Source organism: Myotis myotis, unplaced genomic scaffold (assembly GCF_014108235.1).
Source record: "Myotis myotis isolate mMyoMyo1 unplaced genomic scaffold, mMyoMyo1.p scaffold_m19_p_7, whole genome shotgun sequence".
NCBI lineage: Eukaryota > Metazoa > Chordata > Mammalia > Chiroptera > Vespertilionidae > Myotis > Myotis myotis.
The window spans coordinates 3885031-3957119 of record NW_023416379.1 but is presented as its reverse complement, the minus strand read 5'-3'; the positions used below and the strand labels follow the sequence as shown (position 1 = coordinate 3957119).

Below are 72089 nucleotides of genomic sequence, written 5' to 3'. Positions count from 1 at the left end.
TGTTTCCATACCTCCGATCTATAAAACAGAGAAAACACACACTCTGCCAGGCCTTTTGCTAAGAGCTATTTATTATGACAAAGCCAGTTGTCACTGTCCACATGGAGTCATCTGGGCCTGAGCATGTTAGGCGCCTGGCTTAGAAGGCCGTGTCATTCCTTGAGCTATAGAATATCCTTCTGGCAAAAAGCAACCGGCTGTATGCTCTCACCCTCAGGAAACCATCCAACACCTCCTCTCATCCAGCCCATCACAAGCACGCCATCCGCTCAGACACACGCCCCTTGCCCCAGACATGCTCTGGGGCGCGTTATTCTTCTGTGAGGAGGTAGAGGGGTGCCACATCTCCTGAGGGAGCAGGAAGGAGTCAAGGTGACATGACCCCCGGTGAAGAAGCCTCCCTCTGTGACAGCCCAGGTGGCATTCCCCCAGAAGAGCTGATGGTGAAAGTGATGAACAGAGAGGCTCTCAGGAGGGGCCCAGTACTCTGAAACCTTCCCCAAGCAGAAGGGCCTGTGAGCATCCTGCCAGCTTGTTCTTCTGCAGCTGATTCTACTTGAGAGCAAACTTGCCAGAGAAAATGGAAAAACACATCTTAGAGATAAATCAACATCAGCTCCAAGTTTCTGTTTCAATTGTTTTGCATTGTGGTCTGCCCTTGCTCATGATTATGTGGCAATGACCTAGTGGTGCATGTTCCCTTGGGTCAAATGATGAGGTATGCTCTAGAGTTAACTATCCACCTGGGTGGTCTATTGTAAGATCAGTCCCCCCGTAGGGAGTCATTGGATTTTAGAGCTGGAAGGAACCTTAAAGATCTACTGCTCCATTACTCTACTTCTATTGATGAAAGACGAGGCCCAGAGAGGTTAAACTTGCACAGCATCCACTGCAGTCCAGTCACAGAGCCAGGAATGGTGCAGAGTCCCCAGGGGGTGTAGGATCCTTTCTGTCTCAACACAGTAAATCTCTAGGTTCTCTATAATTTTTGGTTGGGCCAGATTTCAAAATTGATCCCAAATATTTTAATTTTAAATGAAGCTATCTAAAAACAATTCAAACCTCTGGGTACTCTAACTTTCTCTAATTCTGTGGAGCAGCAAATACACTTGACCCTTGAACAACACAGATTTGAACTCTGCAGGTCCACTTATATGCAGATTTTTTTTTTCAACAAATACCCATACTGTTTTTATCCACAGTTGGGGGTCTGTGATTGAGGAGGGCCAAATGTATAGATTGATCTACGCCATTTTTTTAAATGCTCACTTGAGGATATGCTTTTTTATTGAATTTTAGATAGAGAGGAAGGGAGAGAGAGAAAATCATCTAAGTGAGAAACATCGATCAGTTGCCTCCCATATGCACCCTGACCAGGGATAGAACCCAGAACCTTTTGGTGTACAGGACAAGGCTCCAACCAACTGAGCTATCCACCCAGATAATCCAGGGCTGATCTACACCACTTTATATAAGGACCTTGAGCAGCTGAGGATTTGGGTATCTGCAGGGGCTTCTAGAACCAATTCCCCATGGGTTCCAAGGGACAACTTAAGATTTGGGAAGTCAAAGTTATACATAGATTTTCAACTGCATAGTGGATTAGTGCTTCCAGCCCCGGCATTGTTCAAGGGTCAACTGTACATTATTTTAGAACTTAAGCCATCAAAATTTGAAGAATGCCAAACCTAACCCTATTCAACAGAACCAAAGGATTGCAAACACTGAGATATTTAGAATGGTATTTCAAGTCAATTTCTGGTTTGAGTTTAGCACTGTTAAATAAACATGTTGATTTTGTTATCTACTTTGATGAATTTGAAGCCTGGAATTTATAGTCATAAACTATTCATGCAGTATCTCATCCTAATAACAGGAATCAAATCATCATAGTAAAGATGGGACTGGATGTCAGACACTGATGACATTCTAGACCAGCAGTTCCCAACCTGTGGGTCTCGACCCCTTTGGGGGTTGAATGACCCTTTCACAGGGGTCGCCCAAGACCATCGGAAAAAACAAATATAATTACATATTGTTTTTGTGATTAATCACTATGCTTTAATTATGTTCAATTTGTAACAATGAAAATACATCCTGCATATCAGATATTTACATGATGATTCATAACAGTAGCAAAATTACAGTTATGAAGTAGCAACCAAAATAATTTTATGGCTGGGGGTCACCACAACATGAGGAACTGCATTAAAGGGTCGCAGCATTAGGAAGGTTAAGAACCACTGTTCTAGACCAACAACACAAAACCAAGAAAGCAGTTACCAACTAAATAGGACATATGTTCAACCTAATATAGAACAATACACAGGCAGTCCTGGATCTTGCATGTTTTACATAAAGTAATGATTGTTCAACACCTATACAAACAGGAATATAGCTTCCATATTTCTTTAAAGAAATATGCTCTTTAAATAAAGGCCAAGTGCTCAATGAATAAAATCTTCCACTGAATCTATATTTTGGAGACACCTTTTTCCAGACTTGCTATCAGAGATTTGGCTATCTTAGTGGGTTGAACTGTAACCCCCAAAAGATATAGCCCCAAGAACCTGTGAATATGACCTTTCCTGGAGAAAGGGTCTTTGCAGGTGTGATTAAATTAATGGTCTCCAAATGAAGAAACAATCCTTGATTACCTGGGGAGGGCCTAACTCAACAGATGTGTCCATATGAGAAGAGAAGATGATGCTGACAGAGGGGAGAAGCCATGGAATAGCTCATGTGAAAACAGAGTCAGAGATTGGAGTCATGCACCTGCAAGTTTATGAATGCTTAGAGCCACCAGAAGCTAAAAGAAGCAAGGAAGGATCCCCCCCTCAAAGCTCAAAGGGAAGGTGGCCCTGCAGACATATTTCTTTTCTGCAGCCGATTCCACTTGAGAGCAAACTTGCCAGAAAAAATGGAAAAACACATCTTAGAGATAAATCAGCTCCGAGTTTGTTCAATTGTTTGGTGCTATAGTCTGCCCTTGCTCATGATTATGTGGCCCAGTGTTACTGATTTCAGACTTCTGGCTTCCAGAACTGTGAAGGGATACATTTCCTTGGTTTGTGGCCACATCACTCCAATCTCTGTCCTCCGTGGTCACATCATCTTTCCCTGTGTGGCTAAATCTTCCTCTGTCTCTTTCTTATAAGGACACTGATGATGGCATTTCAGACTCACCAAATAATCCAGGATAATCTCCTCATCTCAGGATTCCTAACTTAATCACACCTGCAAAGACCATCTTCCATTTACAAGTTCCAGCAACTAGGACCTCATAGCTTGGGTGGGACTACCAAAGCCCCCAAATCTCACTGGCTTACCACAGGAAAGACCAACATGGCTCTATCTTGTAGTGTGCCATCTGGAACATCTGGCTGCCAAGTTCATAACAGCAAGGAAAGAAGATAGATGGGAAATTATTCCAGGCTCTTAATTACCTTTGCCTTAAATCAACTCACATTAATTCTGTTCACAGTCCATTGGCCAGAACTAGTCATATGAACCCAACCTAATTATAAGGAAGGCTGTCATATGTAAAGGGGGCAAATGGATATTTGGTGGGAATGTATTTGCAACATACTGAGAGAGGTAATAAAATTATATGGGATCTGTGCCATGGGAGACAACCACTGAGTCTGTCACCCACCCTTGTCCCCCACTTCCTCCACTATAGCATCCCTTTATTTGCAGAATCCCATGCCATGTGGTTCCAGTATCAATGGTGGCAGCATTACACAGACTGTTTCATCAAAGTCTGGATGTGGAATTTTCCATTTTGATGTTGGAGCCTAAGACCCACTCAATAAAAACAAAGGGCTGAACCTCTCCCAGGACTCATGCTATTCTGAGGTAACGTGCCCTGAGTAAGAAGCTCCCTCGGAAGGAGATGTGGTGTTCTGCAGGATACAGTAAGGAGTTCCACATGTGCGACAGTGGAAGTCCCCTGGCTCTTACTCAAGCTCAGTGGGATTTCCCGTAGTCAGTAGAGGCATGGCAGTTTTAAGCATAGATTTGAGCATCTACAGTCTCTCCACAGATTTAGGCCTTAACTTGTCTTATCAGGCAATGACGATTAATTAGACTCATCTCCTTGGCTACAGTTTTTACCTCTCTGTCCCTCACAGTGCCTCTGATTGGTTGAGTGAGTGGCCACCTCTGTTGGGTGATGGGTTGGTTGGTTGCTGGAAGGAGGACTTTCTTTGTAAAACAACACAAAAGAATGGTTTTTAAATGTCTGTATTTTAAGAAATTTCTACAGAAAACAGACAGTAATTCTGACACTTACAGTACCACACTGGTAGGAAGTGGAGCTGGGCAGTAGGGTGGAATTGTCATTTATCTTCAAGTGGAAAAGAGAAAAGCACCTGACAAAAGGTGATATTCAGGTTTAAAAACTGACCGATTTGTTTATCTTAAGAATAAAGAGTGACTTTCAAAGTTGACTTACTGAATAGGTTTCATTTATACTTTAAAGGACCACAAATAGACCTAGCCGGTTTTGCTCAGTGGATAGAGCAGTGTAGGCGAACCTTTTGAGCTCGGCATGTCAGCATTTTGAAAAACCCTAACTTAACTCTGGTGCCGTGTCACATATAGAAATTTTTTGATATTTTCAACCATTGTAAAACAAAGATTTATATTTTTGATGTTTATTTTATATATTTAAATGCCATTTAACAAAGAAAAATCAACCAAAAAAATGAGTTCACGTGTCATCTCTGACACGCGTGTCATAGGTTCGCCATCACTGGGATAGAGCGTCGGCCTGCAGACTGAAGGGTCCCAGGTTCGATTCCGGTCAAGGGCATGTACCTTGGCTGTGGGCACATCCCCAGTAGGGGGTGTGCAGGAGGCAGCTGATCGATGTTTCTCTCTCATCGATGTTTCTAACTCTCTATCCCTCTCCCTTCCTTTCTGTAAAAAAAATCAATAAAATATATTTTTTAAAAAAATAAAGTACCACAAATAACTTGAATTAACAACTATCAAGCAAACATGAAGATTTAAGGAACATTCTAGAATGGATTATTGCTATGAAATATAACTTTGAGAATTAGATAAAGAGCTGATTATGGAAACTGTACATTTTTAGTTTTAAACATTTGATATGGGAAATTTCAATAGCACAATAGTATATCATTGCAGTAGGACAATTACAATGATATGATGAACCCTTCATGTCCCCATCATCCAGCTTCAACAACTGTCAACACACACATGCCAATCTTGTTCTATGTGCCCTCCCCACCTTAACCCATTCCAGCCACACTGAGGCAAATCCCAGACACCCTATCAGTTCATCCATAAATAATTCAGTGCATATTTCACAAAGATCAGGAGTTCATTGGGATTATTTGGCTTAACATAGCCATAACACTATTATAGCCATATCTAAAAATTAATTATTCCTTCATACTATAGTCACTGTTTGAATTGAGAATGAATCTTTTGAGAGAAGTCCATACAAGTAAATTAAAATGATTTTTCTTTTTTATTGAATTTATTGAGGTGACACCGATTAACAAAATTATACAGATTTCAGGTGCACAATTCCACAACACATTATCTGTACACTGTATTGTGTGCTCACCACCGCAAGTCAAGTTTCCATCCATCACCATTTATCCCCCCTATACCTTCCTCCACCTCCCTCCACCCGCCCCCCACCCCCCCCCCCCCCCCACCAGCCCTTAATCACCACACTGTGGTCTGTGTCCAGGAGTTTTTCTCTTTTTTTTTTTTCTTTTTTGCTCAGTTCCTCCACCCAACCCCGACCCAACCCCCCAACCCCCTCCAAACAGCTGTCAGCCTGCTCTCTATGAGTGTCTCCATTTTGCTTGTTAGTTCATTTTGTCCATTAGATTCCATATATGACTGAAATTATATGGTACTTGTCTTCCTCTGAGTGGCTTATTTCAATATAAAACACTTTATTTTAAAATATTTTTGCATTAAAATAAATATAAATATTATGTATAAGCATAAATATATAATGCTGTAGAATGCAAAATTTATATGTACTTTTTTGGTTTGTATTACTTTTTAAAAATTTCTTCATTCATACATAGAATTTTACATAAATATATAAATGCAACAATATAGAGCTATTTGGAGGGGTTTTCTTAGACCCCTTTTACCCTTCTAATCACACAATCTAGTGTCTGCCTTTCCAACTTCGTCTCTGAGATTATACTGCCCCTGTAAGCATTGTAGATTAATGGTGAGCAATAAAGTTCCTGTGCTATTTGAGTTTACATTCTAGAATTGCGTATACTTATACATATAAACATATACTATATACAGGGTGTCCTAAAAAATGTATACAAACTTTCACAGCTGATAGCTCAATTTTGAAAATGAAAAATATTTTAATAAACACTGCCTTTATAATTATTCAAAGTGTGTGTATATATTTTGGGGAGACACCCTATATATATACTGGGAACATATTAGACAGTTTTCTTAATCTTGATTTTCTTACTCAACACTATCAACTCAACTGGTTTAGCTCTACTCATCCTCATTAATGCTTATATAACACTTCAATATATTCCATAAATTGTTTGACTATTTCCCTGATAATAGTTATTCCTTTTGTTTACATTTTTGCCATTATAGACATCCTTACACATATGTAAATGACACCTGATATTTTTTTTTAAGATACAGCAACTTTTGTTTTATATGTTTTTTCAGTTTCAGAGAAAGGGAGAGGGAGAGATAGAAACATCAATAATGAGAGAGAATCATCGATAGGCTGCCTCCTGCACATCCCCCACAGGGGATTGAGCCCGCAACCCAGCATGTGTCCTGATTGGGAATTGAACCTCGACCTACTGGTTCATAGATTGACGCTCAAACAATGAGACACACTGGCCGGCACGCACCTGGCGTTTTTATTTCTATAGATTTGGTTCCTAGAAGTATAACTGCTGAGTCAAAGGACATATATATTTTTATATCCAGAGAATATAGAGATTTGTGTTTTCTTAAAAAGCATGATGAAAATAGGATTACAGAGATGCATGCAGGAGCTACTAGTAAGTGAAAGAATCTTCACAAAGGATAGACAATCAGCTATGTCAGAAGTGAAGTCCAGGGCAAAGCTGAGTCTTTTCCAGTCCTTTCTGCCTGGAAGCTTTTTTTGTTGTTAAGCCTCACCCGAGGATATTTTTCCATTGATTTTTTAGGGAGAGTGGAAGAGAGAGGGAAAAACAGAGAGAAGCATCAATGTGAGAGAAACACATCAACTGGTTGCCTCCTGCACACACCCCAACCAGGGCCTGGGCCAGGGAGGAGCCTGCAGCCAAAGTACGTGCCCTTGAACCAGAATCGAACCCGAAACCCTTTGGTCCACAGGCCAATGCTCTATCCACTGAGCTAAACCACTAGGGCCTAGAAGCATTTAGAAAAATTTTTTTTTCTCTTTAGAGTTCTACAATTTTACCAGAAAATTCCTGGACAGTTCTTTTTCTCATCAAATTGGCTTGGAATCTGATTAACTCTTCTTAAAAAAATTTTTTTTTCATTGATTTCAGAGAGGAAGGAAGAGGGAGAGAGATAAAAACATCAATGATGAGAGAGAATCATTGATCAGCTGCCTCCTGGGCTCCCCCCACAATGCTTTACTATGTGCTTGTGGTGACGCTGGTGTGAACACACCTACAGCGCTGCCAGTGGTGTAAAAGTCCAGCACATACAATTATGTACTTGATAATGATAATAAACGGCTACGGTACTGGTTTATATATTTATTATACTATGCTTTTTATTATTATTTTACAGTGTGCTCTTTCTACTGAAGTTTTACTTTTAAGTTTGCTGTAAAACAGTATGCCTGTTGTGCTGGCAGCAGCCTCATATATCTCATGTCTACCTAGTCTCTTGATGACACCGTTTCTCTTGTGCTTGACTTAATCTCATGTTGTTTTGTACAGTAGCATGTTAGACGGGCCTGTGGCCCAGGAGCAGTGCGCTACACCATGTGGCCTAGGTGTGGAGGAGGCCCTTCCATCTAGGTGTGTGCAAAGTACCTGAGAGTCGCCCAACCCCTGCTAAGTGGGTGTGACTATGTTAACTACTAGTACAGTTCTTTCCCAACAGAAGAGAAACTAGGCCACCAAATAACTTCTATGTCCAAATACTGTATGTTTTGGAAGCTCTTTCCCGAGGGAGAAGGAGCCAGCAATTGAGGTAGGAGCTTGAATAATATTTGTGTTTTCAGTGGAGTTTTTAGTTTTAGGCTAAATAAAATGTCCATATTCCAAATGCTTACAGTTTGAGTTCTGCAGCTAAAATTATTCCCACATTTGAATAAGTCTTGAGACAAACTTGGCATCCTATGTGAACCTACAGAGCTATTTTCAGTCATTAATTAGCAGAGACTTAATGGAAATGGACTTCATTTTTTCCCCCAAATACTCTATCTGACACAAGTTCATCTAGAAACCGGCCCATCGGAGAGCTCTCATGTGGTTAGTGGCTAATCAACAAGAATCAACGGGGCACCTTCCCAAGAGCAGACCCACCCCACTTTGGAGACCACTGGAATATAATGCAGTGTTCCGCAAGTTTGTTAATCGTTCTGACTCTCTGGCTTTCCTTCTATATAATTGAAACAATCATTTCCTTTTTAAGATATATTTTTATTGATTTCAGAGAGGAAGAGAGAGGTAAAGAGAGAGATTCAAGCATTAATGATGAGAGAGAATCATTGATCAGCTGCCTCCTGCACGCCCCCGCACTGGGGATTGAGCCCGCAACCCAGGCACATGCCCTGACCTCCTGGTTCATAGGTTGATGCTCAACCACTGAGCCATGCTGGCCGGGCTGAAACAATCATTTCTGCTTCCAAGGTCACTTACATAAATGAGATGACATGTGAATGAGACTCCTCCCAGCACAGAGCTCATGAGCAAACACTTGAAAACTAAGTTTCCATCTCTCCCCTTTCCTAACAGGAGTGACCTCTGCCGCTAAGGGAGTCTTGAGGGGGTCAACCCATCTTAACCCAATAGGAGGCTGCAGCCCAGGGCAAGAGGTCAGGGGCACAGGGCATGGCTGAGCTCCGAGCCCCACACAGGCCGGAGAGAGCAGGCATCCTCACAGGAGGGTCTGTGGGATCCAGGAAGTCCCAGGCTGACGGAGGCAACATGGTGGAAGGAGTGTCTGGGGCACTCTTGGGAGGGACAGGGTCTGCATCTCAGGTGGCAGTGAGGTGGGACCGAGGCAGCAGAGGACCTTCGAGGGCATTCTGAAATGCTGTCCAGAGCTAAAATGGCACATCCCACCACATCATTCCTATTGTTTCCAGTCAGTTCCAGGTCTATCAGGGTCATTGAGGTTGCTTTGAAAGGAAGCACTGAAGAAGTGAATGGCCTTCTTCTCTAGTTGTTGGGTGACTAATAGAGCAATCTTGGTTTGTTTTCTGTCATGGGATTCTGTGAATATTTTAAGAAAAAATAGAGACCTTATTATACAATGCAAAGCCTGTTTTTAAACTCCTTGGGAGGTCCCAGGGAAAAAGCAGGTCCGCAGCCCTCTTTTCCACCAGAGCAAGAAAACAAGGGCACTGCTGGACACAGTTGCTGTGCAAAATGCAGACACTGACTTCACTCACCAGTGTTAAAGCATGATCTGAAAAAATGCTCAGATAATGGAGCTAACGGCTCCTGTGTCCACCTTGGTCATTGGGAGAAAACAGAAAAGGAGCATCATTTGGTCCTGGGTGCTTCAGAGTATTAGGGGGCCTTCTGTGGTGGATCGTGCAGTGGGAGCTGCAATACTGGTAACTCAAGAGATGCAGGAAATCACCAAAATCTGGTGAACCCAGCAGAGAGAAAGGCAAAATACTGCCTGAATAGATTTGGACTGAAGTCTGGGTAAACTCTCAAAAGCTAGCAATGGCTGGTATTGCCTGTGTTCCCAGAATCTCACCCTCAGGGTTGGGGGTACAAACATAATTTGTGGATCTGGAAGGAGAAACATGTTCATGTCACAGTGAAAATTACGTTTAATCATTCAGAGCTATAATAACCTTGTGATTGCTAAAAACAAGGTTCAAATTAAATGAACTCACTGCTATAGAACCCACCTTCACTAGCTGAAATATTCCTTTTTCAGTTGTCAGTTTCTAATTTATTACTTCTTCCCAAAATCACTTAAATTAGAAGTTTGATTTCAACCAGTCAGTAACTTCTAAAGGAAGTCTGGCCTTAATCTTTCATTTATTTTCCAAAAAAGGCCATGACATACCAGCGTGTCATTCAATCAAGTGCTTTTGCATGCATACCTAGGAGACTGAGCCAAGAACAGAGTCATGTAAACAAAACATAAACACATGCAAGTTCAATAACAATGCCAAACCATGAACACTGGAGGTATAATAAGAAATCCATGTTTAACTCTCAAATATTGCTGGGAAAGACAGAGAGAACCCCGAATTCAGTGTGGAGAATCAGCAATGTTGCCTGGAATGGGCCACAATTCTTGTGGGAGACATGAGTATTGATTTGAGCGTTAAAAAATAAGAAATTAGAAAATCAGAGAGACCAGGAGAAGACATTCCAGGGCAGAAAAATAATGTGATTAAAGGTAAGAAATCTGGTCAGTGTCGATAAAGTTTCTTAAAGGAAAGCTTCATTGCCTGATCCCAGGGCCAACCACTGATGAAATTAGTAATTTTCTCTGCTGTCTTCCCTCCTCTCCTCTGTGGCTTTGCTGCCCCAGGTTCCTGGCATGCAGGGCCAGCTACAGAATCTGCAGAACCCAATGCAAAATAAATCTGCAGAGCCTCAGGGAAGCGGAGAAGTGACCCTCCCTTTTCCTTGTGCCCACTGCTCTCACCTGCAGGGAACGGGTAACCCCAAGGGACTGCAACCTCTGTGTGGGGATGTACTGGGACCTGGACCAGGAGTAGGTGAGAGGGCACAGGGCATGGCTCAGTGGTGGGGCATCTACCTGTGAACCCCGGAGGTGGCGGTTTGATACCCGGTCAGGTGGTGTGCAGGGGGCAGCTCATCAGTGATTCTCTCTCATCATTGATGTTTCTCTCTCTCCCTTCCACTTTGAAATCAATAAAAATATATTTTTTAAAAATCACATTGTCCAGTCTGAGACACCAAGGGTGCAGAGGAACCTGGGAACATGGGCTCCCACCCCAATGCCCCAGGACAGGGGGCAACAAGGGTCCCAGGCAAGAGGGGAAAGGGCACAGCTGGGCAGGGTGCAGGCGACTGACAGCATGTCCCAGGGAAACAGAGAGAGGTCCCCAGGCATGCTGCATTGTCCCATCGGTTTTCACTTTTAAAACACAAACTCAGTGAAAATTATTAAGATTTTCAAGATGGCAACCACAGAGGAAGGACCTCTGAGCACCGAGCCTTGTGTGACTGCCCAGGTGTCTGGTCCATGAAGCTATTCCTGCTGTCATCCCAATTATTTCTAAATAAGATCACGTGCAAAATTCTTAAGGGTTAGGCCAGCCATGGGCAAACTATGGCCCACGGGCCAGATCCGGCCCGTTTGAAATGAATAAAACTAAAAAAAAAAAAAAGACCGTACCCTTTTATGTAATGATGTTTACTTTGAATTGATATTAGTTCACACAAACACTCCATCCATGCTTTTGTTCCGGCCCTCCGGTCCAGTTTAAGAACCCATTGTGGCCCTCGAGTCAAAAAGTTTCCCCACCCCTGGGTTAGGCCTTCACTGAATCTTATTGGGGGACACAACTGAACCCATAGCAGGTGCTCAGGAACCAAGGCCGGCTGTCAGGGACACCAGCAGCATGCAGGCAGAATGGCAGTGGTGATGGCGTGGAGAATGCAGATGAAAAAAGAGGTGAGATTTGGGTTATGTTTTGTAACTCTACTCACAAGACTTGCGGAGGGTAAAGGTAAGAGAGCAATCAAGACAACTTTGGACAATGCGACTAGGAAGATGGTAGTGCCATTTGCTGAAATGGGAAAGTTAAAAGAAGAATTGAGTTTGGAGGATACATCAATAGCTGTATTTGGAACACATTCAACTTGAGATGCCTTCTAGATGTGCACATGGAACTGTTGAGAAAGCACTTGGATCTACACATCTGCAACTCAGGGGAGAGGTCAAGACAGAACATGCAAATTTGTGAGTTAGCAGCATAGGATCTTCATTTGAATTTGAATTTTATAATGAGTAGGGCAGTTGAGACTTTGAATAAGGAAATAATTTTTAAATAAATGATAAAGACTACTTTATTTGTCTCCTATGTTTCCAGAGAGTCATTACTTGAAGGCTCACAGCTAAACAGAGATGCTGTGAGGTCATCTGCTGATGGATAGTTCACTGAGGAAGTGAGGTGGACCGTGTATCGCTGGCTTTGTTACTCGAGGACTTCCACACCCCTGAATTTGATTATCAAAGACAAGTAAATCCTGTCTGACATACAATTTTTCCACATTTTAAACTACTGTTTCTAAATCCAAAATAAACCTACAACAAAGAGTCCGGCTCCATTATTTATGTTTCACTGCTGACAGTTCTGAAGCCTCACTCCTCCCTCTCTACTCCGCCCACCTCTGGGTGACCCTCTTTTGCCCAGTAGGAGAGTCAATCCATAGAAGCCTCTTCCCATGTGGGAACCCTCATCCCAACTGCTCCCCTGGATGGTAATGAACCCCCACCCGGTCTCCTTCCTCTCCTAAAATGTTTTCAGACCAGCTAGGCATCCTGTCTACTCTCCCCAAAAGCTTCATGATGTCAAACTTCTCATACACCTTCTTGGTGTGGATGTGGCATCATCGGTCCTAGCATCCAAATCAAATTTGGAGGGGGAGGGGGAATGGGAGTCCATCCTGCTTCTTCAAAGTGGCTAAAACAAAACCCAGGAATCCCTCCTAAAGTATTGATTAGCACTACAATAGGAAACTTGGAAAGCAGGTTGGGGGAGAGATGAAATAATGTCCAATGACCTAGCTGGTTCCAGGATCGGGGAGCCCCACTTCCAGGTAGAACATGGTCACCCCATTAGACCCAGTCCGCTCTTTACAAAGAGATCAATGGAAGGGCCATTTTTCACAGAGCTGCACCAGCAAAGCACGGATTGAGAGCCAGCTGGTAACTGGCCCTATTCCTCAGAAAAGACTCTTCCAATATAAATCCATTCTAAACTTAAAAGAGAAATGTTAGTCAATTATAGCAAGTACCTCATATATATGGGGGTCAAAGGATAAGTAGGGGAGGACAAAGAGATGGAGAAAGAGTTATGAAGCATTGGCCAGAACAAAAAGCAAAAAATAGCACCCTCTAACTTGGCAAAATAAGACAAACGAGTTTATTACCTAGAAAGCACATGGCTCTGGGATTTGAATAGCTTTCTCTAAATCACTTACTATTTTCAGGTTCAGCCTTCTCTGAGTCAGTAACCTCCAAACGCAGGCTATACCTGGACTCTACACACTGTTCTGGTTTTATTTGGAGGAAACATGCCCCAGATTATAGGAAGGCTCAGCCAGGACAGCGGGTTGGGCTGGTGTAAGTGTCTCCGTGAAGACATAAGAAAGCACGCCCTCTGTGCTGGGCAAAAAAAAAGGGCAATTAGGGAACTTTTGGTGATACAGAAGAAAGGATGGGAGAGCTGGGCTGCAGCCCCCGTCCCACGGCAGACCTTAGGAAACTCATGTAACATCTCGCCTCCTGGACTTCTCTAGAAGAGAATGAGGTTAAGGTGGATGATCTCCAAGTTCTGAACTCACCACAGGTCCATAATTCAGGCGCTAAATCAAAGCATCAGGCTTAAAAATTAGAAAGGGGAACAGCAGGGGGTATGGGCAGATTTAATTCCCTTCCAGCAAAACTTTTTTTCTTCACCTGCGAATTCACCTCAATTCCAAATATAAGACCTCCCACCAGCTCCTGGGAGACCAGCAGCCTGTTAGTTCCAGGGCTGCAGCCCCTGGGGCCAGTTTCCAATCTCTGCCACACGCCCCTTTTGAAACTGCACCAGTCACGAGGCCACTGGGAAATAACTCAATCCTTTCGGCTCCTGTGGACGTTAGACAGGGTTTCTCCACAGGAGCTGCCAAAGATACTAAGCTGCCTTCCGCAGTTTCAAGCTGCTGGTCTACAAAAGAAAAGGGAGACTAAACAGAAGGCACACAGGAGGCCAGGGGGACACACAGCAGCAAGCAGGCCTCAAAGTGAGGCCCGGGAAAAGGCTGGTTTCCTCTCCGTTTTTAAGAAGCTACTAAGAACCAAAGAGTAATGCTAAGCATTTGAAGGACATGTATTTTAATGTTTTTTGCATCCTCCTGTTGGCTAGCGAACCACCTGGAACACCTGTTTCTAGCTAGGAAACTGTGGAAAACACTGCACTCTCCCTCAGCCCTCGTCCTTCCCCAGACCATCCCTCACCTCTAGGACCACATGAAAACCAAGATAAAGGTGGCTGTCCTCATGGTTCTGAGCTAGGTTCTATTCACTAAACTTAAGACTCTGCAAGTTACTGTTAACTCACGTCTGAGCTGCATTCAATATGCCAGGAAATAAGAGAAAATTAAGCTCTGCCTCCTAGACATTATGGGTTTCTCCCCTTTGTGCCAAAAAGCACACACCCTGAACCCAAGCCAGGATCCTCCCTGAGCGATAGCCATACTGCTACAGAATGAGCTGCTCCCTTCTTCCCTGCAAATGGAGAGGTCTCCCTCAGATCTGTAAACGCTCCCCCCACCCCCCACCACCATCTTGTCTGTGAAGGTCCGAATCTACATGGAACAGATGACAGGATGGATGCTGAAGGAGAGCATGCCGGGCTGAAAAACAGATAACACCGGCCCCAGTGAGGTTGGGACAGCCCCGGTGAGGTTGAAACGGCCCCAGTGAGGTAGAAACGCCCCCGTGAGGCTGGGACGGCCCCAGTGAAGTCGCAATGACCCCGGGGAGGTTGAGACGGCCCCGGTGAGGGCAAGATGGCCCCGGTGAGGTTGAAACGGCCCCAGTGAGGTAGGGATAGCCCCGGTGAGGTAGGGATGACCCCAGTGAGGTCGGGATGGCCCCGGTGAGGTCAAGACGGCCCTGGTAAGGACAAAATGGCCCTGGTGAGGTTGGGATGGCTCCAGTGAGGTTGGGACAGATAATGGGGACCAGTATAGACTGATGAACAGGGGTAGATGCAGAGGCAGAGCAGCACTGAACAGACTGTCAAACTACAGTGGGAAGCCTGGGGAGGGTTTGGGGGGGGGGGGGTAAGAGATCAACCGAAGGACTTATATGCATGCATATAAGAATAACCAATGGACACAAGACACTAGGGGGTAGGGGAGGCCGGGGGAATGTCAAGGGGGGGAAAAGGAGACATATGTAATACTCTTTGTAATACTTCAAGAAATAAAAATTATTTAAAAAAAAAAAGATAACACTTTCGCTTCTAACTACAAGATACACACAGTATTTCCCTCATGCTATTTACATAATTCTATGAAATAATCAGATACAGAAAGGACACTCAGCTGTCATTCATCTACAAATCAGGGGCTTGTTCTTCTGACTGGTGTGTGTGAGAGATGTCCTCTGGTTTAAGAGGAGCCCACAGTTAGCAAGATACCTCTGATGAGACCTTCCCTTTCCAGCAAGTTTGCCCCCCAGACACACACCAGTCAGAGGAATGAGCCCATGATTTGTAGATGAATGACAACATCAGAACTTTCAAAAAACAGCGGCCACCCCATTTGTCCAGGGTGTCGCCAGGTTGTTGTGTTGGCCATGCTCCTCATGACCAACATGAGAAAGGAAGTAGAGTTTAGTGAGGTAGGGAGGCAGGTGAGGAGAAATGAACCAAGGTCCCCTGAAAACACCCTTTACTCACGTCTGAGCTGCATTCAATATGCCAGGAAATAAGAGAAAATTAAGCTCTACCTTTAATAAACTGGTAAATGTGTTTCCCAGAGTTCTGTGAGCCATCCTAGCAAATTAATCAAAGCTAAGGAGGGGGTTGTGGGAACCTCTGATCTGTAGCCAAATAGAATTTGGGAGTAACCTGGGGACCTACCACTTGTGATTGGCATCTGAAGTGGGGGGTAGTCTCGTGGGACTGAGGTCTTCACCTGTGGGATCTGGTGCTTTCTCCAGGCAGATACTATTAGAATTGAGTTAAATTCTGTAGGACACCCAGCTGGTGTCACAAAGTCTTGCCTGGTGTGGTAACCAAAAGTGTCAGAAGTGAAGTGCGCTGCGCGTGGTAAAGGGGACACAGGAGGGAACATTCAGGTGGAAAACAGAGCTTTTCCCTCTGCACCACCTTCCTAGACTTCATCTTGAAGGGGCTCCCACTCTCACTATCCCAGTCCAGTAAACTAGGGTGAATGGAGATGGGGCTGACCCTATCCTACCACCCCAACAGGAGGACTTGTCCCAGCCCTTTGTAAGGTCTTCTGTAAGGCTCTGCCGCCAACCAGCATCACTCTGCAGGCCAGAGGTTGCAAGCTGGTAGCACCAGGCCCATTCTGGACTTTGGAGGTATGTACCACATACTGTTTTTACATCCTCAATTTCCAAATCTTAAAATGTCAGGAGATTTTTACATTGAATATTAACTCCCAGACTATCTTGAAAAATCGGAAGTTATGGCAACACTGGATTGGCCTTTATCAATGGCAACTCCCTTTAAAAGTATTTTTTAAACATAATTTTATTGGTTTTTAGAGAAAGAGGAAGAAGAGGATAGAGAGAGAGAAACGTCAATGAGAGAGAAACATCATCAACCGTCTGCCTCCTACATGCCCCTTTCTGGAGATCGAGCCAGCAATCCAGGCATGTGAATCAGGGACCTCCTGGTTCATGGGTCGATGCTCAACCACTGAGCCACACCAGCCAGGCAATGGCAACTCCCTTTAAATGAGCACTTGTGTCTAAGTGGCTACAGTCTCTACCTGCTGGCTTCACTCACATAATGTACCTGCTTAGTCCCCATGGGCATTTGCTATTGCTGCCTCTGCCACAGACAGAAACCTGTGCAGGATAAATGTGGGCAGACACTTTTTTCCCACTTTGTGGATGTCACAAACACAATGTCCAAATGTAAGAATCATTTTTAAGGAAGCAAGGGTATAAAGCATTTGTAATAAATTACAAACTGTAATGACAAAACTCATGATTTTGCATTGAGAAATACTGCTAAGCCTGTTCCTATAGTCTCCTCATCAGCCTCAATTCTTAAAACTATGATTCAGTCTTCTATTCATTCTTCAGGATTTTTATTCTTAAAAGATTTATTTTAGCCGAGACCGGTTTGGCTCAGTGGATGGAGCGTCGGCCTGCGGACTGAAGGGTCCCAGGTTCGATTCCAGTCAGGGGCATGTGCCTGGGTTGCGGGCACATCCCCAGTGGGAGGTGTGCAGGAGGCAGCTGATTGATGTTTCTCTCTCATTGATGTTTCTAACTCTCTGTCTCTCTCCCTTCCTCTCTGTAAAAAAATCAATAAAATATATTTTAAAAAAAAAAAGATTTATTTTAAAACACATATACTGACATAGAAATTGTTGGCCACAGCATTGTCCTTTCTGTTTTTACATCAAAATAGTATGAAAGTACATCACAAGAAAATTTTGAACCTTAAAAAAATGAATGTTTTAACACATGTTTTCAATTATATTGGAATAAATTTAAAGCTATAGAGACCCAGCTTGGCACATTCAGCAACTGGCCCGATGACCATCCCCACGGCTTAGTCATGTGATACAAACCAGCCTTCTAAACAGAGCCTTCTGAGGTTAGCTTCCAAATGTCATCTGGCCCAACCCAGACCTTTTACGAAAAGAGGAAAATATGTATTCTCTATCCCTCAAATTCATACACCAGTGAGTAAGTCAGGACATGAGATTCAGTCATTTCATTTGTCCTGAACATTGCATCTCAGAGGCATCAGCCTGCCTTTCTATCGTCTTCTAGGTTTTATTCTCCATTTGAAACAGGAAAAACCAGTTAGTGTAAAACTTTGTTTTTCTCCATGTGTTGGCTTAACAGGGGTCCTCAAACTACGGCCCGCGGGCCACATGCAAATACAAATATTGTATCTGTTCCCGTTTTGTTTTTTTACTTCAAAATAAGATATGTGCAGTGTGCATAGGAATTTGTTCATAGTTTTTTTTTTAAACTATAGTCCGGCCCTCCAACGGTCTGAGGGACAGTGAACTGGCCCCCTGTTTAAAAAGTTTGAGGACCCCTGGCTTAGAAGATGGCTTGCTTTAACACCCACCAGGTTGAGTGGGAGTCTTTCCTGAGTCAAAAGTGGCACAGTGTTATTTTATGGCTACACGTAGTATTATTTTAATGTATTGTAGGTAGGAGAATTCCAGAGGCCAACACTAAACTCAAGGGATACTTGACTAACCTAGTAGGAGTCAAATTAGTGTGTACCAGATAGATGCCAAGGAGTCGTCCCTTTCCATGACTAGCTTCTGAACCACCCGTCAGAGGCTGGCAGTTCCACAGACATGCTCGTGGGCTGCTTCAAGGAGGAAAAACCAAGAGTAAGGGCTCAGCTCTCAACCCAGGCTGCAAACAGGGCAGCTATGTTAAATCTGTTTTAAGATTAGTCTACTTAGCCCTAACTGGTTTGGCTCAGTGGATAGAGTGTCAGCCTGCAGACTGAAGGGTCCCAGGTTCGATTCCGGTCAAGGGCATGTACCTTGGTGGTGGGCACATACCCAGTAGGAGGTGTGCAGGAGGCAGCTGATCGATGTTTCCCTCTCATCGATGTTTCTAACTCTCTAGCCCTCGCCCTTCCTCTCTATAAAAAAAAAATCAATAAAATATATTTTTTAAAAAGATTAGCCTACTTAGAGTTATCTTATTTAAAAGAAAATCTGATGGGTAAAAAGTTTGAAACCCACTGCTTAAGGATAGATTACATTTGGGCAACCTAAATACCATCACCAAAAAACAGGTTTTTTGAATAAGTAGCACACATGACCTAATATAACTATATCCCTCACTATCCAAAGCTATTTGCTTCCTATAAAAGAAATCCAGGTAGGCACATAGGCTGCTTCTATTGAGTAACTGCTACTAGGCTCACAATGGCAGGTTCACATTGAATCTTCAATGGACTGTATAACTTTGAGCTCTTCACATTTTTTTTTTTATTTTGAGAGTATGTTTATTAAAGCTGGGGACAGTGAAACAAAGGAAGGGCTTAGGATAGAAGAAGCAACAGGAGAGAGCCTAGGCCAGTGATGGCAAACCTTTTGAGCTCGGCATGTCAGCATTTTGAAAAACCCTAACTAAACTCTGGTGCCGTGTCACATATAGAAATTTTTTGATATTTGCAACCATAGTAAAACAAAGATGTATATTTTTGATATTTATTTTATATATTTAAATGCCATTTAACAAAGAAAAATCAACCAAAAAAATGAGCTCACGTGTCACCTCTGACACACGTGTCATAGGTTCGCCATCACTGGCCTAGGCAGTGCTCTGCTTTGGCTCTCTAGAGATGTTATAGGAAAAAAGTAAGCCATGCTGGGCAGCGTGGACTCACTGAGAAGTAAAAGTCACAGTGACAGAGTGAGCCAAAGCAAGGCTGCTGTTACCTCACTGAAAAGTCCGAGAAAAGGGGGCCTTGGAGACAGGCTCAGGGGGTTACCCCAGGATGAGTTGCTGCTGTCCACTGCTCTCCTTGTTGCAAGTCATGCCAGGATCCTTAGAACTTAGGAGAAAGAGAGCAGAGATATATGCCTGAGAAAGAAAGGGGGAAGAAAGGTGTGGGCTCCCTCTGCGAGCTCTTCACATTTTAATCACTAAACTTCAATCCAGAAATTTAGGAAGGATTACTGACATCCAGAAAAGGATATAACGAAAGACTCCACACATTTGACCCATATTCAAGTGACTCAAATCCCTTCTAATCATATTCTATCAAAGAAAACGTTGACAAAGTTCACACACATTTGGATTTCTGGTCATGTATGTTGCCCTCAAATGAAAACACAAAACACTTGATTACTCGAGTTGAGAAATTGACTTAGCTATTATAAATGTGAGTCCCCCTGCAACTTCACCCAATAAGCCATTCTCAACCACCGGCACCTTAGGTAACCGGGCTAAGTAAAAAGCTGAGCTCAGGGTCCTAAAGGAACAAGACATCTCAGGGCAATGGGACTCCACGGTAAGCCCTACAAGCATGTTTCTCAAGTGTAAAACTAGAGCTCACAATTGAACAAGTTCAACTATGCTTTAGAGACCATTTACACTGAATACTTAAAATCAGAACTGTCTTGAAATGTTCTGATTATACCCTAGCCTAAAGCCCTGAATCCCTAGGGGAGGTGTGGAAAGCTGCAAGGGAAACAAAGATGAAAGGAGGGGCCAGAAGCAGTGCAGGCACACACTTCGTTGGCCTCACCATATGTCCATTGTGAGCCCTGAGCTTCACAACTGCTTCTCACAGATGGCGAAACTGAAGCCCAAGAGGTCACTGCACAGGTGTTGCCTAAGTTGGGAGAATGCCCTGGGCTACTCAGAACACAGTCAAGAACTTGTACTTGGAACCAGTTCCTAAAACTATTCCATGAGTCAGAAAATTCTATGTGGTTTTTCTTTGGAAACAAAATCAATTTCTCACTTTGTTTTCCTTTTTGCAAAACATATAGATTCCTCTTGAATGTTTTCAATCTGACCCAACACCACTAAATTCTGTAAATATTTCTAGATCAATATTAGCAGATATTTTCCGTGAACCAAGAAGAAGCAATAACTTGCTCATTTAGGGGGGGTTGGGAAGAGAAATTAATACATAAGAACACAGGATAGCCCTGGCCGATGTGGCTCAGTTAGTTGGGTATAGTCCTGTGCACTAAAGGGTTACTGGTTCAATTCCCAGTCAGAGCACATGCCTGGGTTGCGGGCTCAATCCCTGATGGTGGACATGCAGGAGGCAACCGATGGATCTTTTGCTCTCACATTAATGTTTCTCTCTCTCCCTCTCCCTTCCTCTCTCTCTCTCTCTAAAAAAATAAAATACATACATACATACATACATAAATTTTTTAAACAGGATAAACTAAGGCCCAGAGGGCAACCACTGCCGGGGTGACAGTAGATGGAAGGCAAAGGCTATAGGCAAAGGAAAGCCCCATGTGGGCCCCTTCCTCAATCATGAATTTCAACTTGTGTTAAGGTTGTTCAGCCCAGCTGGTATGGCTCAGTGGTTGAGCATCGGCCTATGAACCAGGAGGTCATGGTTCAATTCCCAGTCAAGGCACATGCCTGGATTGCTGCTTGTTCCCCAGTAGGGGGTGTGCCGGAGGATTCTCTCTCATCATTGATGTTTCTCTCTCTCTCCCTCTCCCTTCCTCTCCGAAATTAATAATATATATATATATATATTATTTTTTTTTACGTTTGTTCATGTTCTCATTATCACAAAAGTAAAGAGAATTTTGAGCTCTTATAAGATGGATTTTAGAATTAGTTCTCCCATCTTCCTGAGCTAGGCCTTCTGATCAATAAACCTTTCCTTGCTCTAAAAAAAAGTAAAAAAAAAAAAAGATAAGTAAGGAAATATTACATCTTTGACTCCTGTTAAATTCACCCTCTACGATCAGAGTATCTCCATCCTGGAGTGGACATGAACATCCGAGCACCTACTCCTAGGAGTGCAGTGTACATGTCTGCATTTAACTAGAGAACAATCATGTAGTGTGACTTCCTTAAGTCATTACATAGAATTATCTAAACTTTGGCACTAAGGAAACTAAGTTTTTTGGTAAACGTCCAAGGAAGAAAAGATATCAAAAAGTAAAAATTCTATTTTTCCTTTATTCTCCCATTTAATGAAATCACTTGTTTTTCTTCCTTTTGCCTTTCATTCAATGATCATTTATTTAATCATCATGTCCTTCAGTGGGGAAGCCAGAAGACTTCAGAAACTAGAATGAGGGTGGGAGTTGACATATAATTTCCAGACATCCATACTGGACCCAAAAGACCTGTCAAGATGCCTAATTGCCCCATAAGTCATATATATGAAGCCATGAATCCTTATTCCCTGGATCCGGAAAGTAAATTTTGTCAAGAAAGCCTTTCCAGTATGATAATTAAGTCCCTTCTCCAGGTCAGCCAAACACTAGGCCCACAGGCAAATGGCTGAGTCTCAGGGGCTGGAAGTGACCGAAGAAAAGAAGCTGAAAATTGGTAGGAGAGTAAGAGGGGCCAATTCTCCATGGCCCTGAGCTCTCAGACTCATAGACATTAGGTCACAAAGGGGACACAAAGGGAGTGCTGGTAATGGTCAAAGGGAAAACTGAGTGGAGAAAAAAATGAAATTAAAGAAACCAAAATTGTATCACATCAACCTTAGGGAAATATGCTTTATTTCCTGGTTTTGTTCAGTGAAATGCTCCTATAGCTAATGTTGCATTTGCTCTCTTCATTTCCTCTTTCCTACTGATATTTCAATTCTCTGGATTAATTTAATGGTGCTAGACAAGTGCTATATAACTAAATAAACGTGTATACTGGATGCCAGAAAAGGTTAAATATTAGTTCATGTTACCCAGCTGGCATGGCTCAGCAGTTGAGCATTGACCTATAAACCCGGAGGTCACAGTTCAATTCCCAGTCAGGGTACATGCCCGGGTTGCAAGTTCGATCCCTGTGGGGCGTGCAGGAGGCAGCCGATCAATGATTCTCTCTCATCACTGATGTTTCTATCTCTCTTTCCCTCTCCCTTCCTCTCTGAAATCAATAAAAATATATATATATTTAAAAACATGACTGCAGACACAGCTGATTCTCACAGCCACTTGGTCTGGAGGTCAAGTCCCCCCTAGTATTATCTACAACAATCAAGGTTTAACTACAACAAGACTGCGCACAAAGACCACTAGGGGGTGCGCCAAGAAAACATAAAAAAATGCGGAGACAAAGAAACAGGACGCAAATGTCAGAAATGGAAGATATAGAGCTCAAAACCACACTTTTAAGGTCTTTCAGTAATTTTCTGGAAACTGCCGATAAATGTAGTGAGATCCTCAAGAAATCTAATGAGACCCTCGATGTTGTGATAAAGAACCAACTAGAAATTAAGCATACACTGACTGATATAAAGAATATTATACAGACTTCCAACAGCAGACCAGAGGAGCGCAAGAATCAAGTCAAAGATTTGAAATGCGAAGAAGTGCTCGCTTCGGCAGCACATATGCTAAAATTGGAACGAAATGCGAAGAAGCAAAAAACACCCAACCAGAAAAGCAAAATGAAAAAAGAATCTGAAAATACGAAGATAGTGTGTAAGGAGCCTCTGGGACAGCTTCAAGCGTACCAACATCAGAATTACAGGGGTGCCAGAAGAAGAGAGAGAGCAAGATATTGAAAACCTATTTGAAGAAATAATGACAGAAAACTTCCCCTACCTGGTGAAAGAAATAGACTTACAGGTCCAAGAAGCACAGAGAACCCTAAACAAAAGGAATCCAAAGAGGACCACACCAAGACACATCATAATTAAAATGCCAAGAGCAAAAGACAAAGAGAGACTCTTAAAAGCAACAAGAGAAAGAAACTCAGTTACCTACAAGGGAATACCCATACGACTGTCAGCGGATTTCTCAACAGAAACTTTGCAGGCCAGAAGGGAGTGGCAAGAAATATTCAAAGCGATGAATACCAAGAACCTACAACCAAGATTACTTTATCCAGCAAAGCTATCATTCAGAATTGAAGGTCAGATAAAGAGCTTCACAGATAAGGAAAAGCTAAAGGAGTTCATCACCACCAAACCAGTATTATATGAAATGCTGAAAGGTATCCTTTAAGAAGAGGAAGAAGAAGAAAAAGGTAAAGATACAAATTATGAACAACAAATATGCATCTATCAACAAGTGAATCTAAGAATCAAGTAAATAAATAATCTGATGAACAGAATGAACTGGTGATTATAATAGAATCAGGGACATAGAAAGGGAATGGACTGACTATTCTTGGGGGGAAAGGGGTGTGGGAGATGCGGGAAGAGACTGGACAAAAATCGTGCACCTATGGATGAGGACAGTGGGTGGGGAGTGAGGGCGGAGGGTGGGGCGGGAACTGGGAGGAGGGGAGTTATGGGGGGGGGAGAGGAACAAATGTAATAATCTGAACAATAAAGATTTAATTTTTAAAAAATAAAAATAAAAAATACCATAAAAAAAGAAAAAAGAACATATATATATATATACATATATATATGTGTGTGTGTATATATATATACATATATATATATGTATATATATTAGTTCATGCCTTCATAAATATTAGCATCCTAAATTTAAAATATGAAAGGTAGAGAAGGAGAAAAGCATGACTGAGAGCATACCAGAAGCTTCTCTTAGTTTCAGACAAAAATAATCAGGTAATGAGCCCTAACCAGTTTGGCTCAGTGGATAGAGCATCAGCCTGAGGACTCAAGGGTCCCAGGTTCGATTCCGGTCAAGGGCATGTACCTTGGTTGCGGGCACATCCCCAGTAGGGAGTGTGCAGGAGGCAGCTGATTGATGTCTCTCTCTCATTGATGTTTCTAACTCACTATCCCTCTCCCTTCCTCTCTGTAAAAAATCAATAAAATATATTTTTTTAAAAATAATCAGGTAATGAGGATGAGGTGATGAACAGCTGGGTGAGAAACAAGCACTCAGTCACGTTGTTCTCCCTGTGCCACCTCAGCCAGTGGCAAGAAGCCAGCTGCTCATTCAGTGGGGTCCTTCAACTGCCCAGGCAGGACTAGTGCATTTCATCTAGAGCAGACAACTGTAATATTTGCAATAATAAAGGTAATTTTTAAAAACAGAATTAATGAATGTTTTCAATAAAGTGATCAAAGTAACAAAAATATTTAAATAATTTTCCAATATACCAGCAAATATATATAATGAAAGAAGACATTCTATTAGGAAAGTATCAACAATGCTAAATACTTAGGAATAAAGAATTTGTATGCCTTTCTTTTTTTAAAATATATTTTATTGTTTTTTACAGAGAGAAAGGGAGAGGGAGAGAGATAGTTAGAAACATCGATTCAGCTGCCTCCTGCACACTCCCTACTGGGGATGTGCCCGCAACCAAGGTACATGCCCTTGACCGGAATCGAACCTGGGACCCTTCATTCCGCAGGCCGGCGCTCTATCCACTGAGCCAAACCAGTTAGGGCTTGTATGCCTTTCTGAAAAATAACTTGTGTCCAGGAAACATAATCAAAGACCTTCTTGTAAGATGATAGCATTCAGCTCAGTGCCTGACACATACATAGTAGGTTCTCAAAAATATTTACTGAACTGACTAGAATTGAAAACGTAACACATTTTGGCAAACTGACTTGGTTTATCCAATCATGTTTGAAGATAAACACAGTTCTATGTCAAGTCTGCCGAGTGTCATCCACAAGGCTCTATGCTTGACAGTTTTGTTATTGGCTAGCTTTCTTTGGTTAAAGAGAACTAACTGCTCGTGTGTGATGAGAACAGTATCTCTACGTAATGTTCAAAACGGTGTCTCCAGTGGAATGTCCCCCCAAAACCCAGAAACACCAGGGCAATTGCCTGGGCAGAGTGGTGTGAGTTGGTGGGGAGGAGGGGAGGCAGGAATCTTTGCTAAACTGGGAAGGAGACCAAGTTTTCGATCAGCATTATGGAAGCTGGTCAAAAGCCCATCTGCCTACACACACACATGTGCAGCAGAATGAGAAGCAGGAGTGCTCACCATCTAAAAGTGCATCTACACATAGAGTGTAGCAGCGGGCATAGTTAGAAATAGGTCAAACTCTAGATCCCTCAAAGCTTTGCCCATTTATGGGGTACAAACGAGATCACATCAATTGTAAGAATTCAAAACTATACTGGTCTGGCCTACACTTGCCAATTTGAGACCCCTTGGTCCTCCAACCCTGCCCTCTGCTCCCCCACACAAATAGCCCCCCTCACTTTTCAGTCTTGGTATTTTCTCCAGCACTCTCCATCTCCACCATGTGCCCTGCCCCAGCTACATTCAGGCCCTTACAATACCTAAGCTGTTGAGGCAAAATGAGGCAGGAGCCTCATCACCCATGTGAGTTGCATGTGGGCAAGATCACTACAGAGCTTCTGTGGTTGTCCCTGTCTTACAGAGGCTATTAGTAACATAGCGTCCAGGACATTGAACTAGAGACAGATCACAGCATCCATGGTGAAACCTGGGTGTATCTCTCCCCTCCAGGATGGACACTTGCCAACCTAAACTGCCCCTGGTGCAGACTTGGGCAAACATGCTTACCTTGGCCTCTTCCATCACCAGTGTGCCAATCTGTCCAACTCTAGCATGGTCACAGTTCAAATTCTATCTCAGAAGTCTCCTCATCGGTGGTGGTTCCAAGAAGGCACTAAAAGAACCTGCCTTCTTTCCCCCACCCACAATCATCAGCAGCATCCCTCTTCCATGTTCTTTTATGAGTAAAACAAATATCACCTCAATCTTGTACAAAGTACTACCCATATGCAGCTGTAAGACAAGCCCATCTAGCCTGACGACCATCCTAAGCCCACGCTATATAAAATTCTGGCATCTCTGCCTCCCAGGATTCCCACCCTCACCCCCAAAAGTGAGACTCCAGTGGGGCCTGTCCAACTCAGGTGACAGATTTGGAGGGGCACTTCTCAGTTCCCCTTAGATTCAAAACTAGGGCCCTCCAGCACCTACAGCCTAATGTCCCACCATCCTTCCCCCCCCCCACCCCCACCCCAACACTTTCTGAACGAGCAGGGAGGCAGGAAAGCCGCGCCCTCCCAAATTCCCGCTCCTACCCTATGCTGTTTTCCAAGTGGCCTTTCTAAGTAGAGGAATTTTATGATAATAAAGAACCAGAAACAAAGTATAAGAATTTTAAAAGAGTTGCTCATATCTGAATTCCCACTTGGCATGTTGAGAGCTGTACCCTCTACTTAAGAGCGAGAGGAATTAGGAAAAAAGGATTGTCTGGCTTTAATTCAAAATGAGGACCTATTTGGAGAGGTTTTGGTTAGATTTGAGGTGTTTGGGGTTGGCTTGTTCATTTTGTAGGGAGTGGTTCGATTGGTTCATTGATAGATGAGCATTTTAAATCGTGGAGACTAGTTTCGTTTTGACAGAGCAACTTTGACTGACTTTTAAAAAAACAAATAAACTCAGTGACTCAGAGACCAGAGGGAATATAAAATATCCAACCACCCTTCAGTCTTCTGCCACAGACAGTAAGGGATGAGTTTCCCCTGAAGTATTCTTTAAAAGAAGAAAAGAAAAGGAAGGAAAGGAGGGAGGTAGAAAAACAGAAAGAAGAAGAAAATAAAGAAAAAATAGGTTTATGGGGCAGGGTAATTCTTTAAAAACATTATTAAAATATATGTGTGTGTGTGTGTGTGTGTGTGTGTGTGTGTGTGTGTGTGTGTGTGTGTGTTCAAAAACATAAACAGATATTGAAGGATGATTAAGAATTTAGTAATTTGCTGTTTTAAAACTTTAGCTCTGTACAGATCTCTCCTTAAAGAGAAGTAAATATATGTAGAAAGAAATAAGAAATTGGGTGTAAATTTGGAATAGCAAGCTAGGTGGTATGGCCAGAGCATTGAGGTGAAGGTAGAGTTTTTTCTAAACACAAAGAAAAGGCTTGGAATTGTACATTTATACTCTGTAAAGAAGTGAGAGCACAGCTGTTAACACTCACATTTGAAACACATTACTGCTTTGGAATTTGCTTTTTATTGGACTTTGCAAATGGCTAAAACCAGGACTACTAATCATTCTCCTTGACAATGATTTTCTTCTTTTCATCGAATGCAGTCCTGTGAGAGTGGTGCTGACCGGCCTTTTCTGACCCCAGAGAAGCCCTTAGCCCAGCAGTCAGCTTCTGGAAGGGAGAACAGCACTTGGTCCCGAATACCATACAGCAGATCCAGCATTTAACTAGAAAATCAAGTTTGTCCAAATTCATCCCCTGACACAGAAAACAATAGTGCCCACCTCCTAGGATTGTCGTAAGAGTTAAATGGGTTGACAGCTGTAAAGCACACAGCTCTGGGCTCGCTCTGACCTTGCTTTGCTTGCCTCGCCACTCTATTGGAGAACTCTGTAAGATCATTCTCAGCATTTTCCAACAATTCTTCAAATGTGAATGATCCCAGCAACCAAAAGCTGCAGAGTCTCATCATCCTACATTGTCATCTATCCTGTATGACAGTGAGAAATCTCTCCTAAAGGATATCTTTAAGCAGTTGAGATGCACACATCTCTCTAAACAAATCATCCAGAAAAAATATCAAACAACTGCCAAGTAAGTTTTCCTAAACTTCATCCCTCTACCTCAAGCATCTAAAAGTGAAAACCTTTTTCTCTCAGAGAAAATAGCTTTTTCCAACATCAAAAGTCTATTTTAATTTCTAATAAAGAAAATAAAAACAGTAAAGTCTTCTTTAAAGTCATTGAATAGAACAAAGTAGGACATCTGAAAGACAAGAGTGAATTTCTTTTAGATTTACGTAAGTTTCTTCTACTTATTTACCCAGGAAATATTTTTTCCCATGGGCCATTAACATGTTTTGAAAGGATAACAAAGGACAGAAAACAATAAATATGTAAGTTAAAACAAGATGTATAATATGGAAATGTAAATATATCATACTTTGATGCATAAAAAATGCAATACTGCGTATATATGGAGAGTTTTTCTTCACTTCCTCCCCACCAGCCAGATCTGAGGTGCAACATTCTCTAGTCAAGGTCCAAAAGCACTTGATCACCAGATTGTCAAGTCCTTCACCAGCCTGCCATGGGGGGTTTACTACTATACATTCCAAAGAACTGTGGGAACATCTTATAAACGGATAACAAAAGACTATGAGGGACATTGTATAGGCGAGAAAACACCTTAGTCATCAAGTCACTGCCCCTCACAGCCTCTGCCTCCTGCTGCTCTCACAGTCCTTAAGCCTTCCCCTCTTTGTGAATTTTATCTTAATTAACTAATCTAAAATATTAAAAAAAAAAACATGCATGCATGCATACTTCCAGCTTTTACATTATTTACAATAGAAATAAATGGCCCTATCAGTTTGACTCAGTGGATAGAGCATTGACCTGGGGGCTGAAGGGTCATGGGTTTGATTCCAGTCAAGGGCATGTAGTCAATACCCAATCCTGGTTGGAGTGAGTGCAGGGGACAACCAATTGATGTGTCTCTCTCTGTCTCTGCCCCTCCTTTCCACTCTCTAAAAATCAATGATGCCGAAACCGGTTTGGCTCAGTGGATAGAGCGTCGGCCTGCGGACTGAGGGGTCCCAGGTTCGATTCCGGTCAAGGGCATGTACCTGGGTTGCGGGCATATCCCCAGTGGGAGATGTGCAGGAGGCAGCTGATCGATGATTCTCTCTCATCGATGTTTCTAACTCTCTATCTCTCTCCCTTCCTCTCTGTAAAAAATCAATAAAATATATTTAAAAAAAAAAATCAATGAAATACACTTCCAAGCTCTTTCTATGAAGCCAGCACTACCCTAATCCCAAAACCAGATAAAGACACCACAAAGAAAGAGAACTACAGGCCAATATCCTTGATGAACATAGATGCTAAAATCCTCAACAAAATTCTAGCAAATGGGATTCAGCATTACATTAGAAAGATCATTCACCATGACCAAGTGAGATTTATTCCGGGGATGCAAGGATGGTACAATATCCACAAATTAATAAATGTGATACATCACATAAATAAATTGAGAGACAAAAACCACGTAATCATATCAATCAACGCAGAAAAAGCATTTGACAAAATCCAACACCCTTTCTTGGTAAAAACTCTCAGCAAAGTGGGAATAGAGGGATCATACCTCAACATAATAAAAGCCTTATATGACAAACCTACAGCCAACATCATACTCAATAGGCAAAACCTAACTCATTTCCCCTAAGAACAGGAACAAGACAGGGATGCCCACTTTCACCACTCCTGTTCGATATAGTACTGGAAGTGCTAGCCATAGCAATCAGACAAGAGGAAGAAATAAAAGGCATCCAAATTGGAAAAAAAGAAGTAAAACTGTCCTTATTTGAAGATGATATGATACTATACATAGAAAATCCCAAAGACTCCATCAAAAAACTACTAGACCTAATTAATGAATTCAGCAATGTGGCAGGATATAAAATTAACACCCAGAAATCTATGGCCTTTTTATACACCAATAATAAACTCACAGAAAGAGAAACAAAAAAAATAATCCCATTTACCATTGCACCAAAAAAATTAAGATACCTAGGAATAGAGAACCCAGAAATCGACCTGAACCAATATGCTCAATTAATATTTGATAAAGGAGGCAAGAACATACAATGGAGTCAAGACAGTCTCTTCAATAAATGGTGTTGGGAAAATTGGATAGATACATGCAAAAAAAATGAAACTAGACCACCAACTTATACCATACACAAAAATAAACTCAAAATGGATAAAGGACTTGAATGTAAGATGGGAAACCACAAAAATACTAGAGGAATCCAAAGGCAACAAAATCTCAGACTTATGCCAAAGCAATTTCTTCACTGATACAGCTCCTAGGGCAGGGGTCCTCAAACTTTTTAAACAGGGGGGCCAGTTCACTGTCCCTCAGACCGTTGGAGGACTGGACTATAGTTTAAAAAAAAACTATGAACAAATTCCTATGCACACTGCACATATCTTATTTTGAAGTAAAAAAAACAAAACCGGAACAAATATAATATTTGTATTTGCATGTGGCCCGCGGGCCGTAGTTTGAGGATCCCTGTCCTAGGGCATTGGAAACTAAGAAAATAGACAAATGGGACTACATCAAAATAAAAGGCTTCTGCACAGCAAAAGAAACCATCAACAAAACAACAAGAAAGCCCACTGCATGGGAGAACATATTTGCCAATGATATCACTGATAAGGGTTTAATCTCCAAAATTTACAGAGAACTCATACACTTAACAAAAGGAAGATGAATGATCCAATCAAAAAATGGGCAAAGGGATCCGGGAAGATGGCGGCGGTATAGGCAGACGCGTCCCAGGTCATGTCCCTGAGCAAATGGAGTGAGCAGCTGAAACTAGTAACATCCACCCCGAATTGGCGAAATTCCTCAGCTGGCGAGACGGTTTGCAGCCGGGAAGAGCAGAACTCCCCTGGAAAGGTAAAAAAACCAGGGATTTGGGCAGGAAAGTTTGCCACACCTCTGAGCCCAGAGAGTCGGAGGGAGACCGCGTGGCAGACAGCCGCGTCCCTTGGGACAGGCAGAGCCCCTGACGGGGGAAAGGAGAACTGCGGGATTCCTGGCGCCGCCGGGGGAATTGAGAGCTGGGTCTGTGATCACAGAGGACTGAGCCTAAAGGGGGCAGCCTGAAGAGCTGACCAGACCATGCAGTCCCGGTAAGAGAAGAAGCTTACAGAAACCAAGCCTTCCCCGTTTCCGCGGCCGGCGTTTGTTTGTTTGTTTTCACTGAACCCTGTTCATGGGACATTTCGGATACAGACACTCACCTGTGCTGAAGAGAGGGAGAGTGTGCGGAGGAGTAGAATCTGGGGAGAGACTGAGGAGAGAAGGGGGGCCGGGAGAGGCGGCAGCGAATTGAGTGCTGAGACACCCCTGAGCCCAGGACTGAGGCAGCCATTCTCTCCGGAGAGTGAGACTCCTCCCCCCAGCCCCCAGGCAAGGAGCACAGCCACACCCAGATTCCACCCTGTAGGAGATCAAGGATTAAAATAACCTGATCAGTCCCTGGGAGTTAACAGGGTCTGGCCTATAGAGGGATTTTCAATCCCAGCAACAACACAGCACTGGTAACTCTTATGCAGCCAGCTCTGGGCAGTGAACTTCCACTGGACAGAGAGGCCCTGTAGCCTCAGAGGCCAACCCCAGAACACTGCCACCCAGAGGCTGACCCACAAACTGACTCTTTGCTAAACACAAAATAAGGCAGTCTGGGAAACAAATGCGGCTTGCTTTAAAATAAGGACTGTGGTTTACAACACAGAGGAACAGTGTATCGCAGGGAAACTCAACACTCTCCTGAATACCTGGCAGGTCTAAGGCGAGCCACACTGAAGAATAGAAGAACCGAAGGACCTTCACTACTGCAATATTTTTTTTTTCTTTTTTCACCTTTTAACTAAGAAACCAATTTTTTTTCTCTTTTTTTTTTTTTTTTTTCTTTTATTCTTCTTTTTTTTCTTTTTTTTTTTCTTCTTTTTTCCATCACCTGATTTTACCCTTTTAATTACTACCTTCTTATTTTTAACCAGTATTATTACTGCTACCATTTTACCATTTTTTTTTTAAAGTGCCATTTTATTTTCTCTTTATTTTATTTTGGGATTAGTGTTCTCCATTCTATTTTCATCGTTATATTATTGGTTGTTTCTAGTTTGCATTCATCTCCAGGGAGCTGTTGCTGGAATTTGTTGGGATTAATGGCTGTTCTATAGGAGTATTCTCCTCATATAAAAAAGTCTCTTCCCCTCTTCCACTTCATTCTCTCTTTTCGCTCTTTTTTTTTCTTTTCTTTTCTTTTCTCGCTTTTATTTTCCCCCCTCCTTTTTCCCAATTTCATTTTTGCACTCCTTTTTTTGGTCCCTAATTTTCTTTTCTTTTTTCTCTTTTCTCTTTTTCTCTTCCTTCTTCCTTATCCCCTAATTCTCTTAATTCAGGTGGTCACCTTTATTTGGGGTTATTCATATCGTGAATATATTTGTGTATAGTGCCTGGTACGTGGTGCCTTGTTGTGTTGTATTTTGTGCCTTTAAATCAACGCAGCAGATCCAAGCAACAGCAACCTCCTGAGCACCACACCCTCTGCTGAGGAACAGCAGCTGTACGTGAAACCTTGCTCCACCAGCCAGAAGAGCCACCACAGCTGTGAACAGCACCCACCAGAGGAGCTGCTGCCAACTGAAGAGCAGCTGCTACCGCAACCGCCCGAAGAGCAACCACAGACCAAGGAGTCACTGCCACCAAGGGAGCAGCCACTGAACGACTCAACGTCTAGATATGTCAGCGAGATCAAACATGGGTAGACAAAGAAACCCCCAAAGGAAAGAGAAGGAGGACTCTCCAGAAAAGCAGCTAAGTAATACAGAGGCATGCAACATGACAGAAAAAGAATTCAGAATAAGGGTCCTAGAGTGCATAAACCGGATGGAGGAAAAAATCAACAACCTCTCCAAGAAGCTAGAAGAAACAGATGAAAAAATCAACAACTTAAGTAAGACCCAAGAAGAAATGAAGAGTGATATAGCTGCAATGAAAAACTCCATTGAAAGTATCAACAGTAGACTAGGAGAAGCGGAGGACCGAATTAGTGATTTAGAAGACAAGGAAGCAAAACACACCCAAAACGTACTGCAATTGGAGAAAAAAATGAAAAGACAGGAGGAGAGCCTAAGGGAGCTTTGGGACAACATGAAACGAAACAACATACGAATAATAGGGGTACCAGAACAACAGAAGGATGAACAAGGATTAGAAAACCTATTAGAAGAAATAATATCAGAAAACTTCCCTGAGGTGGGGAAGAAAAAAGTCACACAAGCCCAGAGAGTCCCAAACAAGGTGAACCCAAAAAGACCCACACCAAGACACATCATAATTACCATGGCAAATGTTCAGGACAAAGAGAGAATCTTACAGGCTGCAAGAGAGAGACGGAAAGTTACATACAAGGGATCTCCCATTAGATTGTCAAATGATTTCTCAACAGAAACACATCAGGCCAGAAAAGAATGGACGGAAATTTACAAAGTGATGCAAAGCAAAGGACTGAATCCAAGAATACTCTATCCAGCAAGGCTATCATTCAAACTTGAAGGGGAAATAAGAAGCTTCACAGACAAAAAAAGGCTAAGGGAGTTTATCACCACCAAGCCAGCAATGCAAGGAATGCTAAAGGGACTGGTATAAAAATAAGAAATAAAAAGCTCAGAAAGAAAACAGCCACACAAAAACAGAAATGCCTACAAACAAGTACCTTTCAATAATAACTTTAAACGTAAACGGACTAAATGCTCCAAACAAAAGACATCGAGTGGCTGAATGGATAAAAAAACATGACCCATACATCTGCTGTCTACAAGAAACCCACCTCATTAGAAGGGACTCACACAGACTGAAAGTGAAAGGATGGAAAAATATCTTTCAGGCAAATGGAAAGGAAAAGAAAGCTGGGGTAGCAATACTTATATCGGACAAAATAGACCTCAAAGTGAAGGCCATAACAAGAGATAAGGAAGGCCACTTCATAATACTAAAGGGATCAATACAACAAGAAGATATAACCCTGGTAAACATATATGCACCCAGTGCAGGAGCACCCAAATTCATAAAAAAACTCCTGGAGGATATCAAAGGAGAGATCGACAACAATACAATCATTGTAGGGGACTTTAATACACCACTGACAGCACTGGATAAGTCTTCTAGACAAATAATCAGCAAAGATACAGCAATCCTAAATGACTCACTAGATCAGATGGACTTAATAGACATCTTCAGAACACTTCACCCGAAAGCCAGGGAATATACATTCTACTCAAATGCTCATAGGACATATTCAAAAATAGACCATATATTGGGTCACAAGCAAAGTATCCCCAAATTCAAGAAGATTGAAATCATAAAAAGCGTCTTCGCAGACCACGATGGCATAATATTAGAAATAAACTACAATAAAAACAACCCAAAATACTCAAACACCTGGAAGCTGAATAGCATGCTATTAAATATTGATTGGGTTACCAATGAAATCAAAGAAGAAATTCGAAACATCCTGGAAACTAATGACAATGAAAACACAACAATCCAAAACCTATGGGACACAATGAAAGCAGTCCTGAGAGGGAAGTTTATAGCTCTACAGGCCTATCTCAAAAAACAAGAAAAAATGGTAGTAAATCATCTAACTCTACAACTCAAAGAATTAGAAAGAGAGCAACAAGAAAACCCCAGAGTGAGCAGAAGGAAGGAGATAATAAAGATTAGAGCAGAAATAAATGACATAGAGACCAAAAAAACAATACAGAAAATCAATGAAACCAAGAGCTGGTTCTTTGAAAGGATAAACAAGATTGACAAACCTCTAGCCAGACTCACCAAGAAGCAAAGAGAGAGGACCCAAATAAACAAAATCAGAAACGATAGAGGCGAAATAACAACAGACCCCACAGAAATACAAATGATTGTTAAAAAATACTATGGACAGCTCTACTCCAACAAACTAGACAACCTGGAGGAAATGGACAAATTCCTAGAAAAATACAACATTCCAAAACTCAATCAGGAAGAATCTAAAAATCTCAACAGGCCAATAACTATGGAAGAAATTGAAGCAGTCATCAAAAAGCTTCCAGCAAACAAAAGCCCAGGACCAGACGGCTTCACAGGGGAGTTTTACCAAACATTCAAGGAAGAACTGAAACCTATCCTCCTCAGACTACTACAAAAAATTCAAGAGGAAGGAACACTTCCAAGCTCATTCTATGAAGCCAGCATCACCCTAATACCAAAACCAGGTAAAGACAACACAATGAAAGAGAATTACAGGCCAATATCCCTCATGAACATAGATGCCAAAATCCTCAACAAAATCTTAGCAAATCGGATCCAGCAGTACATCAGAAAGATCATACACCATGAACAAGTAGGATTTATCCCAGGGATGCAAGGATGGTACAATATCCGCAAATCAATAAACGTGATACATCACATAAACAAATTGAAAGAAAAAAACCACATGGTCATATCAATTGATGCAGAAAAAGCATTTGACAAAATTCAACACCCATTTTTGATAAAAGCTCTCAGCAAGGTGGGAGTAGAAGGATCATACCTCAACATAATAAAAGCCATATATGACAGGCCCACAGCCAACATCATACTCAATGGACAAAAACTAACACCATTCCCCCTAAGAACAGGAACAAGACAGGGATGCCCCCTCTCACCACTCCTCTTCAACATAGTACTGGAAGTGTTAGCCATTGCAATTCGGCAAGAAGAAGAAATAAAAGGCATCCAAATTGGAAAAGAGGAAGTAAAACTGTCCTTATTTGCAGACGACATGATATTATACATACAAAACCCTAGAGACTCCATCAAAAAGCTACTGGACTTAATACATGAATTTGGCAATGTAGCAGGATACAAAATTAACCCCAAGAAATCCGAGGCATTTCTATACACCAATAGTGAACTTTCAGAAAGAGAGATTATAAAAACAATCCCGTTTACCATCGCACCAAAAAAATTAAGCTACCTAGGAATAAACTTAACTAAAGAGGTAAAAGACCTCTACTCAGAAAACTACAGGACGTTGAAAAATGATATAGAGGAAGACATAAACAGATGGAAGAACATACCGTGTTCATGGATTGGTAGAATCAACATCATTAAAATGTCCATACTACCCAAAGCAATCTATAAATTCAATGCACTTCCCATTAAAATACCAATGGCATACTTCAGAGATCTAGAACGAACTCTCCAAAAATTCATCTGGAATAAAAAAAGACCCCGAATAGCTGCAGCAATCCTGAAAAAGACCAAAGTAGGTGGGATCTCAATACCAGATATCAAGATGTATTACAAAGCCACTGTTCTCAAAACTGCCTGGTACTGGCACAAGAATAGGCATATAGATCAATGGAATAGAATAGAGAGCCCAGAAATCGGCCCGAACCAATATGCTCAATTAATATTTGACAAAGGAGGCAAGAACATACAATGGAGCCAAGATAGTCTCTTCAATAAATGGTGTTGGGAAAATTGGACAGATATATGCAAGAAAATGAAACTAGACCACCAACTTACACCATACACAAAAATAAACTCAAAATGGATAAAGGACTTAAATGTACGACAGGAAACCATAAAAATTCTAGAAGAATCCAAAGGCAACAAAATCTCAGACATATGCCAAAGCAATTTCTTCACTGATACAGCTCCTAGGGCACTTGAAACGAAAGAGAAAATGAACAAATGGGACTACATCAAAATAAAAAGCTTCTGCACAGCAAAAGAAACCATCAACAAAACAACGAGAAAACCCACTGTGTGGGAAAACATATTTGCCAATGTCATATCTGATAAGGGCCTAATCTCCAAAATTTATAGGGAACTCATACAACTTAACAAAAGGAAGATAAACAATCCAATCAAAAAATGGGCAAAGGACCTAAATAGACACCTTTCAAAAGAGGACATTCAGAAAGCCAAGAGACATATGAAAACATGCTCAAAGTCACTAATCATCCGAGAGATGCAAATCAAAACAACAATGAGGTACCATCTCACACCTGTCAGACTGGCTATCATCAACAAATCAACAAACGACAAGTGCTGGAGAGGATGTGGAGAAAAAGGAACACTTGTGCACTGCTGGTGGGAATGCAGACTGGTGCAGCCACTATGGAAGACAGTATGGAGTTTCCTTAAAAAACTGAAAATGGAACTCCCATTTGACCCTGTGATCCCACTTCTAGGAATATATCCCAAGAAACCAGAAACACCAATCAGAAAGGATATATGCACCCCTATGTTCATAGCAGCACAATTCACCATAGCTAAGATCTGGAAACAGCCTAAGTGCCCATCAGTAGATGAATGGATTAGAAAACTGTGGTACATCTACACGATGGAATACTATGCTGCTCTAAAAAGGAAGGAACTCTTACCATTTGCAACGTCATGGATGGAACTGGAGAGCATTATGCTAAGTGAAATAAGCCAGTCAATGAAGGAAAAATACCACATGATCTCACTCATTCATGGATAATAGAGACCATTATAAACTTTTGAACAATAATAGATACAGAGGCAGAGCTGCCTCAAACAGATTGTCAAACTGCAGCAGGAAGGCCGGGGAGGGTTGCGGGGCAGGAGGTAGGGGGGTAAGAGATCAACCAAAGGACTTATATGCATGCATATAAGCATAACCAGTGGGCATAAGACATTGGGGGATAGGGGAGGCTAGGGGACTGTCTAGGGCGGGGGGATAAAATGGACACATATGTAATACCCTTTGTAATACTTTAAGCAATAAAAATTAAAAAAAATAAAAATAAAAAAATAAAATAAAAAAAAATAAAAAAAAATAAAATGGGCAAAGGATCTAAATAGACACTTTTCGAAAGAGGACATACAGAAGGCTCAGAGACATATGAAAACATGCTCAAAGTCACTACTTATTCAAGAGATGCAAATCAAAACAACGAGATACCATTTCACACCTGTCAGAATGGCTATCATCAACAAATCAACAGATGACAAGTGCTGGTGAGGATACGGAGAAAAAGGAACCCTCCTGCACTGCTGGTGGGAATGCAGACTGGTGCAGCCATTGTGGAAGACAGTATGGAGTTTTCTCAAATAGTTAAAAATGGAACTACCATTTGACCCAGTAATCTCACTCCTAGGACTATATCCCAAGGAACCAGAAACACCAATCAGAAAGGATATATGCACCCCTATGTTCACAGCAGCACAATTTACAATAGCTAAGATTTGGAAACAGCCTAAGTGCCCATCAGCAGAAGAGTGGATTAAAAAACTGTGGTACATCTACACAATGGACTACTATGCCGCTATGAAAAAAAAGGAACTTTTACCATTTGCAACAGCATGGATGGTACTGGAGATCATTATGCTAAGCAAAATAAGCCAGTCGGCAAAAGATAAATATCACATGATCTCACTCATATGTGGGATATAAGGATCAACATAATTTGATGAACAAGAATAGATCCAGAGACAAATGCCAGGGGAGGGAGGGTTAGAGAGCAACCAAAGGACTTGTACACATGCATATTAGCATAACCAATGGACACAGACACTAGGGCGGTGGGGGCTCGCCCGGGGTGGGAATGGCTCGGGGGGGGGGGGGGTTAATTGGGGGGGAAAAAGACTTATGTAAAACTATAGACAATAAAATAAATCAATGGAAAAATATCCTCTGGTGAGGCTTAACAAATAAATAAATACAACAGAAAAAATGAAACAACCTAAATATACAAAAGTTGAATGCTTAAATTATGGTATGCCAAGCCCATAGACTGCTGTGAAGACATTTTAAATAATGGTGATGAAGGCTATGGAAAATGAAAACATCAGAACACTTCACATCCTGAGCTTCATCCCTGTAGCTATGGCCCCAAATGTCCTTGGGTAATGAAAATTGGGAAACACAAAGACCATTTGACTGGCAAAACTTAGGAGAATCATATTATGAGGGTCAATAAATATTTGAGATTCCCCTCATAATTATTTATGAACTCCAAAATTGCAATCACTTCCTCCCCGTTCTTACACATATTCCATCCTTATCTCAATAGACACTGTGGCCCCTGTATGACTGGACGGTGAAAGGGAGTGGACAGAACCTTAAAGACAGGATGAGCATAAAATTTGTCACCCAAATGAGGAAACTGCTGAGGATATAAAGAAGCACTCTCAGAATTACGCCAGCACAGCAGTTGTAACCCAGGAATGTTCCAGTAGAACTACTACATCTCATCACCCTAGCACAGTGGTCGGCAAACTGCGGCTCGCGAGCCACATGCGGCTCTTTGGCCCCTTGAGTGTGGCTCTTCCACAAAATACCACATGTGGGCACGCACATACAATGCGATTGAAACTTTGTGGCCCGTGCGCACAAGTAGGTATTTTGTGGAAGAGCCACACTCAAGGGACCACTGACCTAGGAGTCTACAAGTTGTGGGAGAGAACACTTGTGCCTCTAACCTTAGCCTTTTTTTTTTTTTTTTTTTTTCTTTTTTTTTTTAAATATATTTTATTGATTTTTTACAGAGAGGAAGGGAGAGAGATAGAGAGCTAGAAACATCGATGAGAGAGAAACATCGACCAGCCGCCTCCTGCACATCTCCCACTGGGGATGTGCCGGCAGCCCAGGTACATGCCCCTGACCGGAATCGAACCCGGGACCCCCCAGTCCGCAGGCCGACGCTCTATCCACTGAGCCAAACCGGTTTCGGCAGCCTTTTTTTTCTAATTGGCTATTTTATCCTACCACATGCTCTTGCCCTTTTAGATACATCTTCCATCACCCAAAGCAAAAATCCAGGCTTTCCCAGATATCTTTTTTTTAATATATTTTTTATTGATTTCAGAGAGAAAGGGAGAGGGAGAGAGAGATAGAAACATCAATGATGAATCATTGATCACCTGCCTCCTGCATGCCCCCTACTGGGGATCGAGCCTACACCCCAGGCATGTGCCCTTGACTGGAATCGAATCTGGGACTCTTCAATCTGCAGGCCGAAGCTCTATCCACTGAGCCAAACCAGCTAGGGCTCCCAGACATCTTGATGAACCCTGCCAAAACTAGGAAATCCTGAATAACAATCCTAGATATGCATATTCTTGGCCTTTCCCGCCTGTGCCCTTTTTCACAGGGAATCAGGGATTTCCAACAAAAGAATGCAAGTGATTAGCCATTCAAAAGCATCCTATCGTAAAGAGCTGCCTCTTGCCCAGGCCCCTGTGCACTAAGAGGTCACAGTTTGATTCCTGGTCAGGGCACATGCCCAGATTGTGGGCTCGATCCCCAGTGGGAGGCATGTGGGAGGCAGCCCATCAATGTTTCTCTCTCCCTATCCCTTCCTCTCTCTCTAAAAATCAATTTTTTAAAAAAACATATAAAAGCTGGCCTAGTTGGTGCATCTCAGTTGGTTAGGCATCACCCCATGCACCAGGAGGTCACCAGTTCCAGTCCCAGTTGGTGCACAAGCCCAGGTTTTATGCTCAATGCCATGTGGGGATGTGCAGGAGGCAGGGATTGGGATATCTCTCTCTAAAAAAAAAAATTCAATGAAAACATTTTTTTTAAAAGAGCTGCCTCTTGTTCATTAAAAAAAAAAAAAAAAAAAAAGCGCATTTATTAAATGCCAGGCACCCTTCTAGGTATTGGGTGATAGGGCTTTTAAAAAGACAGGACTGTCACCCAGCTCACTGGATCATGCATTCAGAGAGGGAGGCTGACAATGAGTAAGTGATAGATCATTGTGAGACTTCCTGACTGCAGTACTCTCCATCTGGGGTAGAGGGAGAGCCCAACTCAATAAGAGAAGTCAGGAAAGAATCTCTGAGAGGGTGCCATTTTACCTAACTGGCAGGACAGGCACTGGCCAGAGTGACAAGCCAGTTCCACAGGTCAACACCAATGTTGTTTCCTGCTTCCCCTGTTTGCTCCCAATTTGCATAAACCACATGTGTTACTATCAGTGGTAGTGGCACCTCAATGGTTTTCTCATGAAATGAAATGAATACAGATGAAAACCAAGAGATTTCCATTGCACACGTGGGGAAACCACGGGGAGTGGAATCATTGCCATCAATCTCACTGTTATGGGTTCACTCAGCGAGATAGACCACCAACTCAGAATTTAAATTTAAGAGCCTTTATTAAGCTGGCCAGCTGACTGCAGCTACAGCACCCCGCCGAAGCAAGGGCTGAACTGCAGCGCCGACTTCCATGGCCAGCGACTACAGTTACAGCACCCTGCCGAAGCAGAGGCTGAACTGCAGCACTGACTGCAAGAGTTACATTTTATTATTAAATTTTGTGGAGGCCCAGAGAAAAATGTGTCTTTCAAATTCTGGGCCCCCAACATGGAGGAAACTCTATTTATACTTTTTCCAGTCCTTAGTCTCCCAAATTTGGAATGAGACTTCCAGGCCTTCTGAGAAAGAAGGCCTGCATGCTGGGAAGGGGCCATGAGACCAATCTCAAGGCCTGGCCTGATGTCAGTACCTTCCTATCTGTGTGTTCTAGGACAGCGTGGCCCACCTGGCCGAAGCGCCAGATATGCAGCCCAGCACATCACGAGATGGCCACAGGTGCCCAAAACTCCGAGGCGTGTAGTGTAATCATTATGCTCCCCTAGTCATCTTGGACTTGGGGACAGTAATTAAAGTCTACACTCAGAGAAATACGGAGGATAGATCAGTGCTCACTGGACTTAACTGACCACAGTATTTTCTCAGGACAATTTTGAGATCAGGTTTACGCTGAAGCCAGCCTGAGGGGCAGTTTTCTGAACCCATAATATTCTCATTCCCAACTTCCATTGGCTGCTGGTCCCACTAACCGAATCATTCTTGTGGTTAGGTTCTTCCTGGTGTTCAGTATTTATTCCCCCTGCTGGAAGTTTTACACTGTGATTTCTTATTCCACTGTTCTGGACTGATCAGAATACAGTAATGGAAGCTTCTCTCTTCCAAACATGAGCCACAGGTCGTTAAGTCCCCATCAAGCTGGTTTGGGTGCTTAATAGTTGTTCGTATTCCTCTTTTTTTCCAAACTTCAGGTCAAGATTGTACTCCTTTCAACTTTATGCCAACATGTGATTTTTGGAAATATAACAAAAAGAAAGTCTGAATAGGCTTTTTTAGCTGGGGCCCAGCAAGAGCCAAAGGAAATGGAATAATGAAGCATGTTCTGCTCTTCAGGCCAGTTTGTTCCCATGTCTAAATGTGGCTTTTGCCTTTTATAGTATTTAGATCATATCACTGACTCATGTTCCATAAGAACCATTTTTATTTAGCCGCTATAGCCTATTCCAATCCCCACTTCCTTTCTTACTCTTTCTTTCTGTGAACCTTCTACCCAAAGCCAGTTTTTTATAACGGTATATTTGATGGTACCATTGTTCAGAGATAATTTACCCAATTGTTCTTTTTTTTAAAAAATATATTTTATTGATTTTTCACAGAGAGGAGGGGAGAGGGATAGTCAGAAACATCGATGAGAGAAACATCGATCAGCTGCCTCCTGCACGCCCCCTACTGGGGATGTGCCCGCAACCAAGGTACATGCCCTTGACTGGAATCAAACCTGGGACCCTTGAGTCCGCAGGCCGATCCGCTGAGCCAAACCCGTTAGGGCCAATTGTTCTTTTTTTAAAATTTTTATGAATTCAGAGAGGAAAGGAGAGGGAGAGATAGAAACATCAATGATGAGAGAGAATCATTGATTGGCTGCCTCCTACACACCCCACATTAAGTATCAAGCCCGCAACCCAGGTATGTGCCCTGACCAGGAATCGAACAGTGACCTTCTGGTTCATAGGTCGATGCTCAACCACTGAGCCACACCGGCTGGGCCACCCAATTGTTCTTTATTAACTCTCCTTTGATTGCTCTCAGATGTTTTCTCCTACTTGACAAGTTAGGTAATATATTCCTCTTCTACATATTATTTGGTTCCTCAATAGACTGTGTGTGCTGGTTGTTGTTTTCAGGTATTCTTACCACCTGACATCCAGGTAATGCCCACTAATAACAGCAAACTCTTTTTTTTTTTTTTTTTTTTTTTTTTAATATTTTATTGATTTTTTACAGAGAGGAAGGGAGAGAGATAGAGAGTTAGAAACATCGATGAGAGAGAAACATCGATCAGCTGCCTCCTGCACATCTCCTACTGGGGATGTGCCCGCAACTCAGGTACATGCCCCTGACCGGAATCGAACCTGGGACCCTTCAGTCCGCAGGCCGACGCTCTATCCACTGAGCCAAACCGGTTTCGGCTAATAACAGCAAACTCTTAAATAGCACTTGCTATGTTCTAGGCCAAGCATGTCAAAATAAACGAGGCATGTGGCCCGCCAGCCGCAAGTTTGACATACTTGTTCTAGGCACTGTTCTGAGCACTTTATTAACTCATGAAACCCCCAACAACCCCCAAGGAAGTAGGTTTTTTCACACTAGAACAATGTGCTCACCAGAAAGGGGAACTCCGGGATTAGGAAGAGGTAGCAGACAGCTTCCAGCTGGTGTCTCCGGTACAGAAGGGGAAACATTCTGGCACAGAGGCAGTTCAGCTGCTAAGATGGCCAGTTGTTTTTTTCACTTTTCCATCGCTTTCTGTGCTGTAAAGTGAAAGCAAGGCTCACACTTAATCAGCAGGTCTGCATTGGGCCTAAATTACCACCTTTTATTTAAATGGTAACATGTTCTCTCTAAAATTCTTTCTAGTCAGTGACTTCAGTCAGGAAAAATGTTTGCATCACTATTTAATGACACAGTACCATTGTAGGTGGCCTTATTTTTACAGAAGAAATACATGCAAAAGGCAAAAGAGGTAGCTCAGTGGCTAAAATGGACATAAGTACTCGCACATACTCTCTGCCTCTCTATTCCAATTCCTTCCTCGAGGTGGCACTGGGGAACAAATGTACTCCAAGATCGACATCTGCTATATTTAGTAATAGTGTTCATGGCACCGTTAAAGACAAGGCAACAGGCCCACACCAAAATAAGGCTTCAGCACAGTCTTAGCTCCCTCCTCCCCCCCCTCCACCCCACCCCACCGCCGCCCTGGAATCTTAAGCCAGGCAATCAGGAGGCGCCTGCTCAGCATTAATCCATCTGCGGGATAGACCCCTGCCACCCCCCTAAGGAAAATAATCTGCCAACAACTTACCTGCTCTTTGGCCCAGAACAAAGTCCTTGTTCCCCCGCCTTCTACCCATAAAGCCTCTTGCCTTTTATGGCTCTCGGGGCTGCTTCCTACCTGCTCCATTTGATGCTGCCCGACTGACGAATCACTATACAAAGCCCATTCGATCTTTAAACTTCACTCCACTGGACTTAGGGTTTTGACAGCACTGACTATGAAACCGAGTGACCATACCTCATTTGTGGGCGAGAAGGCCTGGAGTTGATATTCCCTGATTAAATATTGTCCTTATTCCTAAAGCCCATCCCAGGAAGACTGTAGGAATTGATGTGAGAATCACTGATTCCAGCCTTTATTTTATTTTTATTTCAGAGAGGAAGGGACAGGGAGAGAGAGAAACATCAGTGATGAGGGAGAATCATGGATCGGCTGCCTCCTGCACCCTGGGCATGTGCCCTGAGCGGGAAGCGAGCTGAGCTCCTGGTTCATAGGTCGATGCTCAACCACAGAACCACGCCGCCCGGCTGATTCCTGTCTTAAATCCCATAATATTCTGACTTGTTTCCATTATAACTGAGCTCATATATTCCAATAAGGAAGAAAGAACCACGTCACAGAAAAGGCAGGCCTAGAAGTCCCTCTGTGCCCCCGACACACACACACACACACACACACACACAGCGCCCCCATGAAGGCGGCTGAGCCCAGTTCTCTCGGAGAATGAATGCAGGGTCTGCCGGACACACCTTCGCCCTTCCTGCCCGGAGCCGCGGGACCCGGGGGCCTCGGAATCTTGGAGCCTCGGGCCCTGGTGACGGACTTTTTTGCCAACTGAAGGCCACGCTCGAAAGCAAGCACAGGCGAGTACTGGGAGAAAGACGGAAACGGAACCAGCGAAGAGACAGAGGGAGACGATCCCTGAGGAGCCGGCACAGGTGGGACGCCCATCGCCAGCACCAGCTCTGCAGCTCCAGGGGGTGGCAAGGACCCACCTGTGAGGGCACTTACAGCAGAGCCTGCCCGTGGGCCGCGGGGAAACGGAGAAACCGGAGCCCCGTTTAAAATGGAGCCGGAAGGCTGGAAGTGAGAACTCGACACCGCGTCACTCAAGCACCCGTCTGACCCCACAGCGAAGGAGGCACCTGCTTCACTGCCTCACTGGAGGAAGGAGCATTCCTCCTGCCCAGTAACAGCCCCGCCAATGGGAGGCTGCCGTAGCCCAGCCAATGGGAGGCTGCCGTAGCCCAGCCAATGGGAGGCTGCCGTAGCCCAGCCAATGGGAGGCTGCCGTAGCCCAGCCAATGAGAGGCTGCTGTAGCCCAGCCAATGGGAGGCTGCCGTAGCCAGCCAATAGGAAGTCACTAGGAACTTTCGTTTCCTGCAATGGGATTTCCCTTTGCAACAGCCTCCCAGGTCCATAAAAGGACATCCATCCTTTCTCTGGACCGGCCTGCGGGTTCGCCATTAGACTGCACGTCACCAACTGCAATTGTTTGTTGTTCCCAAATAAAGCCATTTGCTGGAGGCATTTCTAGCCGTTTATTTGTTTAAAGTCAACAGTAATCACTGATATTACTTTAGCAGGAAGAAGATTTAGCCCAGAAGGGAGAAGAGTGCTTGAAGCAATGATGATCCTAAAACAAACAATTGAAGACTTGAAGAAACTAAACAAGAATTCATCTCAAAAATAAAGATAACAAGCCCTGGCCTGTGTGGCTCATGGGTCAGTTAGACAGTCCTCCCTGCACTGTAAGGTTGCTGGTTGGGTTCCTGGTCAGGTCACATGCCCAGGTTGTAGGTTTGATCCCCAGTTTGGTGGCGTGCAGGAGGCAGCCAATTGATGTTTCTCCCTCACATTGATGTTTCTCTCACTCTCCCTCCCTCTCTCTTACTCTCTCTCACTCTCTCTCCCTCTCTCTTACTCTCTCTCTAAAAATACATTTTAAAATATTTTTTTAAAAATTAGTCTAATTTTAAGATTACAGTAAGTTTGCACCACCCATGTTCCACATTATAAGTAACTCCACCGACTAAGAAAATAGATAATAATGGAAGATGATAAGCAAATTCAAAAGGAAGTTAAAGCATTCTACAGTCATCGTCATGCTGAGAAGTGTGGGGCATGCAGGAGGCAGGGGGCAGCTATCAATGATTCACTCTCATCATTGATGTTTCTATCTCTCTCTCCATCTCTGAAATCAACAAAAATATTAAAGGGAATGAAATCTTTATTTATTTGGGGAATGAATTCCTTTTTTGGGGAGGGATGAATTCTTGATGTACACAACAACATAGAGGAATCTCACCACGATTGTGCGAAGTTAAATTAATTATTTAAAAAAGAGTACATATTGTATGATTCCATTAATATAAAGTCCTAGAAAATGCAAACTAATCTATGACAGTAACTTTCAACCAGTGTGCCACAAGAATTTTTAAAACATGCAATGCCTGCCCTAGCTGGTTTGGCTCAGTGGAGAGTGTTGGCCTGCAACTGAAAGGTCCCAGGTTTGATTCCGGTCAAAGGCACATGCCCGGGTTGTGGGCTTGATCCCCACTGGGGGACTTGCAGGAGGCAACCAATCCATGATTTTCTCTCATCATGGATGTTTCTCTCTCCCCCTCTTTCTTCCCCTCAGAAATCAATAAAAAAAATTTTAAAAAAAAACATGCAATGCCTGAGGATTTAGTCAGGGCACTAACCTCTTTTCCCTTAGATTGTCAAATAAAAAATTGATAACAGTCAACACTACAATAGCCTTCGAGTGTGAATGAATCAAAATTATACCTTTTTTTGTCAGATCGGCAAAAAGTACAATATATTTTTTGTTGTGCTGCAAAATTTTAGTAATTAGTTTATGTATGCATGAGATGAAAAAAAGTTGAAAATTTCTGATCTATAGCGATGGAAAGCAGATCAGTGGATAGATACCTGGGGGTGAGGAGTCAGAGTGGGACAAAGATAAGGGATTGCCAAGAAGTCTCATCATAAAACGTTGTGGGGGATGGGATGGTCATTATCTTAAGTGCAGTGATGGTTTCATGAATGTATAAGTCAAATTTATGAAATTAAAAACTAAATATATGCAATGTGCTGTATGTTAATTAGACCGCAATAAACCTGTTTAGAAAATAGTTTGATATCTGTGCACAATTGATAAAAAGATCAATGAGTAAGAATAGAGAACCTAGAAATTGACCTGTATATATATGGAAACTTGACATATGATAAAGATGGCATTACCAACCAGTGGAGAACTGATGAGCCATCCAATAAATAGTATTATAGCAAATGACTTTTCAAATTGAAAAATTAAATTAGATGCATACCCCCAAATCAATACCAGATTGCTCTAAGATTCAAATATTGAAAGAAGAAAAATGGCTTAAAGGTATTAGCATAAAGTATAGGAGAATATATTTATGACTTCAAGGTAGGTAAGGATCTATTGTTGTTTTTTTAATCCTTACCCAACAATATTTTTTGCATTGATTTTTAGAGAGAGTGGAAAGGAAGGTTGGAGGGGGAGAGAGAGAGAGAAACATCAATGTGAGAGAGACGCATCGATTTCTTGACTTCCACACACGCCTGGACTGGAGCCAGGAATCGAACCTGCAACTCAGCTACGTGCCCTTGACTGGGAATTGAACCCTGGACCCTTCGATGCTCGGGCCGATGCTCTAACCACTGAGCACAACAGCCAGAGCTAAGGATCTCTTAAATAAGACACAAAAAGCATAAATAATAAAGGAGAATATCTGTTTGACTTCATCAAATATAAACTTTAATTTTTCAAAAGATACTATAAACAGAATTAAAAGAGAAGTCACAGACTGAGAAAAAGTCTTTGCCCTTAAAACAAACCAAGAGTTAGCATCCAAATATGCACTTCTTTGAAACTTACAAATCAATAAGAAAAAGGCCAACACCCAATTAAACATGCAAAGGCAATGACTACACAATCCTCAGAGGAAGGAGTCCAAACAGTGAACAAACAAATGGGAAAAATTCAACTCCATTGGTAATTAGGGAAGTGCCCATCAAAACTAGGAAATAGCACTTCACACTCATAAGACTAGCAAAATGTAAGATGTGAAAATATCAAGAGTTGAGAAGGATATGGAGAAATGAGAGTTCCCATACAATCCTGAGGGGCAATGTTGAACAATTCACTGGAGAGCAGGTTGGCACGATCCAATAACATTGAAAATACATTTATCTTCCAACCGAGTGGTTTTATTTGGTATGGGGAGAGGGAAGGAGTGATGACAGTCCAGTGAGTTTGCACCACGCATGTTCCACATTCTAAGTAACTCTTCCCACCGGCTAGGAAAGGAAATGCGGCAGAATGCGGTGACACGGGAGAAAAGGAAAGGCCACCTGTTACTGCTCCCACTCTACCGTTCGCTTATCTGCACTGACCCAGATGCCTCTCTCTTCCTGCCACACTCTGCCCTCCTGTGTGACCAGGCCTGCTTCCTCCCACATTGTGGCTGTGGCCACCACACTACTTAGCCCTGTCAGACAGTAATGCATCTGAGCACAAGATATTAACCACAGGCCCTGGCATCGTGTCTGATCGGGCAAAACCGGGGGAGAGAGTTTTCATCCTCACCCGCAGAACTAAACAGCCTTCCCACAAGAACATAAACAACTTTTTCCATTTGCAGAACACAGCAAAGACAATTCTGTCAGTTAGGGCATCAAGCTTGCTGGTCTCACGTGAAAATGACCTCACTGACCTCCCCCCCCCCCCCCCATTACAGCTGGAAGTTGGAGATGTTCCCTGGTCAGGGAGATGGGCTGGTGCCAGCAAACCCACACTCATCTCTCAACAGCCCTTGGTGTGGCTTGATGGGGGTGTGCGATGGAGCGAGCCCGCAGCCAACAGAGGTGGAGCCCACAGCCTGACCTCACCATGCCCTTCCATGGCCCCCAGAGCTCGCCCGACCCAAGCAGCCGCTATTCCAAGGAGACCTCAACACTTTCATCATCCTACTAATTGGAACACAAAATTACAGATGTCTGTGGGCAACCAATCAGCCAAACAGATTGTCTTCAAATATTCTTTTGATATTTATTTATTGAGGCCAATATTTACTAATTGGTTTTCTATCACTGAAAGTCATGTGCCACATAAATTTTGGTCAAAGACTGACCATATATAGCACAGTGATCCCATAATATTGTAAGGGATTATAATCAAAAAGTTTGTTTTTGCCCTGACCAATTTGGCTCAGTGGCTAGAGCGGAGACCTGCGGACTGAAGGGTCCCGAGTTCGATTCCAGTCAAGGGCATGTACCTTGGTTGGGGGCACATCCCCAGTGGGGGGTGTGCAGGAGGCAGCTGGTCGATGTTTCTCTCTCATCGATGTTTCTAACTCTCTATCCCTCTCCCTTCCTATCTGTAAAAAATCAATAAAATAGCCGAAACCGGTTTGGCTCAGTGGATAGAGCGTCAGCCTGCAGACTGGGGGGTCCCAGGTTCGATTCCGGTCAAGGGCATGTACCTGGGTTGCGGGCACGTCCCCAGTGGGAGATGTGCAGGAGGCGGCTGATAGATGTTTCTCTCCCATCGATGTTTCTAACTCTCTATCTCTCTCCCTTCCTCTCTGTAAAAAATCAATAAAAAAATATATTAAAAAAAATCAATAAAATATATTGTTTTTTTAAGTTTGTTTTCGATGTTGAAAGAAAAGGCTGGACCCGACTATGATGCTGAATGTACTGCCAGCTCTGGGTGGTTTAGACAAGGCTCCATGTGCTGTCCACTTGATCTGTGCCCCTCTCGGCCATGCCCTGGAGTTGGTGAGGGAGCAAGAGGCACAGGCTGAGCAAGAGGGGAACCCAGGCATCTATCCCTGCCTGCCCCTGCATGCACACACACACGCGCACACACACACACACACACACACACACACACACACTACTGTAAAAGGTTTAGATACACAAATAGCATCTATATATATAAAAGCCAAGTAACAGAAATGGTGGAACGACCAGAACGACTGGTCACTATGATGTGCACTGCGGCGGCCAACCGGCCCAATGGGGGCCCTGATCAGCACCCGCAACTTCCCACAACCTCTCCCCCTGGCCTGTCCCACCCTTGATTGGCCCCCTTACCCCAATTGGGGGTAGGGCCAGTTGGCCAACCGCCCATGGCCCCTCTCCCTGGTCAGCCCCACTCCCAATTATCCCCCCCATCGGGGGCGGGGCCGGGCAGGCAGGGGAAAGGGGATGCAGGAGGCTAACCGGCTCAGCCCCGCCCCTGATGGCCCTCATCAGGACAGGCAGCTGGACCCCACCCATGCATGAATTCATGCACCAGGCCTCTAGTTTTGTTATAATTGCCAACAGTATTCAGTACAGTAACTTGCTATACAGGCTTGTTGCTTAAGAGCAATAGCCTATGCCAGGCAGCCTAGGTGTGCAGTATGCTACACCACTTAGGTGTGTGGGTGTGCACCTATGATGTTCGCACACTGACAAAATCACCTAAGGATGAATATATCCACATCCTTAAGCAACACATGACTATATGTAAACAGGTTCATTACCAATTCATTTCCACGGGCCAACACAGAGTCAATGTTTGGGGGGGGGGGGGGGAATTAGCAAGTTTCCCACTTATCTGCAGTTCTTTTTCTCTCTTCAGTTTTCCTTTGGGATTTTCAGGAATAGATGGTTCCAGAAAGCAAACACAAGGGTTTGATTAAGGATAGTATAACTGATTCCAAGTAAATAGAATAACGTGTGCATCAGTTTCCACTGGCCTTGACTTTCACCTGATAACCTCTAGAACATCCCCATATCACAAAGCACAGTCAAGGTTGGTACCACCAACACCTTGTTCCAGGGCACTTTCTACCTAGGGTCGAAACTCCCGTGTCCATAGAATGACCCATATTCCTGACTTACTCCCTCGATGGAGTAAATAGATTTCTGCCAGGCGGACCTGCCCATAATTCAACTCTTACCTTAGTCCTAACCTGTCTACATGCCAGCTCAGACCCCAGCAGGAGCAGGCAGGGCTGCCAGGACGAGGGGCTCCAGGAGTCTCTGTGTTGCCGTGGGCAAAGTGAAGAGGGTCCTGCCATGGTGGGCAAGGCTCAGGGCTGAGCCACAGAGCAGCTGATCTGCCCCGTTCACCCCTCAACTGGGAACCTTTGGGCCATACAGGAACGTCACCACTTTCCAGATATCTCTGGCCAAAACCCCTCTTCCTCAGCTTTGAGATTACCTATTTTTATCCACCTTCCCTCTATTACCACCCTTCCCACAAGAAGCCTTTTTAGAATGTTCTTTTCCTAATTGCTTCTCCCATAAAACTGTAATCCCACAGACATCTGTCCATCTGTCCGTGGACTGAGACCCTTTGGAGGGCATGGTGCCCTGGCTGGGTAGCAGCCAAACCACAACTACTCAGAAAATGAGCCTTTGCATGAAGTTCATATTGCGGATGTCAGAGACTACAGATAGAAAATCCTTGACGTCCACACTGGGTGGTTGGACCGGCCCACCACATCCTTGGATTTATGTAACATGAGCCATTCAATATCCTCCTTAGTTAAGCCAGTGTGAGTTGGGATTTTTTTTTCAACTAAAACACCCTGATTCATCCTCAATTGGGACCAACCTTCAGTCTCATGGCTCAACAAGATGTTTGTCACTGAATGTTTAACTGGGTGTACCTGTTTGTTTACACACCCAAATAAACACCTTGAAAAATGTAAAATGCAAACTGAAACTTCTAACATGATTTTTAAGTTTGTATTTGCATACTATAAAATGTGTCAACAAATTAAGTAGTGATATGGACAATAAGCATTGTATAATGGCAAGTACGCATACATGCAAATACAGCCTATTAACATAATCTTAACTAGGAGGGGGGAAAAATCAGTGTTTGAGGGGATGACACTTTACCAAAATTATATTAATGGTCTCTCCCTTTGACAGTAAAACTCAAATGCTTTGGGGGAAAGTTTTAGGGTGGAATTTTAAAAGCCCCAATAAAACTAGTGAGCAAAACTGAAGTAAACAGGAATGACACTGCGCTCAGCACAATGGCAGAGTCAATGTCCATTAGCCATGTTATGCTAGGGCCAGGCTTACACAATGCCAAACATCTGGTTGAAAACTAAAAATAATCCTATATAATAAAAGCCTAATATGCAAATTGTTCCCTCAACTGGGAGTTCAACCAGGAGTTTGATGGCTCACTATGACATGTGCTGACCACCAGGGGGCAGCGTGGAACATGGCGGGTGTCAGCAATGCACTGCAACCTCTCACTGGCTACCTGGGGACGGGGGTTACAGGGAAGGAGGTGCAGTGAGAATGCCGGGTGTCCGCCAAGCTCACTCTCACCCCCCCTGCTACCCTTCCCATGCACCAGGGAAGCCACCGTGCTCAGGTGCCGGCGCCTGCGAGGAGCTCACCCCACACCCATGCAGCGCCTTCTGGGTGAGCTGGGCCACAGCTGCTGGGAGCACAGGGGCCCTGGGCAGGAGTGGGTCTGTAAGGCTAGCCAGGAGAGAGCATGCTGCCCACCTGGCTTCCATGCAGCACTGCGGGGTGGCCCAGAGGCCCACGCTACGCCCTGGCCTGCGGCATCCGGCTGTGCTCCATGTGAGGACTCAGACGCCATGATTCAGGAGGAGGGGTGCGTGCAGAGGCCAGGGACCCAGGTGCTGCCCAGGGTCCAGAGGCCAGTTGGGACCTGCCCTCCCATGCCAGGCACTCGTGCTTTGATCACCAGCCAGGTCTAGGGATGGCACCCATGCACAAATTTTGTGCACTGAGCCTCTAGTCAAATAATAATGTGTGTCCCAAATCGTCACAGATTTGGAATGTGAAGTAGAAATTCATGTTCACATATAAAAGTTTTATATGATGGTCTGACTTTAATACTTTTGCTGTTTCTCAAAGGCAGAATTAAATTTAAAAACTAAATTTTAACATTTGTGTATTTTGCTAATTAATATCTAACATGTTTTATTCGTAAACCACGAGAACTTCTCTATAAATAAAACCAGAAAATAAAACATGAAATTGAATTTAATACAGCCATCTAAATATTGAGGCTCTCATACATTTTCAAGATGTACATTCTACATTAATTTCATAATTAGATTTTGAAACATAATTCCATTTCAAGTGTTCACAGATGTTAGAGTTCAAAAACTCAAATTTAAGACAAATACATTCTTTGGCAGTAGTAAAGTATATACTGTATTTTTGAAGAATCCACAGAATACTTCAGAAAACATTTGTGTAAAGTCAGGAAAATAAAACATTTTAACTGAGGTTTGCTTCATGACAATTACTAAACACTGGAAACAGATAATAAACCTATTTATTATCATCTAAACAAACATCAGTAAGTTTTAGGTAAAATATATAACGAATAGTCTAGTATATAACAAAATGGTAAGCACCATCTCCAAAGAAAATTTTAAAATATTTGACTTAAGTGGAAAATAAAAAGCAATAGTCTTGGGATTTGCCCAAGACATGCATTCTCAAATTCTTATATTTACTTACCAGAACTACATTGTACCTTTCATCTCAAGAAGTCCAACTTCATGTTAAAAATCTTAAAAACAGTCAGAGGCAAGCATACAGTCTGATCCTCCTCAAAGATCCCAAAAGAGATTATGTCACCATCAAAATTTAAGGACCAGCCTGGCCAATGTGGCTCAGTGGTTGAGCATCACAATTCGATCCCCAGTGGAGGGTGTGCAGGAGGCAGCCAATTAATGATTCTTTCTCATCACTGATGTTTCTATCTATCCCTCTCCCTTTCTCTCTCTGAAATTAATAGAAACATATCTTTTTAATTAAGGGCCAGCTTAAACAATTATATTTAAAAAATAACTCCTCTCTTCTCTCCTCCTCCTTTCTCCCCCGCAACACACACACACACACCCCACATGCACACACTCACAAAGAAATAATATCAATTGGATTATTTGGGTCTGAATGAATAGGCAATAAGTAACTATTTCTCCTAATATTTTTTAATCCTCACCCAAGCATATGTTTTTATTGGTTTTAGAGAAAGAGGTGGGGAGGGAAAGAGGGAGGGAGACAAAAAGAGAGAGAGAGAGAGAGAGAGAGAGAGAGAGAGAGAGAGAGAGAGAGAGAGAAACATAGATGTGCAAGAGAAACATCAGTTGGTTGCCGCCCATACCCACCCCAACCAGAGATGGAACCCAAGACCTAGGTATATGCCCTGACCAGGAGTCGAACCCGACACCACTGGCTACACTGGACGATGCTCCAACCAACCGAGCCACCCAGCCAGGGCTATTTCTCCAAATGTTTTTAACCACAGTCCTCTGATATATTTTTGAATACTCTCAAGTTTTTCTACACAAATTAGTAAAATTTTACCTCAGTAGTAATATAAACATTTTAATGGAAACTTCGCTTCCTGGGCGATGTGGAAGCCTGCCTTACGTCTGAGGAGAACAGAACAATTTCCTTAGCAGTGCGCTTACTGATGACATGGCCGCCAGGCAGTACCACTTTAAGTTGGTGGTAAGCCAGAAACGAGCTGACTAGATCGATGAGGCATTTTTAACCCCACAGTGGTAAGAGGTATACTGCATTGCAGATGGCAGAGGAATGTCTATTTTGCAATATTTGAGTAAAGGAGAGAGTTAGGAGAGTTGGATGGCCTCAGGGAATAGTGGGGAAGCCTGCCAAGGAGAACATGGGGGGGGGGGGGCGGGGTTCATTTGAATTATGTCTTTGAATTTTGTTTGCATTAAATGATACATGTATTTGATTTTATAGTTGTATAAGATCTGTAAAAATTGTTTTTATATAGGTTTGAGTTTTTACATATTTACATTAAATATAATAAATAAATCATTTATGTTTAAAAAAACACACTCAACGGAGTCTCCTAAACTTTCACTTACACACACACACACACACACACACACACACAATGGGTTTCCTTATCTAGTCTTACCATTTCTCTGAAATCTTCTTGTCTGATTTTCTGACAAATTGGCAGAGCAGGAACATTTCAGATCATTGCTAAATCATGACAAAAGCTGGTCCCCCTGGCCCACATCTTGCAGGCATGAAATTTAGTCTTGCGATGTATTTTTACATGGATAGGTTTTTATGCAATAATACCATTGCCTGTGGCTCTCTGAGCAGAGGTTTTATAATGTGAGGCTCTCACATCATGGCAGTAAAGAAAATAGAAAGTATCACACTGATTCGACATATTCAGTTATTCAACCCACACTTATCAAGCACACGGGCAGTGCAGTGGGTCCTGCGGATGCAATGCGCGCCATGGGCTCTGCCTGGTGGTCTAGCGCAGGAAATGACCAGTAACCCCACGGTTATGCAGGCAACGGAGTAATGACCAACCTTGTACATGCCTGGGAGCTGGCAGAGACTAGCTTTCTGGGGGTCCACACACATAAAAATACAAACTTGGAAGTCACACAAGTCAGACTTTTCGTAATCTTATCTGAGAACCAACCAGCTGCTCAGGACATAGATGAACTGATGCTATAATTTGAGGGGACATTTTCCTGTTGATGTACCAGAAGGAGGAGGGGAAGGAGAGAGGAAGAGGACCTCACAAATTTCAGAGAACAGGCGGACGGCACCGCCTTTGTCGTCATGATTCTCAACACGAGGAGAATGAGGATGAGAGAGCAGACTCCACCCTGAGGAAGGATCCATGCCATGTACCAAGCAGGTATGCTTCGGACAGACTTCTACAAAGACTTTTTCTTGATCTTTATGAACATTGGTCAGCAGAGAGTTTGAGGTTTTACTTTGACAACCATCTGAAGTGCAAATTCTATTCTGCAAGTTCCAGGCAGGTCCACACACCTTCCTCACAGCTGGGTTGAGGGCAGTCAACCACAATGCGCATGAGCAGAAGGCCGCTCGATCCGCAGGGAGGTGGCCCAAGGGACAGCAGGAGGCAGAGCCACCCTCTTCCCCAGAGGACAATTTTAGGTCCACTTCAACACAAAGACAGGTGGACCCTTGAAGTGCAAGTTGTAGGCCATTAAGGATACCTGCAATAATGCTCACCAGTGTTTTTACTTATTTTTTAATAGATTTTTATTGATTTCAGAGAGAGGAGGGGAGAGTGAAAGATAGAAACATCAATGAGAGAGAATCATGGATCAGCTGCCTCTTGCACGCCTCCTACTGGGGATCGAGCCAGCAACCCAGGCAAGTACCCTGACCGAGAATCTAATCTGGGACCTCTTGGTTCTTGGGTCAATGCTCAACCACTGAGCCACGCCGGCCGGGCCAGTGTTTCCCTTTTTAAACTGACCATGGGCTAAATCCAAGCCCTGAGATAAGCTGTAAGGGTAACAAAATGAATCAAGACCTGACTCCTCCTCTGAAGAAACTCAAAGCTTCATGGAGAGAATAGATCTAAAAGCCACTTATAAGTACCAGGACAGGGGGGCAGACAGAGCACAGAGGAATGGCCGTCTGACCCGGGCCGTCTAAACTAGACAGCATCACACTGAAGCTTAGAGAGCAGTGACTTTTCCCAGGAAAAGAAAGAGATGAAAGGAGCAAATGAAATATTTAAAGAAATAAGAATTATAACCTACACATATCTGATTACCTGCTTGTGGGAAGAAACTCATGGGCAGGAAGGGGAAAAAACAAAATCCATCTACATCCTGGTTGACACCCACACAGGCTTTTCTCTAAAACCTCTGAAAACTGAGGATGCCATCCCCATAACCTAAATAAGTCAGAACAAAGAATTTGAAAAAAGAGCATGAAAAATGAGCTCTGGCCTAAAGGGAATTATTTTTCAGATGACTAAGAAAAAGAACTAGTAAGGGCGAATGGAAATCGGCATACCACAGACTCACCTCTGGCAGATTTAGAGCTTTCCGCTTGGAGCCTTTACAAGACTGTGCATGTAGGCTAACTACCCAGGCCAGATATATCGGAGGCACAAAACAAAGAAAAGAGTGTTTTCCCCCCGTACCACCGTTCGCACAGCGTCTGTGATGTGGGGACCTTCTAACCACACACGGCAGCATCGACGGCAGGAGACATGATAACTAAGCACAGTGGTGATTCTGGACTGGGATCCTTTTGCTATAAAGGGCATTATTGGGACAGTTATTGAATGGTATCTGAGAATTACAGGATAGAATATGTAAGTTCCTGATTTTGAAGGCTGCCTAGGACATATGTACTAGAATACCCTTTTTTGCAGGAGATACAAAGTACTTGGCAGTGATGGGGCATCCTATGGGCCATGGACCCTCAAAAAAGTCTGAAAAAACAAGGGTTCTTGTTTTTTATAATTGCTTTTATATAAATTTGAGATTGTTTCAAAATAAAAAGAAACGTTTAAAATTTTAAAAAAGAACGTCCTTTGTCAAATGAACAAAAAAAGGTTCAGTACTAGTAATGTGTGTGTGCAGTGGGGCAGGGACAGGGGTGGGGTTGGGGGAGGAGAGGGGGCTCCTTTAAGTCCTTCCCATACCCTGAACCATTCTTTTACTTCAATCCTGTTTTCAGCAGTGCCTGGAGGGAGAAAAGCATATAAATACTGCCACCTAGTGGCTTTAGAGAAAATACAGGGTATGGCAAATATAGCTTTACAGTCTTGAGTACGCAAGTTTCTTGTATTATTAATTATTGTATTTTTTTTAATATATTTTGATTTTTTACAGAGAGGAAGGGAGAGGGATAGAGAGTTAGAAACATCAATGAGAGAGAAGCATCGATCAGCTGCAACCAAGGTACATGCCCTTGACGGGAATCGAACCTGGGACCCTTCAGTCCCCAGCCCGATGCTCTATCCAGTGAGCCAAACTGGCTAGGGCTTATTGTATTATTTTCCTAATAACTGTAAAACTGCTTTCTCCCCCACCCTGTTTACTTATGGTAATGGAGGCAAACCAGAGGTTTTCTGGATGAGGGAACAGAGCTTTTCATGGGGATTAACTTTTGAATGAAGGCCATTGCAGAAAAAGGGAAACAGGTCGTTGAGCCTTGGGGCTGCATCCGGACAATAGAATACTGTTCAGTGCTAAGGAAATGAGCCATGAAAAGACACCTCCAATGCATGTTCCTACATGAAAGAAGCTAATCTGACATACGCTATGATTCCAACTATATGACATTCCGGAAAAAGACAAAACTATGGAGACAATAAAAGGATGTGGTTTCCAGGGATGAATAGGTGGAGCACAGGGGATTCTTAGGGCAGTGAACCCATCCGTCTGATACTCTAACGGTGGATGCACGCCACTGTGTGCTTGTCACCCACCCAAGCAGCCCTGCACAGAGGCGACAGGGCACTCCAGCTTCTCTGGCTGGTCCCTCTCCGTCGCTACAGGGCTGTTCATGGCCCTCAGCCCTGGAAGCACAGTAGGGTCACCTGGGAATCTTTGAAAATATACCCATGCCGCCCTGGATGGTTTTACTCAATGGTTAGAGCATCGGCCTGCATTTATCCACCATCATTTTAGTTAATAACAGATAAATCCCTAATGTGCTAGAGTTGGCACCTAAGATCCTCTGTCCAAGCCCATTATTTTACATGAGAGGAACAAGGCCCAAATCAGGCTGACAGTATCACACCGGTGCTGAGTAAAGGCACCAGGACCCAGGCCTCCCAGGACCTAATTCCTTGCTCTTTCTGTGCCGTGTGCAAAGTCAAGCAGCAGGAGAGGAGTGAGCCGAGGGCCCTCGCAGTCCCAGAAGCAAGGCCGTCACACAGACTGTAGGGTTTGGTGTTCATGAGCCTTGGGGGTACCATTATTTACATTACGATGACGCTACTAAATCGCATCGCTTAATAAAAATATGTGAATATGGGCCCAGAATTTTGTGCGCAATACCAAAGACACACACACACGAACAAGAACCTTCTGGCGGGGGCGTCAGAAGCTCACGTGGAATTACCACTAAGTTGTGCATTACAATAGGAAAATAAATGTTTTACTAATGAACAATTAAGGACCTTATCAGGTTTTTCATATGGACTCACCGAAAGTACGACTAGCAGGAAGCAGGAACTCCAGAGCATTCATTCTTTCCCTGTCAAACTGAGACATCACATGTTTCTCAGAACGTGTTCCAAAAGCATCTGAGAGCAGAAGTACTCACTATTGTAAGCACACACACCGGCAAACAGCGCGGCTTCACGAAACACAGGTGAACTTCACCTTGCTTTCCCAAAACATTACCCTGGCAGTCCAGGGAAAGGGGCACGAGGTAAGCTCATACTCACCAACACCAGCAGGAATAAAAGATCACCTTTTACTTAAGTCCAGAACTTTAGCTAAAATGCACCTTGTGATAACTCTACTTTTTTCCAGAGTTTAGGCAATATTCCATGTATGGTTAATGTTCTAAGATGTTACGGTAACTTTATAACTTAGTAGATAAAATACTGTGCCATTACATTATCAGATGATGTTACTGCAGATAGGGAGATAGAGTTCATATGCCTTCTGCGTTTTAAGGGTAAAATTTCAACTACCTACCATTTAGTATTCCTTTCCCACAGTAAAAGTAAAGCACTGTAGAGTGTTGATGTTTTGACACACATGCATAACACACCTCTTTTGATAGTTGACAGACTTTTACTAACACCCTAAAAACTTCACACTTACAACAGGAAAGTAAATGTTTCACAAATGAAGAATTAAGTGAAAACTACCAGGATCTTATAGGTTTTTTAATATGTACTATGAGTATCTTAGAAGACAGAACATCAGCTTGCTGGATCATAGGGTATGACTGAAAATGAGACAGTATTTTAAGTTACCTAATAGCTTTCCCAAACAGTTCCCCTGAAAGTAAACCAGGAAATGAAGTTTTAGATATGATTCACCATGCACGTCCATCTGACTTTTATGATTCTGCTGTTACTTTTTAAAGGTGCTCAACAAAGCCCAGTGGAGTGGCTCAGTAGTTGAGCATCAATTCCCAGTCAGGGCACATGCCCAGGTTGCAGGCTCGATCCTCAGTGTGGGGCATGCAGGGGGCAGCCAATCGATGATTCTCTCTCATCATTGACGTTTGTCTCTTTCCTGCTCCCTTCCTCTCTGAAATCAACAAAAATATTTTTTAAAAATAACAGGGCTGAAGAGCATCCTGCTCTCATTTTCCACTGGAGGACTGAAATCTTTACTCTGTAAATTATCTTAGTCTCTTAATATCTATCTGACAGGGAGGAAAAGGCAAATCTCAGTAAGTGTGCTTTCCCTCAACATGAAGGCAAAGCGAAAAGGGAGCCCTGCAGAAATGTGAGCACTGGGAATTGTTGAGCTCTTAAAGCACAGTAACAGCCAAAAGGCTTTAAATACATCAGTAGTCTCTGCATGTCTCTGTTAGTTCAATACATAACATAACCGAGCAGAATACTTCTATTCAAAAGCTCATCTTTCCAAAAGGCCCTACCTCTCCCAGATGGCCTGTGGAGTTCACTGCCTGTGTACAGATATACAGGCACATAGATTACATATGTAAGCAGTGATCACATGACTCCCTGGTACTCCAGGCAAGCCATTTTACTGTGGTGTGTAGAGAACAGTCTCTGAAGTATTTTCAGGCCACACACATGCACACGCAGTTATCATCTACTTCATTACTTGACAATTCAGAAAGCCTACATGCTTTTCTGTGAATTCTGAAAAAGTGCCTTGAATTTAATTGTTTTAAAAACTTCAGTCTTCAATATTGAAACTACTAAGTTATTCCATTTTCTATTTAAAAAATAGGAAAATTGCCTTAACCAGTTTGGCTCAGTGGATAGAGCGTCAGCCTGCGGACTGAAGGGTCCTGGGTTCAATTCCAGTCAAGGGCATGTACCTTGGTTGCGGGCATATCCCCAGGGCGGGGTGTGCAGGAGGCAGCTTATCGATGTTTCTCTCTCATCGATGTTTCTAACTCTCTATCGCTCTCCCTTCCTCTCTGTAAAAAAAATCAATAAAATATATATATATTTTTTTTTAATAGAGCTACCTATTTTTTAAAAAATAGGAAATAAAGTGTGGGGAGGGGCAAAAAAATAAACTTGGGAAAACATCCTACTAAATAGGTTTAAGAATAAAACCTCTGTAGAGAAAACATTCCAATAGAAGGTAAAACCTCTGAGGGTTGCTCAACACAGAATTATCTGTAATAAAACAATTAGAAAAAAATGAATTGTTCAGTAGCAGAACTGTAAAAACCAATTAGGAAATGTCCAATTGATAAAATATTCTACAGCCATTAAAAGACGAGGGCCTAGCCGGTGTGGCTCAGTTGGTTGGGTTATCATCCTGTGCACTGAAAGATCAAGGGTTTGATTCCCGGTCAGGGAACATACCAAGGTTGCGGGTTTGATCCTGGTCGGGGTGCCTGCAGGGGACACCCAGTTGATCTTCTCTCTCTCTCTCTCTAATACCAATAAAAACATTTTTTAAAAAGACAACGAGGAAGACGCTGACACATAGGATGGACAACAATGTTGAGCCAAACACACCATGGCTACCTGCCGCGTCGAACAGCTCCTTTGGCCACACCGAACAGCACATGATCTGGTACGCTGTGTTGCTCTATGATGTGCAGTTTCCCCTTCATTGAAAACACTCAGCAATATAAAGCTTCTACAGTGACTGTACATTATCCAAAAGAGAAAAACATCAAAATGGATGCAATGACTCAAAAACAAGTCTTTCAGCACAAATGTTCCTGCAGGAGGCACGCCACTGAGCGTCTCTGCCACTCTTTCTGGGAAGACAGCACCGGGCCTGCATTCACCCTTTGGGCACTTAGACAATACACATTTCTATGTCTGAGGACAAAATTTCACACACAAGCCTTTTATTTGCCCCTATAGAAAAATTCAGATGCACAGCTAGTTCCTTCTCACAATAAAGCAATGCTCAATTAGCAATCACATTATATTAATTTTTAATGACAAAATGGTGTTAACTTTGTGCAAATTGTGGTCAAAAATAATTAAAGACCGTTGGGTGATATCTACCAGAAGTAATATTAGACATAGGATTACTTACAAAACAAGCAATTGTCAATAGAAAACTAAATATTTCCCTTGGGAAAAAATGTAATGTTTTATTATTAAACAACTCAGGCAAAAGTCTAGATTTTCTATAAGTGCAGAACAGATCAGAAAGGCTTCCACGGGGGCCCCATAGTGGAGGGATGTGATTCTTTGGATGGCTTTATGATGACATTTATAACCTCCTGGGTATTTGAGCTCTCTGAAGAAAATGTTCATTCAAAGGACTAAATCATACAAAGCATTTAATACCTTCAAATGGATGCCTAATAACAAAACTTTGTAACAAGAAGTGAGTCATAGCACTAAATTGTGTTTATCAAATACTTGAATAAGCTACATTCAGAAACGACAGAGCAGCTTACAGGTACACGGAGGTACTCTGCACTACCACAAAAGCAGCCACAAAGAGCTTTATGTACTCGAGGTAAAGCTGACGGTTTACTTTTTGCAAGCCATGTATCTCTCAGTGACATTCTGCCAGTTGATTATATTCCAAATAGCTTTCAGGTAGTCAGGCCTGACGTTTTTATACTGGAGGTAATACGCATGCTCCCACACGTCAATCCCCAGCAGTGGAATAAGACCTATTGGAAAGAAGGAGAAAAAACAAAAACTATCAATTTCAATTTAAACACTGCATCTTCTCAATGTAACCTTTATCCTATGCATCCACAATTACCCTTTACAACATTCTCACCCATTTTGCAGTTTCTTATAGAAACAGAAAATGTGATAAGAATAAATACCCCTATAAAGAGATTTTCAACTTTACTCTTTGGAAGGGAAATGTGATTAATATTAGAAATAATTAAAATAGCGCCGAAACCGGTTTGGCTCAGTGGATAGAGCGTCGGCCTGCGGACTCAAGGGTCCCAGGTTCGATTCCGGTCAAGGGCATGTACCTTGGTTGCGGGCACATCCCAGTAGGGAGTGTGCAGGAGGCAGCTGATCGATGTTTCTCTCTCATCGATGTTTCTAACTCTCTATCTCTCTCCCTTCCTCTCTGTAAAAAATCAATAAAATATATTTTAAAAAAAATAGCTGAGAAAAATAAATTAACTACAGTATTTTAATAGCTGTTCTTAAAATGCCAACAGATACAAGAGCCAGTTCTTAGGCGTCCTTACTGGGGATCTCAGTAAGAGTATGTTGTTTGTGGGGTGACTGAGGACCCTCCAAAGGTCCTGAGTACTCAGGGAGGTGATGAGAAACCTGCCCTGCCCCCAAGGCTATTAGGCTTGGAGAATAAAAGCGTTTATGAGGCGCTAATAGAACAAGTTAACAAGGAAAACCAGAGAGACACAGGAGGTGTGGCCAGGATCCACCTGGAAGTCAAGCCTCTCCAGGTGGTCCCTTCGGAGGTAGGCCTGACTCCCTAAGCATGTCACGCTCACAGGTCTTTTGCTGCTTTTACAAATCCTGTAGCATCTCACTTTCTCAGAAGAGCGGTATAGGTTCAGGAAAATCTGAGCGTGTCCAGGGAAGCGTCATGCAACCACGTCTTCGGATGTGTGCACAGGTCATAAAGGCAGCTTTGGCTTCTTTGCATCAGAGGTCACAGCTCTAGCTAACTGCTGGACGGCGTGGGATTCTTTCTCCTAAAGGGCTTCTAATGCAATCTGGCTCAACATGAAAAAGGACGGGGTGAGCCCAGCCTGGCGCCTCCAAGCCAAATATTGTCGTATACCAAAACCCCTGGAGAGGCAGCCGTCTGGAAATCGGCGCGCTCCTCCCAGTCTGACCACAAGTGCTCAGTAAAGAGTGGTCCAAGGTCTGAAATCAGACGTCTTTTCCTCGTTCTTGTTGTTTATCTAATTTTAGTGCATATAATTATGTAAGCTGATATGAACTATCAAATGAAGCAGTTTATGTTTAAGACATTTTTTGTTAATGTATCTATTAAATTACATGTGCTTTTTATACATATACTAGAGGCCCAGTGCGGGGATCAGGCCGAAACTAGCTCTCCGACATCCCCCAAGGGTCTCACCCAGGGCGGTTCTTGGGTGATGCACCCCGGAATCGGGCTCCCTCCTCTCTGGTTCTGGGTGTGTCACCTGAGAACCTTAGCTGCCAAGTCACTGCAGCTCGGCAACTCCTGCGTTGAGCGTCTGCCCCTGGTGGCCAGTGCGCGTCATAGCTATGAGTCGGAGCTCTGCCCCCCTGGTGGTCATTGCAGATCATAGCTACCGGTCGGACGGTCGCTTAGACTTTTATATATATAGATTTTTTATTGATTTCAGAGAGGGAGGGAAAGGGAGAGAGACAGAAACATCAATGATGAGACTCATCGATTGGCTGCTACATGCCCCCTACTGGGGACAGAGCCCACAACCCGGGCACATGCCCTGACAGGGAGTTAAACTGTGACCTCCTGGTTTATAGTTCAACACTCAACCACTGAGCCACACCCGACCAGGCACGTGTGCTTATGTTTTATAAGACTTAAGATTTCAAAATATCAAGAACTTTTAAAGCACTTTGCTTAGACTCTGGGTATCATCTGTTAAGATTTGCTCAAATAAGTCTACAGATAAGCATGAGCCCTGCTAGTTTTCTGTATGTGAACCATCTCTCCTGAATGGATGGGTAACAATTTTCCAATCTAACCTGTTGTTCCTTGAAGGGGATCCTGATTAGAACAAGCAGCAATCTGTAAGCGTCCTTGTTCCTTATTGAAACCAAGCCAACCCCAACCGGAGCCCTGAACGCCAGCGGACACAGTGGTCAACTTCTCCTTAAACGTGGCGAAGGAACCAAAGTCACGTTTGATGGCTTCCAGCAGTTCCCCTGTTTTAAAAAAATCCAAAGAACACTCACAATGAACATTTGGCAATGACTACAATATTCTGTTACGTATATGAAAATGTTCCTGTCCTATGGCCCAAGATACAACTAGACAACACCAGGTAGAAGACACAACAAAGCCAGTGAGCCTCCACAACACGGCATTCTCGGCCCTGGGGCAACATCCCAGGCCTCACGATGTTAATTCGCGTGTTTGCCACGGAAGCATTGCAGAGGGATTTCCCCCCTCACGGTGCTACTGCCATCAGGAAAGAAAGAACAGTTTCCATGAGCCATCTTTTTGTCCACTCAGCAGAAAATTTTACTTTGACCTCTACCCTACTTATTCTGTCTTAATTTGGGACTAAAATGTTATGGCTGTTATGTTTCTTCCCCAAGGCAGCCTAGATCTTTCCTATCTCAGTGATATCATTTTAGAAAGAGTTATTTTCTCCCTTCTGTTACTGAACTAAGGATACGCTTGAAGAGCTTAGCCCTTTTATTCTGTAGCAATACAGAATATAATTCTAGACTGAGCACAACAACCAAATCAACTAGGCCAAAACCTTCGCCTCTCTGTTAAAAGGAATCATCTGTCATAAGCACGAATGAGGAATAAAGTGACACAGACAACACAAAGTGCAGACAGTACCAACACCTGTTGACTGAACAGAGTTGTATCTGATACTCTGGTAACTCACACACTCAACACTATTAAGTCAGAGTCTGAAAACCTAAGTCACAAAAAATAAATTGTCCAGCTTCTCATTCATTAATGCTTCCTAATAAAATTGCTTATTTCAAGTGCCTAAGATGTCTTCTAGAACACAATTAAAATACACACACACACACAAACTTAAGGTACATTCCAGAAGCCCAGAAACGAGGGAGGGAGCTATGTTCATACCCCACACCTTCCCTGGGGTACAGGGGATAATTAAAGTCTCCGCACACTGCACACGACCTCCAGTGAACAAGGGGAGTGGCCCAGCCATCAGCTCTGTCCTCCTTCATTACCTAGGTTTTCTGGGACAAAGGACTTCTTCTCACTTAGGAAGAAAAGTAAAATAATATCAAAAAGCACCATTCTAAGTTCTTTGTATATAATAACTCATTTAATTCTCAAAACAGTCCTATTATTATCCCCGTATCATACTGAGGAAAAAAGTAAGGTTCAGAATGGTTAAGTCTCAGCCCAGGTCCAAGAGCTAGTGAGTGAAGCTTGTCTTTTCTAAAAACCATTTCTCAGTCTTTCCCTAATGAATAGTGCAATACATTTCAACCAAAAGTCAACACCACATGTGACTTTGTATGCATGTATATGTAATCTGGGGACACAACTCTGTGAATGCACTCCATTCTTCCATGTGTCCCTTTGAAAGTTACTACAAATTGATTGCACATCTTGCTATGAAAAATATGCCATTATGATACCTCAGAGAAAACTAGGGTAGCATTAAAAAAAAAATAGTCATTCCTATCATGCACAAAATGTAGCTAAGCTAGTACCAAGATATACCAACCTTTGGGTTCTCCGCCACCATTTGGGCTCAGGTTTGTCCAGAAAATGCTATGATTGATATGGCCTCCACCGTTGAACTTCAGCGCAGGCTGAAGAGCTACCTGAGTTGTGACGTCACCTGAAATGTTAAAATGCAAATACACTTTTTTAAATGCTTACTTTGTCAGCCATTCTGTACACTATTTTCTTCTTTGTAAAATGTCAGATAATTGGATCAGCTTCTCTGTAACATCCTATAGGTCCTAAAATTCTACAATTTCAGGATTCTACCAAAAAAGAACTTCCCAAAATTACTTGTCCCAGTGAATTTTCAGGTGATTAGGAACATGCTGAACAACTAGGGTGGCAGCAGGGTTGGCAAAGCTAGCAGAAAATCCACTCTGAGCTTCAAAGAACTCAGTTTTCCTGGATAGAAAAGATTTTGGCAAATTAAATAATGAAGAACAAAGATAGAAAATGGAATGCTAAAATGTCTGGTTCCATATACTGACTATATGAAAATTTTCCACCTCTTGTTTCCTAAATAGACACCTAGTCACTGGGAAATCTCTCAGTGTTACGTGAACAAGAAACACAACATATTCAAAACTGAACTCCTGACTGTCAACCCCAAGCTCACCCCGGCTGTGGGCTTCCAACCCACATGCCAGCTGCCTCCTCAGGACATTCTGATAATCTGGTCGTCTTGGAGCCTCCCTCTCACACCCACATCTCACCCACCAGCACGACCAGCTCGCCCTTTCACACACATGCGGACCAGCGGCATCCATCTCCCACCACCGCCTGCCACCCTCGGCGCTGATCTCCTGCTTCCACATCTGCCCCACAGTCTGTTCTCACCGCCGTGGCCAGAGCCTCCTCTAGACCCCACATCCATCACGGCACTCCTCTAGCCAACCCCTCCCCAGGCTGCTCTTCTGAGCGAACCCCAGGTCCTTACAACGGCTACAGAAATGCCCGCCATGTGACCTGTGCAGCTCCTGGCGGGCCCCCTCCAGCCACACTGGCCTCCTTGCGCTTACATGACCAGCTCAGCGCTCCAGGCTCAGGGCTTCCACCGCTTCCTGCGCGGGACACTCTTCCCCGTGCTTCGCTCCCCCCTTTCTCCTTCAAGTTTCTACCGAACCAACAACTCCATCAGTGAAGCCTTCTCTAACCACAGTGAAAACTGGGCAACTCCCCTACTTGGTTTTCCTGCGTGAGATTTACAACCCCAGCCATCCTACATATTTTTTTTTTTTTAAATATTTTATTGATTTTTTACAGAGAGGAAGGGAGAGAGAGAGAGCTAGAAACATCGACGAGAGAGAAACATCGATCAGCTGCCTCCTGCACACTCCCCACTGGGGATGTGCCCGCAACCCAGGTACATGCCCCCGACCGGAACCGAACCCGGGACCCTTCAGTCCGCAGGCCGATGCTCTATCCACTGAGCCAAACCGGTTTCGGCAAGCCATCCTACATATTGACTGGTTCATCTGTCTCCCCAATAGAATGAAAGGACTTTCATGCACTGCTGTGTCCGAGAGCCCATTATAGTGCCTCATACATAGCAGGCGCTCAATCGATGTTTGATTGACTAGATAATGGAATACATTGAATGTAGTTCTAAGGTAAAAAATTCTCTGGTATCTATAGCACTTAATAAAAAAAGAATGGCCCTGGCCGGTGTGTCTCAGTTGGTTGGAGGGTCGTCCCATACTCCAAGGGTTTTGATTCCTGGTCGGGGCACATACCCAGGTTTCAGGTTCAATCCCCAGTCGGGGTACACGTCGGAGGCAGTATCTCTCTCTCCATCTCTAAAATAAAAAAAGAAACATATCCTTCTAAAAAAAAAGTTATGTTTGAAATTTTTTTTTCTACCTTGCGTAGTAAGTAGACAAAATAAAAAATTTTTCCTATGCCTTCCAGAAGCTACAGATGAACTGAACTCTCAGGAAAAATGAGAGTTTCCTTACTAAATAAACACTGATTCACAAGATACCAAAAGGCAAAACGAAGGACAGAAAACCACTGAGCGCTGCTCAGAGATTACATAATAGAAAAAGTTCTCCACTCTGTTCTTAGGGCACATTCGAACATATGTAAGAAATACTACTGTTTCCTTAAACAAAGCCAAATCTCCACTTGCTTAGCAATTCAGAGAGGAGGAGCGGACCACCTGGTATCTAAATACACAGTTGATCTTTGAGAGTTTTTTTAAGATGCCGACATTTTGCTGTTATGTTTATAAAATGATTTTCTCACAGATCAGTGTTTCTATTAATTTTTCTTGGAAAGTCACCCTAAAAATAAATGTAAGTTATTAAATTATGTTTTATTAAGTCAACAGTAACTACATATTTCTAATGGGAAAGAAATATATTGAAAATTAGTTTAATAATTTCAATCTCTTAAAGTTTAGTTCATCCTTTTTAAATTTTAATAGAAATTGGAGGGCTTAGTATCTGCTTTTAAGAACACTTTTCTGAAGTTCAACATTTTCTTTGGCTTCACTTCAGTTTTCTTCTGTTAAACACAGTAAAAATTAAATGTTTCTTTGAAAAATATGTTACTGACATGCGATAAGGCTGATGATGTAATTTTACTGTATGCCTTTAATCCCAAATTGCAAACATGAAAATTTAGATCTTTAACAATTTTTAAAATATAACTTTTTAAAGAAAGGTCTGTGGCTACTTATTAATTTATGATCAACATGGAATATAATATAAAGCTTTTTTCCCAGTGGCTTTCATTGAAAAAGGAAAGCGACGAGTGCACAAGAAAAGGAGGGAAAGTGAGCTGTTTTTAACATATTGAAGAGACAGGTTCAGGGGTGTCAGGATGTGGTCATGTAGGAAATAGTTTCACAACTGGAATATTCCCCAGCCTCACGTACCACCTCCTTCCCGCATTTGTTATGTCCTAAATCGCCAAAACTTTTCTCGTATTCAGAACCTTTAGCCATACTTGAGGTTTCTCTGACGGTCAGAAGTAAACATTCCAGAATGTGGCAACTTCCTCTGGTTTTTGCTTAGCCATTTACCTTGTACACAGTCAGGCTGAAATACTACATTTTTCCACTAGATGCCCCCAGTCAACAACGTGTCGCTGTCTAAAATTTACTCCACCAATTTCATCGCGCTAAAATTCAATAAAAATGCATATATTTAAGAAAAAAACACACATTTTTTTAACTGTGTAGCTCATGAAGCCATATCTGTAGTCTGGAAACACGACTGTCAATTACTTCCTCTGCAAACCACTGCTTAAACTCCGAGGTTGAAAAATGTAATCGCTTTTTGTACAGAAACACTATAACATAGTATTCCCATACACACCCCCAGACACAAAACAGAGTCCACATGCTACTGGTTTTGTCAACCGGACTCTTTTAAAAATATAGCAACTCCATGTTATATTTTAACGGAATTCTAAATGTTAGTAAACAAATACACGCCTTTCCAGTTTCCCACAAATGGGTATTTTCCTTGTGCATTTCAAGAACACGCGGAGTGACCTAGCGAGCAGAGGAGCATCTCCTCACGGAGATGCGTCCTGTTTCCATGGGCCAGTTTCTCCCGGGCCAGGGCAGGCCGCCCGCACCTGCCCTGCGCCCGCACCCGCCCTTGGCCGGCACCTACCCTTGGTCCACACCTGCCCTTGGCCCGCACCTGCCCTTGGCCCGCACCTGCCCTGCGCCCGCACCCACCCTTGGTCCACACCCGCCCTTGGCCCGCACCCACCCTTGGCCCGCACCTGCCCTGCGCCCGCACCCACCCTTGGTCCACACCTGCCCTTGGCCCGCACCCGCCCTTGGCCCGCACCTGCCCTGCGCCCGCACCCACCCTTGGTCCACACCTGCCCTTGGCCCGCACCCGCCCTGCGCCCGCACCTGCCCTGCGCCCGCACCCACCCTTGGTCCGCACCCGCCCTGCGCCCGCACCCGCCCTGCGCCCGCACCCACCCTTGGCCCGCACCTGCCCTGCGCCCGCACCTACCCTTGGTCCGCACCTGCCCTGCGCCCGCACCAACCCTTGGCCCCCACCTGCCCTGCGCCTGCACCCAACCTTGGCCCCCACCTGCCCTGCGCCCGCACCCGCCCTGAGCCCGCACCCACCCTTGGCCCCCACCTGCCCTGCGCCCGCACCCGCCCTGAGCCCGCACCCAACCTTGGCCCCCACCTGCCCTGCGCCCGCACCCACCCTTGACCCCCACCTGCCCTGCGCCCGCACCCGCCCTGAGCCCGCACCCACCCTTGACCCCCACCTGCCCTGCGCCCGCACCTGCCCTGCGCCCGCACCCACCCTTGGCCAGCGCCTCTTGGTACTTCTCCTCCGTGGCGTTCAGGTTGTTCACATAGGCCGCGTGGTGCTTGCTGTGGTGCAGCTGCATGATCTGGCCGCTGAGGTGAGGCTCCAGGGCGCCATAGTCGTACGGCAGGTCGGGGAGGGTGTGCTTCCGCCGGGAGCCCAGGGTCCCCAGAGCCGGCACCAGCTCCCGGCTCGCGCTGGAGAGACAACCCCCACCGACCGGTCGGCTCCCGCGGGCAGTCGCTTCCACGCGTCTGTCCGCGCCGACGAGGCTGCAGGCAGGCGGCGCCGCGGGCCTCTCCGCAGTCCGCCCGCCCGCCGCCACTTTCCCTGAAGCACAAACTCACGCAGCGGCTCGGCGCCTCGGCCGCACCTGGACGCGACCCACGAACACCTGTCGGGAGGCAGGGCCGCCCGCCGCGGTCCGCGCCACCCGCGCCCGAAGGCGCCCTCCGCCCGCCGTCCGTGCCGCCCCTCCCCGGGGTCGGGACCGCGTCCCCTGCGCCGCGGCCCGGGCGCCTCACCTGCACGCCGCCCGGCACAACATGGTGACGCCGCCGCAATCCTCGCCGCGCCGCGCTGACCGCTCGGTACGAACAGTGAACCGGTGACCGGGCCGCGCCGCAAGGACACCGCCGCCGGCCAGGCTCCGCCCCCTGCGCGCCGCTCCCACCCACCCCGGGGGGTGCGCGGCCCCCGGACCCGCCCCGCCCGCGCCCCGCCCGCGTCCTGGGCCCGGGAAACGCGGGGACGGAGACGGCAGAGTCCCTCCGCTGGGACCGCGGGGCCGGGGCACCCCGCCGTGCTGTCCGCCGTGTCGCCCAGGGGAAGGCCGCCCCCGCCCCCCCGCGGCAGATGGTGCGGTCCGCGCTCCGCCCGCGCCGGCGCCGCCCCGCGGGTCCGGGGGGAGGAGCGGGGTCGCGGGGTCTGGAGTGCGGCCCGCCCTTTCCTGGCGGCCGCGGCGGGGCCAGCCCCGGGTCGG

At 43.7% G+C, this 72089-nt stretch overlaps 1 protein-coding gene and 1 long non-coding RNA gene across 4 annotated transcripts; both read right to left on the bottom strand.

The window, feature by feature from the left end:
- Positions 1-27556: 27556 nt before the first annotated feature.
- Positions 27557-61318, bottom strand: LOC118659864. The gene is made up of 3 exons (XR_004968729.1): positions 51429-61318; positions 43771-43917; positions 27557-27880 (listed from the first exon to the last, which is right to left on the bottom strand). It is a non-coding gene; the product is annotated as an uncharacterized LOC118659864 (long non-coding RNA).
- A 1049-nt stretch (positions 61319-62367) lies between these two features.
- SOD2 (superoxide dismutase 2) lies at positions 62368-71791 on the bottom strand. 3 transcript variants are annotated; one of them, XM_036316423.1, is made up of 5 exons: positions 71632-71790; positions 71102-71304; positions 66814-66930; positions 65114-65293; positions 62368-63087 (listed from the first exon to the last, which is right to left on the bottom strand). In XM_036316423.1, exons 1-5 carry the CDS (start codon positions 71652-71654, stop codon positions 62942-62944), a joined length of 669 nt encoding a protein of 222 aa, XP_036172316.1. In that variant the 5' UTR covers positions 71655-71790; the 3' UTR covers positions 62368-62941. The 3 variants fall into 3 exon arrangements, with proteins under 3 accessions (XP_036172316.1, XP_036172318.1, XP_036172317.1); XM_036316425.1 differs by lacking the exon at positions 65114-65293 and having other exon boundaries at positions 71632-71791; XM_036316424.1 differs by lacking the exon at positions 66814-66930 and having other exon boundaries at positions 71632-71791.
- Between the last annotated feature and the right edge of the window lie 298 nt (positions 71792-72089).

Bases quoted from the DNA above. Each gene is read 5' to 3' on its own strand.
- SOD2 (XM_036316423.1), bottom strand. From the start codon at position 71,654: ATGTTGTGCCGGGCGGCGTGCAG. The intron at 71,305-71,631 runs GTGAGGCGCCCG...TTGTCTCTCCAG, and splicing joins TTGTGCCGGGCGGCGTGCAG to CGCGAGCCGGGAGCTGGTGC. The intron at 63,088-65,113 runs GTTAGATTGGAA...TCTTTCCAATAG, and splicing joins TCCCCTTCAAGGAACAACAG to GTCTTATTCCACTGCTGGGG.